We start from the raw sequence: 72,089 nt of genomic DNA, 5'->3' as shown, positions 1-72,089 counted from the left end.
GTTCTACAATAAATTTAGATTCCAGCTGTCTAAGGCTTTTTTCTCTTGTCGTGTATTTCTATAGGTTCTGAATCGATCCCCCTATTCCTGACCCTATTCTGGTTAAACTAACTAGCTAGTTAACTAACAGTCAGCCCATGAGGCAAGAAAACCCCCATGATGCAGATACCGTTATCTGACGCAGTCACACTACGGCACAGGAACGTGTTATCTGATTAGGTCATAACGCTTGAGATCTAATTAGACAAGCGACATTCCTCCAGCCCCTGATAAGGCATACGACGTTCTCATAACAAATCAAACCTATGACAACCTGGATAATCCGTGCGGCCATTGTTTTGATTTCACAGAGAACTTTAGTAAAGAATGTGCTAACGAGCAAGTCGTATGACATCTTTATTGACGTACCTATGTCCATCCTTACGTCAATCCCGGCACCTTTAAGGTATAAATATTGCCGACCTTGCCCTATGCAAACACATGCGTGGTGACAAGACGGAGCAGCCATACTTGCCGAAGCCGAGAGCAGAAGCAGACCCCGCAGGCAACAGCCCCGCCTTCCTGACGCGCTGAGAGACGCAATGCTATCTCAAGCCGAGAGACCCAGCACCGGCGCTTCCGGGCAGCCCTCGCAGGCAGCCTGGAATATCGAGAGCAGAGAAAGAGATACCATTCCTCATTCATCCTAAATTCCAGGTACAGAACTGAATAACCCCTCCTAGAGAATTCTTTAGTTATTCACTTGGCAAAAACAAACTTAACTTAAACTGTAACTTTCTATTCCCGCCCACGCATTAGACTTAGGTCAGGTACACGGGGTAGGCGTATTTAGAAACACCAGTTGAGTACGTTTAGTCAAATGTATATGTGTATGTAAATATATTTTAATCATTTTAAACATCATATGGCTCAGAAACCATATCAATGTTTTTACAGTATTATTTTATACTATTGCTTCTAATGTATGCACTTTACTTAACAATAAGTATTGCAATAATATCGATCCATTTCTCTTGTACGAGAAAAGAGACTGATCAATAAATAACATCTTTTATTGAACACGCCCGTCTCTTCCTTTTCTCTACATTCTGATGAGACTAAGAATGCACGTACTGACTGAGTAAAATAATTGCCTTGTGCTCACACGACTCTTGAGATTGACTCTTGATTAGGGGAGAGCAAAGTTGTCATGTTCTATGGTTGTCAGAAACTAAATCCCTTCTTGTCTAATCAGGGGAGTTAATCCTTCCTTGAACATTCGAGAAAGTTTCTAGCGAACTCTGAGCTTAGCTGGCAAACCCAAAAATTAAGTCTAGTATCGACAGTAGTAGACCTAGTTAACGTCTGGTCTAGGCCTTTACTGCTGTAGGTACTATTCCAATGCGCAGAGCCTATTGGGAAAATAGGAGCTACACTACATGGCGCCCAACGCGTTTGGAAAGGGCGATAAAACTAACGTAAGACATTTAGAGTAACTCAGTCGTGCTTTCTCACTCAGACCCCTTTTCCCAAATACTCCAAAGACGTCTGGAGTGGGTGAAAGGTTATTATATCCTCCAAAACCTCGCAGGAGGGAACTCCTATGTATGGTTCTTGGTCAAGTCAATGTTGAAGGATAAAACAGTTCCGAGAATATTGTGCATCTAATCTCTGATTCCATAAGAAACCTGATCTGCAAATAAAAATAATACCATCCTGTCAGTAAAATGGGAGACAGTGATGGAGAAAGAGAGGCAATTAGATTAGCTACTGAAATAGCAGATGCTGATGCTACCATGCAAGCAGCAGACGCGGATATAATACTCATTCCGGTCATTAAAAGGAGATCTATAACCTTAAAACTTATAGAAAATGGACTGACACCTAGAGGTGGCACAGTCATATTCGTAATCGAGGCACACGAATATCGGCAGACAGAGGTATACTATTCATGGATACATTTTCCAGCAGCAAATGCTGTAACAAAGTACTTCCACTATTACAAAGTAGAGGAACCTCCTGAAACGTACACTCCTTTCGAGGAGGTGGAAGTACCACTCAAATTCCAAGAGCATTTGCTCTTATTTGATGGCGCCCTAATACATAACAATCACATTACAAGGCTCGGTCCTTTAGGAAGACCAGGAGCAACGTGGCCGGTCTTAGCCGGATACACACCACATCCAGACATCGACGAGATGCCTGCCCCACAGCTGTTAATACAGCTAAAACAATTACTAAAAATTCACAGACAATTAGTTCAGTATGTAATGCGGACTTCAACAATTCAGCCAGCGATTAAACTTCCACAGCTGACCCCTCACCAGGGGAACACAAATAAAATTACACCACAGAACATCCAATCCTGCCTAGGTAAAGTTCCAGCTAAACGGGAACAGATACCATTCTGGTTGGCACAGAAAATTACCCAAATAGAGGCGGTGTTTCCTGACACCACCCCGCTGGAAAAACACAGGATTCTGACTATATATCTCCCAATGGGAATCGCACCACACATTGAGGACTGTGACACTTGGGGTACAGTCTTTGCTTCCATCTATACAAAAACGCACGGTGTTCCATCCATTTCGGTAATACCAGATGTGCTAAAACAAATTCAAGATGAATACGGTCCAGAACCTGCTTTAACTCTTGGTATGAAATTACTAAAAGACTTCAAGCAGGTCTCGGCTATATTATTAGCCAACATAAAAGGTGAAGCAGCAAACGTGGCGATCCGCCAGAGGTTAAAAGAGACAGATATAGCAGACCAACCAGCTGAAATTGCCAGAATCATAGAAAAATCCTATGAAGAACTAGGCAGAGATAGTCTAGGTGGAATACCAGTAAAACCGCAACTGACTACAAGTCCAGAAAAAATATTTTTTAATAATAATAATTCACCAAAAAAGAACTGGGATGGAAATAAACAATCCAATCCTAAAGAAAAGAAATTCCAGTCCAGAGGAAGGTCTCCTAGGCGAAGAGAGAAATCTCCAAACCCGAGACAAAGGTCACCCCAGAGTGACCCCTCTGGGAATAGATATAACCTTAGAAATAGGGATAATATTAAAAAACCTGATAGATATCAAGACATTGATACACGTCCCTCTCAATCTTTTCAGAATTCCTCGCAGAAATCGGAAAGAAGAGGACGATCAGAAGAGCACGCCAAGTCCAAAGACAAGGAACCTGCTCAACTGAAAAAGAAATCACAATTTCCAAAAAAGAAGGTTGCCAGTATCAAGGTAGTTAACAATGCCGAGAATACTGAGGACACAACTGAAAAACGGAGAGTGGGCTCAGACAATGCTAGACAGCGCAGCAGAGGCGAGCATAGCTCGCAAAGTCCTTATGAATCATCTGGAGACAGTGGACACGAATGAATACCTTCAAGTGGAAACTGCAGATACCAGAGTTAGCAAGCCCCACAAAATATACGAGATAACATTACGTATAGAGGGAGATAAGACTAGGAAAATTAGGGGACTATTTTGGGATAACCTCTCCAAAGGCTATGACATCCTTCTAGCTGAAAAAGACTGGCCACCAGAGTTTGTCAGGGAGTGCCCTCATGGCGAAGAAGTAATTATGCCTGCCTTCTCGAATCAAATACCGATTCATAAAAAATATACACTTGCTAGAAAGTGGGCAGTGGCCTTAGCACCTGCTTTATATAAAAATCATGTAGGATGGGATGAGGATTCTCCTCCTCACAAAGTCCAGTTAAAATCACAACCAACTGCACAAAGGCAGTACCCAATTAAGCAAGAAGCTAAAAAACAAGTAAATGAAATACTAGATCAGCTAGAATACCAGGGGGTGATTGAAACTTGCACCTCACAAATGAACAATCCTTTGTTTCCGGTCGCCAAACCAGACAACTCATATCGTCTAGTTTTGGATTACCGACACCTTAACACATGTTGCAAAACCTTTGCAGTGCAAAACTCACACAGTGCTGCACTAATGAATAACATAGTGCGCAAAAAATACAAAACAACCTTGGACATCTCCAATGGATTCTTTTGTCAAAACATAGCACCAGAAAGCAGATATTTAACTGCATTCTCAGTAAATGGCACTCAAAAACAATTCTGTCGGTTAGCCCAGGGGTACAAGAATAGCCCGGGGGTATTCTCAGCGAGAGTAACAGAATTACTACAACTATATGATGATGAAGCATTATCTTATGTCGATGACATTTACTTAACAGATGATGACTTGGAGACTCACTTGAAAAGAGTGAACACCATAATACTTGGTTTCGCTGCAGAGGGTTACAAATTCAACTTCAAAAAGTCCAGAATTGCCCATCTGACGGTCCTATTCTTAGGATATGAGTTATCAAGTGAAGGTAAAAGCCTGGCAGACAATTTCCTAGAGAAATGTGCCGTAATCCAAGCTCCTAAAACACTAAAAAACCTACAGTCAATTCTAGGCTTCCTAAATTTCGGAAGAACATATATTGCAAATTACGCAGAAAGGGTCAAACCCCTTTATGATCTAATTAAACCAGACTTTAAAAGATCCAGTTGGACTCAAGCACACACAGAAATTTTGAGATCCTTACAAACAGACATGCTAATTAAAACAAAATTAGAAACCCGTGATAATACACGCAACCTTGTGATCCGAGTCATCCCAGGGAGATGCGGATTCACATACTTAACCTCTAATGAGGGAGAAAAGGTACCAATTGCATTCAAATCACATTTGTACACAAAAGCTGAACAGAGATTCAGCAACAAAGGAAAAATGGTTCAAGCAGTTCAAACCGCAATAGCTAGAGAAAAAGACATAGCTGATGGTAGACATATCACAGTCAGAACAGCTGAATCAGCCTTCGAGGCACTAACAACACCGTGTAATTTACCAACAACAACATTGAATCCGGAATGGATACAATGGGTGAATTCAATCACAACGGACAAAGTATACTACTACTTTGATCCAGAACTAGAAGAATTGAAAAATCTAAAATATGAAAAGACGTATCCTCTGCCAATCGACATTCTGCCTCTACGACATTACGCTTGTGTAATCTATACAGACGGACATGCTCAACCCTCCGTTTGGGGAGAACAAGCATACAACCCCACATGTGAGATTACAAAAGAAGTGTGGCGCGGAGGTAAACTAAGACCTCTATTAACAAAGACACACTCAGTAGAAACCAATTCAGAACAACAAACTGAAATATTAGCTTTGAAAATGGCGCTAGATAATGCGGATCGCGAATTCCCGACACTTATAGTGTCAGATTCATATTACTGCGTCAAAGCATATAACAAGGATTTGCAGACATGGATTCAGAACGGTTACAAAGATGACACAGATGCACCAATAAAGCAGAGACTGCTCTGGGAACAAGTAGCTCTTTTGAAAAAAGAACTACCAAAGACTCACGTGACACACTCACTGAGTCACCAGCGTGATGGCGTTCACGTTGTAGGGAATTCATTGGCTAAAACAGCCGCAGCGGCAGCCAGTAAACCGGCTCCCGTAGATCGAAAAAAGCGTACATTAAAATACATTGACGGCGAAACATTGCTGGCGGTGAAAACGTCATCAAAAGGCGACTGCTCAGCGTTACCGATCAATTATCCACTCAATTATACATACATAATCGATGCAAACTCCGTCCCTTTTGCTCGAATCCCTGGAGTGGGGGATAGAGTGATTCCAAACATGGACAGGAGAAACTTGTTAATCGCAGACGCACACATGGGCGAGGGTCACAGACACCTTAAATTAAAAGATTCTCTGGAAGAATTACAATCACGGTACTGGTGGCCAGGCATGAGCCTGCACTACACCATGTTTGTAAAAAACTGCCCAAACTGCAACAGAGATCGCAGTGGGGAGAGAAGCAGTTTAATACCTCGTCGTATCAAGGCAGATAATATTACCAGCAAAAAGAATGGCTTGCGATTAACATATACAGGCTAGTTCCACTTATAATGTAGATCCACAGCACTCGGCTGACGTCCGGACTGTTATACAAGATTTGCGAGTCTAAATGGCATATACGCTAAGAGCATGCTACGTTCGACCATTTTTTTTTTTTTTCACTCAGGCAATCCAGCCTGGGGGGGGAAAGAATGGCCAAATGAGCACAGCCCAGCGGGAATCTTCTCACTTCCTTCCTTAGGGTATGGGACGGTGTAAAGAAAAAACCAAGGCAGAAAGCAATCTATAATAGAAAGGATATTAGGTTCGGGAGCTGGGTGGGTCAAACATCTAATAAGTGTCCAACGTAGTCTAAATAACTTGCCAAGAAATTCTCTGAAGGGATTCAGTCCGTACGAATTATTATTCGGAACTAGGATGTTGATCTCTGACCTTGATAGTCAGACTTCAGTGGTAATAGAAAAAACCTTTGATGTCAAAGACCGTTTGGCTATTTTGCAGGACTTAAACAAAACAAGAAAAGACCTGAGCAACATACAGTTGAAACAACAGCCAACGACCACTGAAGATTCACCACCTGTCCCAGCAAGACCTGTCTGGATTCCAAAAGTCGGGGATCTAGTCAGGGAGAAGATCGCGGTAAAGAAGTAATTTGGGCCTTCTTACAGAAAAGCAGTTCCTGTCTTGTCTGTCAACGGGACAAGATCAGTTGTACTACCGCCACTTGCTGGAAAAAAGGAGAACCGAGTTGTATCCATCGACCTGGTAAAACCACAACATGTGGCCAATAACAAACAGTAGGCCAAGTGGACTCCCAATAAGTAGCAGAACACCAAGGTTTGCTACCAGTACAGAGGTCCTATCAAAGAGGCTCATCACATTCGAAACGCCTACAGAAGAACAACAAGGACTATGCAACAATGCAATAGAACTAAGACCTCTGAAAACCCAAATAAAGACATTTAGCAGAGAGACACCAATCTATACTGAAGTGCCAAGTGAAAATGCAAAAAACAAAAATCCTGAACCAATTGGAACAATTGACAGAACTGCATCTGGTTACTTCATCAACTTCGATGATTCCTCTGACGGCTTCAGTGAACAAAAGACACAGCCATCATCAAAATCCTTTAAAGACAAAGCAAAGGAACTTTTGAAACAACTAAAAGAAACATATCTGATTTCTCCATGGATTGAGTTTTGGGTGGGTTTTGGTGCATTTATCCTCATACTTTGGCTCATCATGGTATTTACCTTGGGACGCTTCATTGAGGGAAAATATGCTAAAATGGACACAGCAAGTCAGAACATCAACTTGGTCCTCAAACCACACACATCTTCACACGTCGAGAAACGAGAACTTTCTTCAGAACTTTCTTCAGCCAACTTCACAGCAATTCCAATACCTGGTGGGGTAGCCTGGGACAACACTGACTATGAAATTTATGGTCCGGTCGAGATCCTGAAATATCCACACCAAATCAAGATCTCCTTGAGTGATTTTGCAAAACCAAACTCATTTGCTGATGATTGGGACTTTGAAAGTATAAACAATATGATGTCTGACTTAGTAATGTCTGCTAAAGTTACAAAACATGATTATTTGCAGGGTTCTACAAATTATGATAGTATGTATTGCTATAACCATTATGGTAACCATTTCTTGCATAAATCTGCACAACCTAGAAATGTTTTAAATTATAATCAATGGGAACATTGTGCTACACCTCCAAAAGGGAGCTCTAGAACCGTTTATGACAAATATTCATATTTTTCAGGTTTTAACATAACTAATGCTGAAACATTTTATTACAAATTGTCAAACAAGACAGGGATGAAAACCATGATAACCAACACGAAATTGATATATTCAGATTCGTTCTTTGAAAAAATGAATACTTTTGGATTTGATTATTGGGACAAAAATGTTGATTTGAAAAGTGTTTGGGGTACAAAAGAATGGCAAGTACAGGGTATAGAAGCTTTGTTTAGAGCCTGCATGATCCCAGAACAAATGATATTTTTAAATGACACTGTTCAACAAACCACCTGTCTTGGCTTAGCCAAAATCAAAGATTTAAATAACCTGTCTATTCCAAAGCCAACAATGTTTAGCAATAACTCTGATACAGATGAAGAAATAGACATAAGCCATATACTTAACCAAAACAGAACACATCCTGATTGGAAACAATGGTTGATCTGGCCCACAGATACAAATAACTGTCAAGATAGATTCCTGAATAAAACACAGGGTTTCAAAATGACCAGGCCAGACCCTAGATATCCCCAAAGACATCACCCAGGGATAATAACAACCTACAGTGTGGGCAAATTATGCCTTCAATGGCTACAAACTTCCACACTGCCTGAAATTAAGCAACACCTAACTTTACTTACTGATGGTGCTGACTTGCGTGATTTCATACTGGGACCACGCAAACAGCGTCATAAGCGTTTCATAGCAGCCTCTGTATATGCAGCATACAATGAGGCCTGGAAGGTTACTCAAATTGAGACAGCAGAGAGAATACGTGAAATTGATCGTATTAATTTGGAAAAATCACTTTCTGTAGTGGACAATGGGTTAATGACTCTGTCCTCCAGAATTTTTTCATTGGACAGCATTGTGTCTTCAGCAATCGATATATTATCGCAAGACTTACTGTTATTACAACATGGACAGTCACAATTGCGTTCTATCGTACAGCTTGGCTGGACGTTACAAAATCTGCGTTCAGGCTACGTGCCTTGGCGTTTAATCAACACAACGTCACTATTCCAAATCTTTAACCTTACTGATAGACAAATCGGTATGGCGCAGAAGGGTGCTGATTATACAATCTTGAGCATTGAAAAACTAGAAAGATTACCAATGACAATGTCAGAACGACCTGTCAGTGAATGGATAATCCACGGAATCATAAATATTCCAATCTCAACCTTCAGGTTTCAATACTGCCAAAAATATATACAGGCTGGCATGTACGAGAAATTGGGAAAGGGGTACCTTAAAACAACTTGGAACCTGCCCTATTCACATGCATGTGTCAGTAACAAAGGACAGAAAGTGTTTCTTAGTGGCAACAATTGTGCTATGTCACTAAGCGGCACGCTTCTGTGTAACGGTATTAGTTTGCACGGAGCCTGTGAAGGGAATTCATACAACCTTTCATGTCACCAGCAAGGCGCACCTGCAACTGAAATAGAACCATTCTTTCAAAGACTCTATAATGGGAGTTACATTCTTATTGTAGACCGCAGATGTTGTAGTCTTATGCCCGGGACTCCTTATCTCGTCACTACGACGGCGAAGGTCAAGTGCTGTGGACGTTCTTTGTTCCCCAGCTCCTTTCCAGACAGGGAGGCAAGGGCATGGCCCGGTTTGAAAATTACTTCTATTCGAATAGATACTTTAAGCAGAATGAAAACTGTGCTTCTTCAGACGCCTACAAGGCTCACGTCATCTAAAGAAACGTATGATCTACAAGTCGCAAGGACGACTGCAGAGATACATACATTATTATCAACTAATTCCCCCGTACATTTCGCGGAAATCCTGAGCGAAATCTTAAATATTTCTGATACCACTGGGGTCTCAAAGGTATTTAAGACAGTATTTTCGATGGCATTAACACCATTCAAAGCCATACTGGGTATTTTTCCAGATTTCGTCCATTCGATTTTTGGCGGACTTCCCCTGATCCTGGGACTAATTGCAGGAATCCTATTCCTAGTCCTTATTTTCCGTTATGGCAACCCATGTCACAGATCAAACTCTCGCGACAATGGAAGATACGATCCTAGCCATTGGATACCGGGACCGGATATCAAAAATCCTGGGACTCTCCCGGCTTAGAGACCTGAACATGACTTGGTTTCTATCATTTCGACCAATGTGGCAAAGGTGTGTTTTACCTGTACTAAGGTGTCTGCTATGCGGAGAAGAATGCGTGTTAGACACCTGTCTGACGCTACAATCGGATGCGCCAGTGGATGCAGATACACTGTTGGTTCCTACCAAGGTTCACGCACTGTGCTGCCCTCAAAGGCTGCCAATTCTGATGACGGCATTCCTGGAATCTTCACCACTACGATTGAAGAGTAGTGAAGTTCAAGATGAAAGCAGCATCGAACAGGTACGACCTTCTGTCAGCAATGCAAATCAGAATGTCAATGGAGACAATCATGCGCATGAATGCATGGTTACACCTATTTCCGACTTAGTGGAACTTTCCCATGAAGCTGTTGACAGTTTTTTCGAAAGCCTGAATGATATGATGTTCTCTCCAGAACAGAAATAGAGACTTTTGAGTAAACTCGCACACGGCGTTCCCTGAATTCGGCCTTCAACTTTAAAAATAAAAGTCACATGAACAATTACAATCCAGTTCACGGACAGCAACTTTTTTCAGCAAGCCCTTAAAATATTTTTCTATATATTTTTTCCCCGGGACACTGATCTTCTGCTTAAAGTAAGAAACTATTCCTAGAGAACTAAGATTTCTATTTTTAGATACTTTATATAGACTTTAGCTGCCCGCTGGTATGTTCACAAAATATATTATGTGATGAAATGGTTTCGACTTTTCTTTCTGTATAGCCATATTAAGAGCCATTTCATGTGTATTTCTCATATACCAACAAGCAATAATGCATAAAATGCGTGTTTACTTTTGCATTTAATTCATAGCTTAAGTGCATACAATATATATGACTGCAATTTTTCAGTATATTTGAAAATTTCGAAATGCATTTATGTATTTTGGGGTGGTAAGGTATACACTATACTCTATAGTATGTTGTACTATGTTATACTATGCATAGATTAGTAGATATGACCATAGTTAGCGTGGAGTGGGTGTCGTGTATTTCTATAGGTTCTGAATCGATCCCCCTATTCCTGACCCTATTCTGGTTAAACTAACTAGCTAGTTAACTAACAGTCAGCCCATGAGGCAAGAAAACCCCCATGATGCAGATACCGTTATCTGACGCAGTCACACTACGGCACAGGAACGTGTTATCTGATTAGGTCATAACGCTTGAGATCTAATTAGACAAGCGACATTCCTCCAGCCCCTGATAAGGCATACGACGTTCTCATAACAAATCAAACCTATGACAACCTGGATAATCCGTGCGGCCATTGTTTTGATTTCACAGAGAACTTTAGTAAAGAATGTGCTAACGAGCAAGTCGTATGACATCTTTATTGACGTACCTATGTCCATCCTTACGTCAATCCCGGCACCTTTAAGGTATAAATATTGCCGACCTTGCCCTATGCAAACACACGCGTGGTGACAAGACAGAGCAGCCATACTTGCCGAAGCCGAGAGCAGAAGCAGACCCCGCAGGCAACAGCCCCGCCTTCCTGACGCGCTGAGAGACGCGCTGCTATCTCAAGCCGAGAGACCCAGCACCGGCGCTTCCGGGCAGCCCTCGCAGGCAGCCTGGAATATCGAGAGCAGAGAAAGAGATACCATTCCTCATTCATCCTAAATTCCAGGTACAGAACTGAATAACCCCTCCTAGAGAATTCTTTAGTTATTCACTTGGCAAAAACAAACTTAACTTAAACTGTAACTTTCTATTCCCGCCCACGCATTAGACTTAGGTCAGGTACACGGGGTAGGCGTATTTAGAAACACCAGTTGAGTACGTTTAGTCAAATGTATATGTGTATGTAAATATATTTTAATCATTTTAAACATCATATGGCTCAGAAACCATATCAATGTTTTTACAGTATTATTTTATACTATTGCTTCTAATGTATGCACTTTACTTAACAATAAGTATTGCAATAACATCGATCCATTTCTCTTGTACGAGAAAAGAGACTGATCAATAAATAACATCTTTTATTGAACACGCCCGTCTCTTCCTTTTCTCTACATTCTGATGAGACTAAGAATGCACGTACTGACTGAGTAAAATAATTGCCTTGTGCTCACACGACTCTTGAGATTGACTCTTGATTAGGGGAGAGCAAAGTTGTCATGTTCTATGGTTGTCAGAAACTAAATCCCTTCTTGTCTAATCAGGGGAGTTAATCCTTCCTTGAACATTCGAGAAAGTTTCTAGCGAACTCTGAGCTTAGCTGGCAAACCCAAAAATTAAGTCTAGTATCGACAGTAGTAGACCTAGTTAACGTCTGGTCTAGGCCTTTACTGCTGTAGGTACTATTCCAATGCGCAGAGCCTATTGGGAAAATAGGAGCTACACTACACTCTGTTACCACCACACGGATTCTCATTTACTGCTCCGATGACAAAATATTTTAAATCTGCCAAGTTGTTTTGGTGGACTGCCTTAAAGTGTCTTGCAACAGGATACGTACTGTCGTTGTTCACGATAGCACGGAAATGTTGCAAAATTCTGACGTTTACCTGCTGCTTGGTGCTACCCACATATCTGAGCCCGCAGGTACACGTCAGAATATAAACTGCATATTCCGTCTTGCAGTCATAGCATCCCTGAATTTTAAATTCCCTCGGGCTGAAAGGTGTAGTGTACTTTTTGGTAGTTATTCCAAATTTACATGCCCGGCAGGATGAACATTTAAAGAAACCCTGTTTTTCTGGTAACCAAAGACTGCTCTTCTTCTTGGTACCCAGGTCTGGGATGCTTTTAGCTATTTTATTTCTCATCGAAATGCCTCTCCGAAAGGTTATTGCGGGTTTTGGAGGCAATTCTGATGTTATGACTGCATCTGTCTGCACTATCGCCCAATTTTGATTAATTATTGAGCGAATTTGACGGTGCTGGTTATTGTAGGTTAGTATCAGCCTGGGTATCTTAGAGGTATCCTCATTTTCTTGCAAGGCATTTTCTTCTACATTTGGTAATAGTGATACCCTAGATCTACTATTGGCTTTGTCCAAAGCCCTTTGTAGAGTTTTTGCCGTGTAACCTCTCCTACGGAATCTCTCCACAGCCTCTTGCATACATATAGTTTGTTGTTTCTCATCACTACATATGCGTTTTATTCTAAGAAGCTCACCGTAGGGAATGCTGTCAATTAGGTGTCTGGGGTGGGCACTAGAGGCATGTAACGTAGAGTTACCTGCTGTAGGTTTTCTATGCAATGTTGTATGTAATTCACCATTTTCTACATAAACCTTTGTGTCCAAGAATTCAACCTCAGTACAACTCATGTTTGAAGTAAAATTCAGATTCATTTTGTTCACATTGATATCCTGTAAAAAAGCATTTGCACTTTCATTGTCCCCTCTCCACAACAAAAAGACATCGTCTATATAACGTAACCAAATTGTTATATTGTTACCATATTTTGACGATAATTCTTTCCTCAATATATGCTCCTCCCACCAGCCAACCACTAAACAGGCATAGCTGGGGGATATATATTCCAAACACAAAAAGCTCCTTCTGATCGCCTGGGCTCCGCGGGAATTGGCGTACACCCCGGCAGGGCGTGCCGGTATCCAATTATTTACAAAACAATCCCGAATCTCAGTATGCTCTCAATAACGTCACGCCACGCCAGGAATGATATCAAGGGTGTTTAATCCTCTGACAACATGTTTCGGCTCTGAAGCCTTGTTCACGTCCTGAACAAGGCTTCAGACCAAAAACATGTTGTCAGAGGATTAAACACCGTTGATATCATTCCTGGCGTGGCGTGACGTTATTGAGAGCGTACTGAGATTTGGGATTGTATATATATATATATATATATATATATATATGTATATATATATATAGATATAGATATAGATATAGATATATATACATACACACATACACACACAAAAAAGAAGCAGAGAACTCAGGGTAGTTCTCAAATTTAGGTGGAAAGCCGCTCCTGTATAGAGCACTGTCACCCCAAATGTCTGCCTTTCTATGTTTCTGAGGTGAGCAGATTTAGAGTGTCGCTGGTGTTGAGGGTTCTCTATACAGGAGATGCTTTCCACCTAAATTTGAGACCTACCCAGAGTTTGCTGATTCTTTTTTGCATAATGTATGCATCACTCTATCCCTGAAAGGATACCGTTTTGACTTATACTGAGTGTTCCTTTGTGTCTGGAAAAAGCTATACTTCTCTGAAGAGGTCCAATGAGAGAGGACCACGTGCCAGGGGTTGCTTTTGGTAATTTCAGATTGGATTGGTTAGTATTTTACCAATTCAAAGCTGTAATACTCTACCAGGAGTGGCAAAAGGCTTTTGACATTTTGCAGCTCGGCATGGATGGCACTGTGCTAGTCCTATACTAAAAAACGTTATTGTAGGAATGGCAAAATACTTTGTTCCTTTCTATCTTGAGATAGATGGCACTGTGCTAATCATATGCTTAAAGACTTTGATAGAATGGCAGACATTTGAGGTGAGCAGATTTAGAGTGTTGCTGGTTTTGAGGGTGCTCTATATAGGAGCTGCTTTCCACCCAAACTTGTGAACTACAGAGAGTTCTCTGTTTCTTTTCTGCATAATTTATGGATCACGCTATGCTTGAAAGGGTACCATTTTGACTTCTACTGGGTGCTCCCTTGTGTCTGACAAAGCTATACTTCTCTGAAGAGCTCAAATGAGAACAAAATACGTGCCAGGGGTTGCTTTTGTTCATTTCAGGTTGCATTGGTTTGTATTTTACCAATTCATAGCTGTAATACGGTACCTGCAGTGGCCACTGGCTTTTCTCATTTTGCAGCTGAGCATGGATGGCACTGTAGTAGTCCTATGCTTAAAAACTTTGCTCTAAAAATGGCAAAAGACTTTGTTTCTTTTTATTTCAGCGTGGATGGCACTGTGCTAATCCTATGGTTAAAGACTTTGATAGAAAGGCAGACATTTGAGGTGAGCACATTTAGAGTGTTGCTGGTGTTGAGGGTGCTCTATACAGGATCTGCTTTCCACCTAAACCTGAGAACTATCCAGAGTTCTTTGCATTTTTTTGCATAATTTATATGTCACTCTATGTCTGAAAGGGTACCGTTTTTACACACACACACACATATATATATATATATACATATATATATATATATATATATATATATATATATATCGCAAGTATGTAACTCCGTCCACTTCCACCAAAACCTCGGCGGCGAAGAAGGAGAGGCGAACCACTTCTTTGTCAGGCAAGATGTTTTATTTCAACCTTTTCAGCAGCATTCAACAGATGACGCGTTTCGGGCTCAGGCGCCCTTGATCACATAAAGGCTGTAAACGATTGAAGCCATTTTTAAATAATATGCCCTTCCCACTCAGGTCACATGTTCCGCAAGTTAATGATAAACATAGCAAACAGACTGCATGATTAAAAAAAAACAGTCGATGGATTATTGCTCATGTATTTAGTTCATTATGCCATCAGGACAAATTATCATGACCTACTAAAACATTTCCGACTATATATTTGAATAGAACGGAAAATTAATTGGTTATTAAACTAGCGTCATGAAAACATTTGATCGAAACCACAATCTAATTTAAAAAAAAAGAGTCCAATTGGCAAATTAGAATTCCTGGATAAATCCATATGTACATATAAAGTGCAATAGTGTGATTTAACATAACTGCATGAATGCATGTAATTACTTGCTGATTCGTGACTCTGGTTAAAAAAGAATATGCAAAACAATTGCAGAGCATAGCAGCAGTATCTATAACTTTTTTTAATCTAATTTTTTCTAACAAATGTGCAATATACCATGTACAAAAAGTGTGTGGTTCCGTGCATAGATAAAATGATTGCAAGACAAAAATGCATCTTGCAACCCAAACCAAGGCTAGGACATGACACCAAGATAAAATGTGTAGCGAGATGACAGCAACTTATTATTTTTTTGTGGAGTCAGATCTAATAATCTTCAACTACATTTGGGGAGATTACTTCTCTCATACAAATGATGCCCTTCATCTGATCAAATTGTCTCAGCCAAAGTGTGAAAAAAAAAAAAAAAGTGAGATTAGGAATCGGCAGTCCTCATACATCATATATCGGAAACTACCGAATATTCCCAACTATATCTCGAAATAACAATATGTACATGATAAAAGAAAAACCAAATAGTGTTATCTGCATCAAGACCAGTAACTAATTCTGGGATCTAAGATATATCCCACACAGACCAATCAGAATACCTAAATTACAGGCACATGTACATGTCTTCGGTGTTGTTCAGTCCATTTGGGCATTTGCTATCGAAGTTAAGAATAAATTTAGTTTCTAATCTCCTAAGCAAAGCCTCTCTATTCCCTCCTCTGCGTGGTTTAGGGACGGAAGATACCACATAATACTTTAAACAAGATAAATTGTTTCCATGTACCTGTTTAAAGTGGCGTGCCACTGGATAATTGGGGTCACTATGTAAGATGGCACGTAGATGTTGAAGGATTCTCTCATGAACCTGCAGCTTAGTACTACCGATGTAGTTAAGCCCACAGGTACAAGTGAGAACGTAAACTGCGAATTCAGTTTTACAATTGAAATTCCCCAATATCTTATGTGGTATAGGGCTGAATGGAGTATGGTATTCTGTGGTGTTTATTCCAAACTTGCACGCACGACATGTGGAGCATTTATAGAATCCATCTTTAGGTTTCAACCAGTTAGGTTTACTTTTTACTTCAGGACTCGTAGGATCTAATATTGCTCCCATGTTTCTTGCTCTGCTGAAGGTGATAGTAGGGTTGGATGGCAAGTTCATTCTAAGAACGGGGTCAGTAAGAACTATTGCCCAATTCTTATTGATGATGGATCTTATCTTACGTTCATTCTCACTATAGGCTGTGATTAGTCTCGGACATTGATCAATTCCAGATGACCCGGAAATAGTTGGTGAATCAGGTAAATCATGCGGGGCAGGTCCTTCCTCTGTGGGGGCTGGTAGTAAACTTGCTCTTGATCTTAGAGAGGTTTTGGACAGGGCTGATGTCAAGATCTTATCAGAATAGCCTCTTGCCTTCATGCGTCGCATGGATTCTGCAGCACAGGTATTGAATTCAACCTCCGTGCTACAAATCCTTTTCAAGCGTAATAGCTCCCCGTAGGGGATGCTCGCAATCAGATGCCTGGGATGGGCACTCGAGGCATGGAGCGTGACATTGCCCGCAGTGGATTTTCTAAACAGGGTACTTTCTACTCTTCCATCAGCTACATACAGCTTGACATCCAGGAATTCTAAACTGGAACTGTCTATGTGGTGGGTAAAGTGGAGATTCAAACTATTTCGATTGATATTCTGAATGAATTCCAATGCTTTCTCTTTACTACCTTGCCAAACGATGAAGATGTCATCAATATACCTATAGTAGTGTTTGATGTTTTCTTTAAATATGGAAGAATAGTCCCTCTTGAGAACCTGCTCCTCCCACCAGCCGACATGCAAGCATGCGTAACTGGGGGAGAAGCAGGCTCCCATGGCCACGCCCCTTAGTTGTTTGAACAACTCCTTTCCAAAAAGGAAGAAGTTGTTGTTGAGACTCCAACTTATCAGATTGATTAAAACTTTGTTGTGCTGATAGTATTCGCACGATCTTTGGTCCAAAAAGAATTTTACAGCATTTAACGCTGCCTGGTGGTCTATACTGGTGTATAAAGACTCTATGTCTAGTGAGACTAAATACATACCATCTGACCATTGGATATTCCTTATTTTTCCCAGGAAATCACCTGTATCCTTGATGTAACTAGGCAGGGTTTTTACATGACTCTGTAGAAAAAAGTCTACATACTGGCCCACCTGTTCCGCTGCACCCCCTATAGCGGAAATGATAGGCCTGCCAGGAATGGGAGACACACCTTTATGCACTTTGGGTATTAAGTACAGTACTGGTACAATAGGATTTTCATTGTGCATAAATTTGAATTCATCATTGGAAATCAGGCCATCACTCCGTGATTGTATCAACAACTTTTTAAGTGAATTTGTAGCCATAATGTACTTTTTGGTGTTAGACGGCTCATAGCAGTTCATATCATTCAATTGGCGCTTTGCCTCCTTGATGTAATCTGCTCGGGGCCAAATTACCAAGTTGCCGCCCTTGTCCGATTTTTTAATGATGATTTCATTGTTCTCACTTAGTTTTTTCATCAACTTAGCATAGTCTTTCTTCCTTTGTTCGATTTGCTTTTTTTGTTTGAATTTTTTGGATTGTACGTGTTTATTCAATTTTTTAATGTCCTCAACCACGCAATCATGAAACGTATCTAACGCATCCCTCGGCATCATGGGGATGTATTTGGATTTCTTCTTGAAGGGGCTGATCCCAGCACCCTTTTGCAGCAGGTTGATGTTTCTCATCCTTGTTTGAGTAGATGAGTCACACTCAGTTTCATCTGTTCCTGCCTCACCATATATATATATGGGTAGGGTGTTTTTAGGGTTTAGGGGTGGGTGAGGGTGTTGTTTGGCAAGGGTATTTTGGGGGTTTAGGGTGGGTGGGGGTATTTGAGCGGCAAGGGTGTTTTTTGGGTTTAGGGTGGGTAAGGGTATTTGGGTGGCAAGAGTCTTTTTAGGGTGGGTGAGGGTAATTGGATGACAAGGGGATCCCGGGAATACAGTTCGATGATCTTCCGTGGCAAAGATGCAAAAATCTTAGATGACATTCAGATACAAGTTTATAAATCAGTTTATAGGATTCCCAGATATAAAGGCCGTTCCAATGTAAGATTAGATTTATGTTAATACGATTTGGGCGATACCCAACTAAGGATGTATTTCCAAAATGGGAAAATATGGCCTTCTAAAGTATGTAGGCTGTGTGGATTATGTGATGAAACACTAGTTCATATTGTAACTTTGTGTCCCCAATTATTAGATGAGCGGAAATTCCTAATAAAATCCATTTTTAATGAATGAGGGGTAAGATTTTAATGATTTTAATGAATCAACAAATAAATATTTACACACCTCCTACTCCGGTAAGGGGATTTTTAGGGTGACTGGGTTTTAGTGGTTGTTTCAATAAGGCAAAAAAATATACATGTTTATATATGTTAATAAATATATACATATATGATATATGATATATATATGTGTGTGTGTGTGTGTGTGTGTGTGTGTTTGTGTATTTTTGGGCGACCAGAACCGCCACTGACAGACTCTGCTGATCAATTGTGGTTGAGGCTTATCCAAAGCCTGGGATGCTGTACCATATGACGGACAGCCTTGGTAAAATCTGTGCTTACATTCAGCGGCAGGCGAGGAGTGTCTCTTGCACTTTGACATTTTTTACAAAGATAATTACTGTAGTGGGAAGGCTGACATGAATTGAGTGCATGGACATTTTATTCTCATCAGATATAATTTAATATGAAGCATCTAAGCGTGTCTATTTCTATTAATTACAGTGGAAATGTCGGTGCTTCACTGTCGGCCGTATCAGATTTGTGGCCTTTCCATTGGCCACGGAAACACCCATCACGCCGTCAAACCTTTTAAAAAGAACTCCACTGTGCCACTTTATTTATGGCTTTACTGCACTGAAGAAAGCAATGGCTGAAACGCGTCTGCAGATATTAAAGCTCTCATTAATCACTCAGTGAGTGCACCGAATCTGTTTGGCAGTAGTTGTGAAACTGGCAGGCTCTACCCTGCCTTCTCGGCTGCACCCGCTGTGTGTTTGGCGGTCCTGGGTGGAGAAACGTGCTTCAAATTAATTTTTGGGCAGGCAGAACCGCCGCTGACGGACATTGCCGATCAATTGTGCTCGAGGCTTATCCAAAGTCTGGGATGCTGTACCATATGACGGACACCCGCAGTAAAATCTGTGCTTACATCCAGCCGCAGGCGAGGAGTGTTTCCCGCACAGTGACATTTTTTACAGAGATAATTACCGTAGTGGGAAGGCTGACGTGAATTGAGTGCATAGGTATTTTATTCTCATCGGATATGATGTAATATGAAGCATCTAAGCTTGCCTATTGCTATAAATTACAGAGGAAATGTCCGTGCTCCACTGTCAGCCCTATGAGATTTGTGGCCTTTCCATTGGCCACGGAAACACAAATCATGCTGTCCACCTTTTAAAAAGAACTGCACTGTGTCACTTTATTTATGGCTTTACTGCACTGAAGAAAGCAATGGCTGAAATGCGTCTGCGAATAATAATGCCCTCATTAATCACTCCCCGAGTGCACCGAATCTGTTTGGTAGTAGTTGTGAAACTGGCGGGTTCGACCCCCGCTTTCTTGACTGCACATATATATATATATATATATATATATATATGTGCAGCGTACTTTGCCAAACAAATCCAACTGGGCAGGAAAGGATGAATAAGGACCTAATATATATATATATATATATATATATTACCTACTGGCGGTCGCGGGACCACCACCTCCAGGGCTTTAAAGACTTCAGGACATAAGTGGACTTCATCCTCTGAGCAGCAGTGCGCCAGAAGCAGCGTTTGCAGCGTGGTGTAAAAAGGGACGTGGTCTCGGAGCACCTCTCTGCAAAGCATCTCTGAGGTACCTGCATCTCTGTGGTACCTGCATCTCTGAGGTACCTGCATCTCTGTGGTGCCTGGTAAGCTACTTGGCCCCCAGGGACCCTCAATATTCATGGGGACTTAATCCCCCAACTAGCAACGCGCCAGGGGTCGCCTTTGCACAGTGGTGCAGGGAGGGGGCGGGCCTGATATAACAAGTTAGCAATCCTGCTGTGTGGGACTTACCTGAGGTAATAAAAGGGGTAGTTGGCCCCCAAGGTTGATGTTGGGGGCTAACTATCCCTTCTATTGCCCCCACACAGTGGGATTGCTAAAAGGTGTTTTGAGGCCACACTCACCTTTCTCCACCACTCTGCAAAAACCACTACTTGTTATAGTTAGAAATTAGCATTTAAAAAACCTTTGAAATTCACTGAAAAAAACATAGGTTTCAGGCACGCTATAGTTAGCAATTAGCATTTAAAAATCCTTAGAAATTCACTGAAAAAACCATAGGTTTTAGGGACATTATAGTTAGTTGGACATTTCACTCGTACAAAACCTGAGAAATTCGGCCGTTATAGTTAGTTCAGCTAACTATAACTCGCGCCCCTGCAATGCACTGCTGATGACATCACATATATCATGACATGGTTAGTGACATCACTGATGACATCACTGATGACATCTCAAATTACATCACTGATGACATCATCCAGTCATTGTGTTTCTATAAAGTTTAAATATGTTTTATATATATGCCAAGGTGTATTGAAGAATGGTATATAAGTGTCTGGATGGAAGATTTAGTAGGTGCGTGACTGTATAAGTGAGTGATTAAATGTGTCTTACTGAATGCATGGGTTAGTGACTAAACTGTGTGAATGTCTGTATCAGTCTGTCTGTTGTTGTGTAAGCTTCTGCATGGGTTGGTGAGTAGCTAAATGAGTGTCTATGTGGGTTATTGATTGGTTGCCTGAGTATTTGTATGGGTGCCTGAGTGTGTGGGTGGGTGGATGAGTTTGGAGAGTTTTCTGCACTCCACACTCCGCGGAGTGCAGAAAACTCTGTTTCGAGTAGTGCAGGGGAGTTTTTTCCCTGCTTGCGATTGCAAAAAGTACGTTAGCGAGCATGAGCTGCTGCTCAGGCAGAATATATCCCCGAGCGGCAGGAAGACCAGCACAAACGGCAGTTTCCACTGCACTCCACCACTTGTGGAACTCCATGGAGTTTTTTTGTAATTTTGTGGAGTTCCATGGAACAAAACTCCGCGAACTACGCCCCGGCCTGGTAAAAAGGCCACACTTGTTACAAAAGTGCCCCCGAAATCAGTACTTAGCGGCTGGGTGTCAGAAAACTTCAGCAGTCCTGTCTCCTGCAAGAAGAGCCGAGCCACACGTGCAGGGCAATTCCTGCATTCGGTTTTTAGCAACAATTTGAAAGCAGCAAGGGGGGCTTTTTTATTGTTCCATCCAGCTGTGTTAAAGTTAAAGGCCAAGTTAATGGGCTATCAGGCAGCTCCTTTTGAGCAAGTATCCTGACTGGACGTGGTCTGGAACCTCACTTAAATGTAAATACAATGGAGGGGAAACAAAAGAACACAGCTTGTTATCCCTTCACAGGTACTTAAGAGAGGCATGCTTTTGACTTTGTTCAATCCCTTTATGTAAGTAAGTGCATGCACTGTAAGAATGTCAGATGTGTTGGTCTGTCCAAGTATTTACAAAAATAACAATTTAAATAGTACTATTTTATTTCTTTTATAGCGCTACTCATCCCAATGCAGGTTGTCAGAGTGCTTTACTTAACATACAAATTAAACATTGATTATACATCAAGTAAGTGTGTAAAATCAATCTAAAAGATGTGTTACATGTGTCAGTGAGGGTTATAAAATGTAGGAGTCACATGTCCTTCACAGCTCGCTGTGCTATATTAGAAGGATTATAATCTATGAACTGCAATTAACAAAAGGATCTCTATGTTCAAAGCAGTAACTTACTTACCTAGCTACATACAATAAGCATCTCTCCTCTGCATGTTACGTGATGTGCTTTGCAGGAGACACATTAATCTTCTATACTACTTTGATGCAAATCTGGGACTATACAAAACACAGAACTCTCCAGCAAATGCTTTAACCTCCAGAGTTCAGGGCATGGCCAACCCCTAGCACATGGCCTCAGGCGGCCTCCCGGTGCCCATGGTAGACACGCCCTGTTTAAGATATATATATATATATATCAGTGAAAAATATGATAACACGAACTGTGCTTTTTGGCAGACTGAACATTTTGCGCTGGGGAAGTGACAGGTACGATGAAAGATTACGCGCAAATTTTAGCGCTTTCATTTAAAGTCAGCCGTCTTTTTCCCCTTGCGCACTCGGCATGAGAATACGGCCTGAAGTGATTTAAATGAACCACGTGGGCAGTTCAAAAAGCCAGAGACTTCTCCCGTGATCAAGGCTTGCAGTAGCAGAAACGTTGGGATAGGAAGCCATTCTGCCTTCGTGCTTATTTCACGAATAAATGAAATTCAGCAACTCAGCCCGTGTTGGTGTACCTCTTTGTTCTACAAGGAGGGTTTTGTGCCATTTTACACTGTAAGCCCCGCAGCAGTGACACTGACCGCCCTTCAAGGTTCCGTTTCAGTTGCGAGGCAATTTTGTGTGGATATATATATATATATATATATATATATATATATATATATATATATATATATATATATATATATATATATATATATATATATATGTATATTTATTACCTACTGGCGGTCGCCAGTAGGTAGTTATAGTTAGGATTGTTTTCTATAGGAAATCCGCAACATTCTATTGGGAATAACTTTGGCGCCGGTGGACGAATCTTCGCAAATTTCTCAAAGAAGATGGCCCGCTCCGCTCCACTCCTTCCCTGAAAGTTTGGGGGGGATTTTTCAAGCGGGGGCCGAGATAAAAGGGGGGTCCCAAAATGTGTTTTCCCCATGTTAATTTCCATAGGGCGGTTGGACTCACTTTTAGCCCGAACGGCTGAATGGATTTCCACCAAACTTGGCAAATTTGTAGGGACTGGTAGCCTGATGTGCCTTTGCTATGTCTCAAGATATCTGCTCCAGTGGATTTTGAGTAATTTAGGTTCAAATATATATATATATCTATAAGCGCGCCCCGGTACGCGCACCGGGGCGCGTACCAGCGCGCAATGCGAGTACGCGAGCGGAAAGCTGATTGGCTCTCGGGTGTCTGTGAACATTCCAAACAGTCCGGAGAGGCCGCCATTCTGTGTCTCGGTAGGATCAAGACACAAGAGGTGGCAAAAACAAAGGGGGAAATGACCAAAAGGGGACAGGGTAGACCCCCCTGACCACCTAGGTTTGATGTGGGGGCCATAAAAGGGCCCCGCGGGGCAAAAAATAATAATTTCTTTTTCGATTTTCGCAGGGGGAGCGCCCGGTACGCGCACCGGGGAGCGTACCATGAGGAAAACCCAGTGAAACAGTAAAATAATAATTTAAAGTGCTTAGAGGTAGGGTAGCTTTGAATAGAGTTGTTGTGTTGTGTGGGTGATTTAAGTACCAGCATGTAGGTACCAATACAGAGTCTTAAATTCAATGTACACCGTCTCCTCTGTAGATAATTTGCATATTGTTACAGAAGTTATTGTGGTATATGGAATCTATACCATAGTCTGTCAGGAAAGCAGAAACAACATGGAGGCAGGAGATGAAAAAGAGATGTCAAATACTCATTGGAGATAATTGAAATGTATGCTAAGAAACTTAGGAACTCCTACATGGTTCCTCACTCTTAGCTGTGCTGAGTATGCATGGGACGACTTACTTCAATTTCTACGAGAGGCAAACGCAAACATACAAAATATAGAATACAAAACAGCTGGAGAACTGTGTTCTTTGGATCCAGTGAATGTATGCAGATATTTCAATCATAGATTTGATGTCTTTTATTACCAAAAAAAAAAAATCCTCCCCTTGGAGAGGTTTTGGATTTCTTTTGGAGAAAGGAGTATCAAGCGAGAGGTGCTCCTCACATACATATGTTGTTGTGGATTAAAGATGCACCCAAATTTGGAACAGATTCGAATGAGACAGTGATGAGCTTCATTGAAAAGTATTCAACATGTGCTGTTCCGAAAACTACCGAAGAAAAAAGTTTAAGGCAACAAGTTTTACGTTTTCAATCCCATCGTTGTGGAAAGTACTGTCGTCGAAAATTCAGAAACAAGGACAAGTTCTACACAAAATGTCGTTTCGGGTTTCCACGACCAGTGATTTCTAAAGGAAGAGTAAATAATTTGATGTCTTCTCTGCGACATACTGTGACGAGGAAATCACCAAAAAATACATACAATTTAAAAAGAAACGAAGAGTCCAAGTACATCAACGACTACAACCCAGTGATTTTGTCCATATGGAATGCTAACATGGATATTCAGTTTGTTGCTGACAACTCTATTGCTGTGGCTCGATATGTGACGTCTTACATCACAAAAAAAGAAAAGACAGAACTGAAGGAAATGTGGGAGGACATTTCACATGAAAAGAGTATAAGTAAAAAAATTATACAGTTTCAGTCTGAAGATGTTATCGCATCGGTTATCATCAGCAAGTCTCTACGCCAAGTTTAGAACAATTATTTGGGCGAGTCTAGGTCTTGCTACAACACGAAACCGAGTTTTGAAATCTGTAAAAGAAATTGAGTATTTGGCGGAGAAAGAACCAAACAGTACAGATATTTTGAAGACAAACATGTTGGATACATACTATCCAAATAGAAGAAGTCATCTTGAGAACAGTTGTTTGTATGAAGTTCTGCAAAACTATATTTATAAGAGGAACATCTGAGAAGATATCAATAATGGAATATATGCTGTCATTGGGTGTGAAGGATGGCTAGTGAAGCAGAGAAAAGGCCATTTGATTAATCATCGAAAATTGAGTTGCGAAAATCCAGAGAAAAGGGAATTTTACTATTTAGCTCTTTTGCAACTCTTTAAGCCATGGCGTACAGAAGAGGAACTACTTGGAGATTTTCTCTGTTACGAAGATTTTTTAATGCAACCAAGGATACCATAGAATGTCCTGTTTTTCCAAATTATCTGCAAATGTTGAACGAAGAAATAGAGCAAGAAGCCACAATTGCTGTAGAGATTGCTAGAGACAGTTCTCAAGACAGTCAGAGTTCTACTTCATTGAGTCAGGATCCACTAGGAGGAGAAGCTGCCACTGCCATGGATGAGGTGGAAAGAGCTATGGAACAAGCTCAAGATGATGTAGTTAACTTAGAAGATTTGGTGAAACAACTAAACCTTGAGCAGAAACAGATATATGACGAAGTCACAGAACAGATTGAACATGGATTCAGTCATGAGAAAAAAGAGTGCTCATGTACATCATTTAAACCTGTCTGACTGTACGTGAGTGGAGAAGCGGGAACTGGAAAAAGTTTTCTGATTAAAGCAATTGCAACTTTTCGGCAGAAAAGGACTGAATCACCGCTATCTTGTGTTGTTACCGCTCCAACTGGGCTGGCAGCACATAACATTAAAGGGATTACTTTACATCGTTTACTGATGCTACCAGTTGAGCATGATAACAAATTGCAATACTACAATCTATCTGGAGATGCGTGTTCTGAAGTTTCCAGAGTCCTGAAGAAAATGAAACTTCTTATCATTGATGAAGTAAGCATGGTCTCAAATCTAATGCTTGCTTTTGTGCATTTGAGAATGCAAGAAATTCTTAGAACAGAGTATGATGTGTTATTTGGAGGGAAACACATTATTGTTTTTGGAGATCTACTGCAGTTGACTCCAGTGAAAGGACAACCAGTGTTTAAAATGGTCACGCATGAAGATACCAGGAAGTGCCTAGGAAGCATTGGAAACGTTAATATATGGTTACATTTCAAATATGCAGAACTACTTCAAAATATGCGACAGGCAAATGATGAAGATTATAAAAATATTCTACAAGATGTAAGAATCGGAAAAGTAAGTGAGTATGGGAAAGAAGCTTTACATGCACGATTAATTTCAAATTTGTATCCAAATGAAAACATTCTTCCAGAGAATATTTTTAAGAAAATTAATGAGAACAAATCTGGGATATGTTTGATGCCAACTCTGCAAGAATGTTCCATCTTCAACAAAAAAATGTTAAAGTTAGAAAATGAAGAGATAGTGAAACTGGAAGCTATAGATAAAATAGAGCATATGGGAGCAACAATTATTTTGTCTGAAAATTTGAAATCAATATTGGATTCATTAGAGAAGAGTATATCTAAAACTGCTGTTTTTGAAAAGACTCTGAATGTGTGTTTAAATTGTCGTATCATTTTGAGAAGGAATTTAAATGTTGAAAGAGGTCTGGTAAATGGAGCAATGGGTCATGTTGTTGATTTTGTGAATTACAAAAATAGAGATGGAATTGAAATTTTAAAAATTAAATTTGATGGCATTGACGAAATAGAACAAATTTGTCGTTGTTCAGCTAGATTTTTGCTTGTGAAAGGCTTATATGTTCGCCGAAAACAGTTTCCTGTTTGTTTGGCATATGCGGTAACAATTCATAAATCTCAAGGTTTAAGTGTAGATAGTGCTTTGGTGAACATTGGAAGTTCTGTGTTTAAAGAGGGTATGGCATATGTGGCATTATCACGAGTCAGAACTTTATCAGGATTGTACTTGATTGAGTGTGATGAAACAAAGATTTGTGCAGATCTAGATTGTGTTAAAGAATACAATAGGTTAAGAAGAGAGTATGCTCCACATTTGCCTCAATATCCTCTGTTTGAAAAACGTGTGGTAGGCAGAAAAAGAAGAAATGAGAATAATTGCAGTGAGGTAGTAGCAAAAAGACAAAAAGTAGATGAAACTGTAATTGTAAGCAGAAAGAAAAAGGATTCTGTTGAAGATGTTGTTGGATTTCAGTTTGAAAACAGTTCTGGTGTCAACTGCTATGCTAATGTCGTGGTTAATGTTGTTTTTTTTCTTCAAAATTTACAAGAACAGATTGTTGAAAATCGGGATCAAACATTCTGCTGTTTATTGAATTCTGTGTTTGAGAAATGTAGCAGTGATAGAGCAAAAATAGAAAGTGTTTCAGAAATTCGAAATCTTTTAGACATATGGTCTGGTCAAAATCAATTTTCACAGAATATTCAGCAGGATTGTCAGGAATTTTTAATGTATATGTTTGATGTATTGGAAGATGAAGGTGTAGATATAAAAAATCTTTTTAGCCTTTCTTATCAATGGCAGCATGACTGCACAACTGTAGTTTATCAAGTAGTACTACAATAGACACCGAAAGATTTATATATTTGACTTTACCAGACTGCAAATTAGTGCCTTTTAATAATCTAGTTAAAGCAGCTGATCACAATATGGTGTGTACCCAATGTAAGTCTGCAATGCTGTCCACATTATTTATACAAAATTATGGTCAGTATGTCATTTTAATGTTCCAACGATGTAGACCTGATGGAACTAAATTGACAACTTCTATTAAAAATGTTGTGGCTTCTCAGTTATCAATTTCAGGAAGAACTTTTGCAACTGTAGCTATTATTTATCATGACGGTCCTTCAACAACATCAGGGCATTATACAATTTATTTAAAATGTCGAAAAGGTTGGACTAACTGTAATGATACTCATTTGACTTTCAAACAACGTTTGCCTTTTGACTTAAAAAATTCATACCTAGTGTTTTTACAACCAAAATTTAAGTAAAGGTAATTGGCCTATGAAGACGGGAGCAGTTAATAAAAGTTAGTCTGCTGTTTAAAATTATATTGTGAGTAAAAGTGTTCAAGATAATATAAAAATTCTAGTTGTCATATAGGTACTGTAAATGGATCTCGTAGTAAGTGATATCAGTATTATAGGAAATGTTGAATATTAGTGAGCCAGAGATGGAAATATAAATATTTAAACATTGTGAAAATGTTGTAGGAGCTTTTCTTTCAGAACGTTGGGAAAACGGTAATTTCAGAGTTTGTTTTGAGTAATTAAAAACATACTAATACATCTGACACTATTTGGCCTTATGGAAAAGTGAAGGAATAAGCAAAGAGTCATGACTGTACACAAGAAGGAAATGAAAACATTGAAAAATATTTCACATGTTCTTGGAGCTTTTCTTATAGAAAGTCGATGAAATGGAAGTTTTAGACAACAGCAGAGTATTTTTCAACGAAAAGGACCTTCATGATGTACTATTTGGCTTAAAAGAAAAGTAAGTGAATCAAAGATTAGTGTACATATCTGATTTGTAAGTTTATATGGGTTTTTCAAACACAATCTTTTAGATTGTGGTTTTTTTTCCCGCTGTCATATGATGAGTAGTTTGAACTCACTATTTTTAGTGAAATTCAATATATTCTGACAACAGCAAAAATAAACTATGTAACATGTTGTACAAGTTATTCTATAGTTTGTATTGTGTAATTTAAATTGTATTCCCATTGTCTCACTCTCATTTTCTTTTTCCACCCTCTTTCAGCTCTCTTTACTCACTCACACTGTCTTTCTCTCACTCTGTTTCACCCCCGTTCCTATACTCCACTTCTTTCACAACCCCTCATTCCCATTTCAACTGTCTGCATCCCCTCTCTCCCTTGCACCACTTTTCAGCTTTCAGTCTCTCTGCTTTACTTCCCTTTTCCGTCTTTTCCTCCTTTGCTCTTTTAGTAATTCCTCTTTACTCACTCACCAGTATTGTCGCACTCTGTCACTATAACTCACCCACTCTCCCTCGCTTATCTTTGTTTGCTCCTTTCTTTTGACCTCTTCTCTCTATTTTCCGTTGACTACCTCTATGTCCTCAGTCCCTCACTCTCCTTGTGTTATGTTCACTTGTGTTTATCTACCTTCTATCATTTCTCTTACAACAACTTCACTGCTCCTCTCTCATCGTTCTTCACCCCATTTCTTTTAGTCCGGTTCCATTACTACCCCTCATTTCCTATCTTTCAGTGTCCTTCTCTTTACTTTCATCACCGAATCACTATCTCTCAGTACCACTGCTTTAGTCCTCTTCTCCTCTCTTTCCTTCTTTTGCTCCCTTTCTCATTTTCCTTTCCTCACTCATTGTACTCCACTTCACTCAGTCCTTCCCTTAGTCTCTCTGTCTACTAACTTCCTCACTCCTTTTCCCTCAATCCTTCTATATTATCCTGTCTCCCTTCATCCCTTCACTCTATGACTCCCCTTCACTTACTCTCAGTTATCTTCCATTCCTCATTCTTCTAAATGCATCCTCAATCAGACTCCTTTCCCTCTCAGTCATTCTCTTTTTACTTACTCTTGTTTCCTGATTTAGTTTTGCTAACTCACATTCTTTTAGTATCTTTCTTACCTTCAGTTCTTTTCTCTCTTCTTCTCTTCCTCTCTGTCAGTGAATGTATATGCCTTACTCTTAGTAATTTGCTCTCCTTCTATTTCTTTTACCCTCTTGTTGTCCTTCTACATTACTTTATTTCCCTTTCTGTGTCTTTCACTCGTACTTTATTTCTTAATACACTGTTATGATTTTTAACCTCTTCACTTGTATCTTTTATTTTAAAATATATATTTTACTAATTATAACTTATTTTTTCTTCTCTCTTTCACAGATACAAAGTGTAGTAAAAAATGTAATTAAAGTTACATTAATTATATGGTAAGTGTGACTAAAAAAATGTAGTTTGTCATCACCCTTTGCTTTAACCTCACTACTATTTTCTCACCCTACCTCACGCCTGTTTCCTTACTCTGCTTCCCTCACTTATTCTTATCCTCAATGTTTACTTCTCTTTCCCTTACTCTCCTACCACATTCAACTTCTTTCAGTCCCCCTTGCTTTACTTCCCTTATGTTCTGTTCCCTTCCTTCGCTCCCTCACTCATTCCCTTACTCATTTACTTCACTCCTCTCACTCCTTCTCTCAGTCCGTCTGTCCTCACAGTTCCTCACTTCCGTTCCCTCACTCTGTCTCTCTTATCGTCGCTGTCTCTGTCCCCTCACTCTGTCACTACTCTCTCGTCATGCTCACTCCCTACAACTCACCCACACTCCCTCACTTACCTTTCTTTGCTGCTTCACTCAGACCCTTTCAGTCACTCCTTCCTTTACTCTCTCTGTCCTTTCTCTCTGTCACTCGCTATGTCTTACCCTTATTCAATTTTATCCACCCTCTTTCACCCCTCTTTATTTACAGTCACTGCTCTTTTCTCACCCTCCCTCACCGTTGTTCCTTTACTCCGGTTCCGTCACTACCCCTCATTCCCCATCCTTTACTGTCCTTCCTTTTACTTTCAACACCCACTCACATTCTCCCAGTACCTCTGCTTTAGTCTTCTTCCTCTCTCTTCCCTTCTTTCGCTCCCTTATTCATTTTCCTTTTCTTAGTTACACCCTATTACACCTTCTCTCTGTTTTACTATGTAATAAACAGTCCCTCTATGTTGCTCACTCTAGCTCCCTTTTCTTAACATCACTCTCTCTGTGTCCTTCCCTCATGCTCACTACTTTATTTTAAAAAAAAAAAATTTTGGGTGCGGACCCCGGTACGCGTACCGGTGCGCGTACCCTGAAGAAAAAAAAATGACAGAGTTTTTTTTTAAAATGTAGCATTTTTTTTATAAATTAGAGGTAGTTCTAAAAAGAACAGTTTTTTTTATTCTTTTTGTTGTTTTATATTTTTTTATTGTTTTTTTGAACATTTTTAACTTTTTTTGGCTTTTATGAAGAATTGTATATTTATTTTGCATTTTTTATGGGGACAAACAAAAAACAGGGAATTCAAAACGGCTCAACTGGAGCAAAAAAAAACAGGAAAAAATTAAGGTTTCTTTGGGCACTTGTGGTTGTTACCAGAAAGGTTGATGAGATTAATACTTTGCTCACCATAAGTAATCATTTTTCCACAAAGTATACAAACGATTTTGTATCCACCAAACTTGGTTTGTATGTTTGGGACCATCTCCCTTGCCTCTGGACCCGATGGAGTGGGTTCTTTGGTTGTTGAGGTTCTGGAAGACGATTGGGGAAGGTTTCTGCACAGTTCTCTCACCTCTGCTGCAGAATAGTTATTGGGGTGCAATCGTTGCATGTGGCGAATCATTGTGTGATTCCCAAATGAATATTTTTTGGCAGGGTTCCCCCTGGATAGTACAGCGCCACAGATGAGACAGGTCACCTTTGCAGCGTTTACCTTCTTTGCATCCCTTGGGATTTAAAAAAACTCCCATATAAAGTGCTCCTTAGGTTTATATGGTGGATTGTCTTCAGGCAGGAACTGCCTTCTCTCATCCTCCTCCTCCTCCTCCTCCTCTTCTTGTTCACCACCAATATGATGTTGTGGTGGTCCTTGTGGTGGTGGTGGTGGTGGTGGTGCAGATGCTCCAGCTGCTGCTGCTACTGTAGCCATTTCTCTATCAATAGAAGCAGGTCTTCCTCACTCAAAGAACAAAGTGAGAATGAGGAAAAAAGGTGGGGGCTTTCATCATTTGGAAAACAAAACTGCTCTGAACCAATGAAAAGTGTTATTTTCAGGTCACATGACCCGGGCTTTCATCATTTGGAAACCAAAACTGTTCTAAACCAATGAAAAGTGTTATTTTCAGGTCACATGACCCGACGCGCTTACGCTACGCGCCCCGTAAGCGCCGCCGGGCGTGCCGCCGGGCGCGCCCGGCGGCGCTTACGTTACACGATCGTATGCGCTCAGGCGCTTCCGGGTGCGCTTACGACGTGCGTCATAAGACGCATCACGCGACTACGCGATACGTCACGATGATGTTTTCGTTCGCGGGAATGGCGCTAACGGGACGCTCACTGGTACGCGCACCGGGGCACGCCATAACACTGCGCTTACCCGTGCGTTCACCGGTACGCGCACCGGGAGCGCACCAAGGAAAAAAAAAGGAAAAATATACATAAAAAAATAGTATTACATAAATATACAATATAGGATTTATTATAAAAAAATATTATATTTCATAGCTATAGAAATTAGCTATTAAAAAAACCTATGAAATTCACTGAAGAAAACATAGGTTTGAGGCCCTATATATAGTTAGGAATTAGCATTTACAAAACCTATGAAATTCACTGAAAAAACCATAGGTTTCACACCAGTTATAGTCAGGAATTAGCATTTAAAAAACCTATGAAATTCACTGAAAAAAACATAGGTTTCACACCAGTTATAGTTAGCTGGAAGTTTTACTCGCATAAAACCATTGAAATTCCCACGTTATAGTTATTTGGACTCACTATAACTTTCGCGTGCAATGCACTGCTGATGACGTCACATATTACATCACTCATGACATGGAAAGCAACAAAGAGTCGACCCAAAGGTGCTGGTGCAGAGTGATTTAATCAAATAAAGCCAGCGCTGCCGCCATGACACGTTTCGCCTTCGAGAAGGCTTGATCACATGACAAACTGCATAACAGTACGCAGAACTTTTAAAGTGACAGTGCATAATTACGTGACATGAAAATGGAAAAAATACTGAGTTATATATATATGCCTCTAAGCCTTTACAAGGAGATTTTACACAACCTGAGCCAGAATCTAGGCCGATAGGCCAAACACGGGGTGAGCCAGATTGGGAGGGGGATGGGGGAAGGGGAGGGAAGGGAGGGGCAGGGTAGTTATGGTTTACTGTTTTTATTGTCTATCAACCTGCACCTGCCACATGGCACCGATTATATGCTAGACTCTTAAAGTCATAAAGCTGGGCTTTGAATGTATTTTATATGCTAACCCTAGGAACGCTATACTACCCATGTTGGAAAACAATACGTTGTCTGTATTAAGAATCATATCAGGTGCTATGTCTTGAGAAAATCATTAAAATATATTATATAAAATTAATTTCATTTTTAACTCCAGTGTTATCTCACCATTATTATTATTCCCTGAGATTTACTGGGCACCTCTGCAGAAGCCTTAACCCCATAAAATATTTTAAAATGCAGACTTTGCAACCAATTAGGCAGAAGAGATTTACTGCCATGCTACTCTTTGTTGCCAAGTTCTTTGCGGCTTGGCTTTGAAAAAAAAATGTTCATTAGTTGAGGCCCAGATTTTGTGGTGGGATTGCACCACTTTTTTGAAGCAAGCCAAAGCAAAATCTAATTAGCAAAATCTCATAATGCGCTTAAGTGTACTCACAATATACCTGATAAACCTATGTGTGAAGTCTAAATATCTGATGTCACTTCCAGAGAGATCACTTCCCGTGATCCCACGTGCAAGGTCAAGCGTCCTGGCGTCATGTGCTATGGCGGCACACGCCATGATGTCACTTGCAAGCTACCTAACTGGGTTAGTTCCCCCACTCCTTTTTTTGTAAGACTTGTGCCCTGGAGGAGGGAGTGGTGGTAGGTGGGAGCGGGTCAGTCTGTATAATCACTTGTGTAACTTGTAGTTGACTGCACAGTTTTAAGTGCATCAGCAGCCAGGAGAGAATCGAATTACGGCAAACCATGGTGTAGGCTTGTAGGCAAGGTCGGTGGTGGGAGAGTGGAAGGGTTGATGCCACTGGTCAGAGTAGGGACTGCCTGCACCCTGTTCTGGGGCGAGAGTAGACAGGATTCAGAGAGCAGCATTGGGCACCAATGCATCCCCTCTCTTCTTGTTTCGGGACCTATCAGGGTTCCTTTTAGGCTTGCTAGAGTGTCTTAGACTCTTGCGGGCATGCCAATATAAAAGTAGAGAGTTATGATCGGCCCTGGGATCTTTATTTCCCTTGGGACATATCGCTCCTGCGGAAGTCAGAGTCCTGCAAGTTCTCTGATTGGCTGCTGGCAACATGAGAAAAATGTTGCTGCCAGTCATTACAGGACTCGGGGACTTAGCATAGCAAACAAATACTCTCAGACACTTTAAACATGCCTATTTGAAAGTGGAATACTCTGCTAAACAGTTTCCATTGATTAAAGACTGAAAAGGAATGATTACGAGGAAAATAAAGTGCTGCAATAATGCCGCTAAATTTAAAATTTTGTTGCAAAATTTGCAAATGTATGCCACAATATCCAGGGGGGTCTGTTTAAGACATGTTCCACAGGGATAATCTTCAAATCTGATTGTAAATGATCCACAAGGTTAAACTGATTGGCTGCAGGCTGGTCAAGTTTCTTATTATTTATTGCTGATTTGTGATTCCTGAATAGTGTACGGAGGTCATTCACTGTGTGAGTCACTTCTTTCTTGGATATTTCATGTATTTGTTACTCTTGTATCCTTTGGGATCCAGATTTTTGCCCTGGCTGGCTGTTGTTTTCTTGTGGTCCTCCATCTTCTAATATTCTTTATACTTACCTGTGAAATACTTACATTTTCATGGTAAAGGTATACATGGTAAAGGCATATTCGTTGTAAAAGTTTGGGTGGTAAAGGCATGTGTGGTAAACTCGCATGCACTGCAAAGTCCGTGTTGGTATGGCACTTGTGGTAATGGGATGCTTGGTTCCGTCATACAACCCATTTATAGATTCTGCACGTTTTCGCTGTCTAAATGCTTAGGAAATGTGCATTTGCATTGGTGAGTTGTTTTACTTTTCTTCTACTATGAAATTATGTTTTCCTGCAGACATAGTCCCTCGCCCTAAACTCTATCCAAACCTGGAGGTTTCCATTCCCTTTCCATTTCTGGATACATATGTACTCCTGTCCTTCACAGCAGTAATTCTGTGACCAATCGATGTTCGTACTTTTGAAAGATTTGTAAATACCACAAATACGTACTCTCTGTCCTGGGAACAAATCTTACACTATGTTGGTGTAATATGCATGTAAGTAAACGAGAGTGAATTCACATATTGTGAAGATACAATATGAATTTACACTTGGAAAACAAGTGATTTAGCCATTAATGTCCAACTAAGATTTGCAAATGCTTTGTGAATCTGTCCTGTAGAACTATATGTAGACCGCATTAGGTAAGTGCAGGCTTGGGAGTGGCATGACGTTTACAAAATAAACACTGCTGATGTCCTTTGTGGTCAGGAATGGGTAGGGTTAGTCGACTAATGAACGGTTGCATGAAATGTGCACATTGCCTTCCAGTGCTGAATTACAAAGGAAAGGTGTCTTGGCACACTGTCGTGTCCATTGATTGCTGTTTATTTTTAGTGTATTGTGTTGGGCTGAACTGTAGTGTAAAAACAAAATAAGAGCTTGAAATGTTACCCAAATGTTACCCATAACTGGTGCAAATGGCTTCAGAGTTGTTGAGGAATGCCTCATTCTGTAGTGTGAAGGTTGACTATGGGAATGTGAGAATGGTGACATTGAAAGTGAGTGTGTGAGCAAAAGTATTTGGACTAAAGAGGACGATCTGCTTTGAAAATAATATTGCATTCACATCCAGTCTTAAGAGGCTTAGATACATGTGGTAATGGGACATCTGCCAAAAATCAGCAGTTGCCCCATTTGCACACCTCTCAGTTTCCCCACCTCATTTAACTATAGGGAAACGTCTTTGCCTCCAATGGCAGAGCCTTATATAGCTCTTCATGGGAATCACCCTCAGGCTGTCCAGCTTTCAAAGGATCAACATTTCCATGCTATTTGAAGGACTTCCCTATTTGGGTCAATCCTTCCTTCAAAGTTTTACCCAAACTGGGATCACCACGCAAGATTGTTAGAAACCTATTTTGATGGCTTGTCATGACATGACTAAGTGGCACTGGTCGATCATTTTTACATCGCAGCCTACCAGATAGTGCAGCTGTCTGGTTTTCTAAAGACATCTTTGGAACATTCAGAAAGTTGACCTTGGAATGCATTCCATCCGTTGCTTACTATTGGCTTTGTGGTTTGTAACTCACATTTTCTGTCTTTCGCTTTGCTGACTTTATTTGCTTTAGGCTATCCAGCTCAAGTTTGTCCCTCCCATTGCCAAAACCTTGTTTACAGTATTCTTTCACAAACTCGCTTTCTCTAATTAGGCCTTTAAATCTTGTTCTTATCTTGTCGCATTTGCTGTGCATTCCAAGACAGAGGTCAAATGTCAGGCTGTGTATTCCAGGGAGCTTGGTGTTTATTTTTCTTTTTTTATGTGAGAATCATGCTGTCTAATGGGGATATGCTTGAGGAAATCTGTACAGAAGTTATTTTTTTATTCTAGCGCACAAAAAAATTTAAATGACTGTAAATAAACTGTGCTGACGATCAAATCAATACATTGTGTGATGACATTTCCACACATTATCATTTGTGCACTGTATACGTTTATCAGTAAAACTGTGTGTGAGTGCAAATGTAATGGTCATTTCAATTAAAGATATGTTGTTTGTAATGGCAGTACGCTAGCATACCATGCATACTCTACGTTACCCCACTTCACTCTACTCTGCACCGCACCACTCCACACCACTGCATTCTACTCTGCATCACTCCACACTACGCTACTCCACGCCATACTGCGTCACCGCACTCTTCTCTGCACCACTCCATTCTATGCCTCTCTACTCTACACCACTCCAGTCTACTCTGTGCCAATGCACTCTATCCCACACTACTCTACTATGCACCACTTCACTCAACACCATCCAACGCCACTCCACTCTATGCCACGCTACTCTGCAATACTGGACTTTATGCCACTGCACTCTAGCCAATACGTTGTACCCCACTTTACTCTAAACCAACATACTCTACACCAATCTATTGTGCATCAAATCACTCTATGTCACTATAGTCTATGCCACTGCACTCTACAATACTCTATTTACTCTGCATCACTGCACTCTACACCACTCTATTCTACTGTGCACCACTGTACTTTATACCACTGCTCTCTATGCCACTCTACTTTGCAACACTGCACTCTAAGCCACTCTACACTGTGCACTCTATGCCACTGCACACCATGCCACTCTACTATACACCATTGCCCTCTACAACAGTATAGTCTGCAACACTACACTCTCTGCCACTCTACTTTATGCTAATCTACGCCACTGAACTCTACACCACTAAACTCTAAGCCACTGAACTCAATGCCACTGCACTCTTCACCAATCCACTCGAAACCACACTAATCTTCTCTGCACCACTGCTCTCTACAACACTGTTCTCTATTCTTAAGCACTCTACAGCACTTCACTCTACTCTGAAACAATCTACTCTGCCCCTGCAGTCTACACCACTCTATTGCACTCTACGTCACTCTACACCACACCACTCCACACCACACCACACCTTTCAACCCCAGACCTCTCGACATCATCCCACTGCACTCTATGTCACTTTATTCAAAACCAATACACTCTACACCACTGCACTCTACACCACCCTACTCTACTTCACTGCACTCTACATCAATTTACTCTGTGCCACTGTACACCACTGCACTCTACACCAATGCACTCTATGCACCTCTACTCTACACCACTGCACTCTATGACACTCTACTGTGCAACCATCGGGTGGACGGTAAAAGTAAGTGTGGTGGGGCAGGGCAGGATGTGGCAGGGCATGGCAGTGAGAAGCCGACAGATGACGGGATAGGTAATATTTATTCATTTGATTATACCTATTCCTCCATCTGTGGACATACCCCACCTCCCACTCTGCCCTGCCCCACCACCTCACTGCTCCTCTGCGTTTACCTGTGCCGGCGCCCCTGTCTGCAGCACTGCACTTTCTGCCACTGAACTCTATGCCACTCTACTCTGCAGCCCTATACGCTGCGGCACTCTACTCTGCGCTACATTACTCTATGCCACTACACTCTACTCTGCACCGTTTTATGTCACTCTTCTGCACTCTATGCCACTCTAATCTCTTGTGCATCACTGAACTCTGACACTGCAATCTATGCCACTTCACTCTAAGCTTCTCTACTCTACTCTGCATCACTCTTCTCTATGCCAGTGCACTCAACCCCCTCCGCTATGCACCACTGCACTCTTCACCCCAGCACACTACACCACTCCACGCCACTCCACCCTGCAACACTGTGCTCTATGCCAAAGCACTCTATGCCACTACTCTTTACCACTCCACTCTACCCTGCACCACTCCACTCTATGCCACTTCACCTTACTCTGAAACAATCTACTCTACACGCTGCACTCTATGCCACTGCACTTTATGTCACTCTACTCCACTCTGCATCACTCCACTCTATCCCACTGCACTCAATGCTGTGCCACTGTTTTTGATGCCACTGTACTCTACACCGCTGCACTCTATATCACTATTCTATGCTACTGAACACTGCCCTGCACCACTATACTCTACCCTGCACCATTCAGCTCCACTGTACTCTAAAACAGTCTACCATATACTACTTGCTCCTATGCCACTGCACTCTATGCAACTCTGTGCCACTCCACTCTATGCCGCTGCACTGTACACTGCACCACTGTCGAGCACAGCACTCTATGCTACACCACTCTACTCGAAACCACTGCACTCTACGTCAATTCACTCTTCACCACTTTATTCAAAACCAATGCACCCTATGTCACTGTACCAATGGCAACTACTGTGCACCACTGCCCTTTATGCCATGATACTCTACAAAATTCTACTCTATGCCACTGCACTCTACACCACTGCATGCTATGTAGCTCTACACCATTATGCTCTACATCGCTGCTCGACCCTGCACCACTCCACTTGACTCTGAAACAATCTACTCAATGCCACTGCACTCTACGCCCCTTTACTCCACTCTACACTACTGCTGTCTAGGATATGCCAATGTACTCTATACCACTTTACTCAAAACCAATACACTCTATGCCACTGCACCTACGCCAAATACTTTTCACCACTGCACTTTGTGCCACTATACTCTATTACATTCTACTCTATGCCATGACACTCTACGCCACTGCATGCTATGTCTCTGCACTCTGTGGCACTCTATTCTACTCTGCACCACTGTACTCTATGTCACTGCTTTTTGCCCCACTGTACCCTGCACCCCTCTACCCTGCACCACTCTGCTCTGCAATTCTCTACTATGCAACACTCTATGGCCCTGCACTCTACTATCCTCCACTTTGACACTCTACTCTGCATGACTGCACCCTGTGCCACTGCACTCTACTCTGCACCACTCAGCTCTACGCCACTGCAGTCTACACCACTCTGACACACACATCTACAATCTAACTTGCACCACTCCACTTTATGCCACCATACTTTACACCACTCTACTGCACTCTGTGCCACTCTACTCTACATCATTGCACTCTACGTCACTGCAATCTACTCTGCACTGCTCTACTCTTTGCTATTGCACTCTACGGTACTGTACATCACTGCACTCTGCGCCAATGCACTCTACACCACTTTTCCCAAAACCAATGCACTCTACACCACTGAACTCTACACCAATATACTCCGCACTACTGTACTTTACTACACTTTACTCTAGACCAATCTACTCCACTCTACAAAACTCTATTCCATGATACTCCACTCTATGATGCTCAACTCCATTAAATTCTGCTCCTCTGACACTCTACTCCACTCTATGCCACTGCACTCTACAGCACTCTACTCTACTCCATGCCAGTCTGTGACACTACTGCACTGTACGATGCTCTATGCAACTCCCTCCATACCACTCCATGCCACTTTACTCCACTGTATTCTATGACACACTGCCCACTCTACTCCATTCTACTCTATGACAATCCATTCTGCTGTACACCACTCTACTCTACAACACTCTATTCCACTACGCAACACCCTCTATGTCACTCCACAAAACTCTATGCCACTCCATTCTACGCCACTCTGCTTAACTCTGACATTTTGCTCCACTCTACGCCCCTCAACTTTACACCCTTACACTCTACGACACTCTACTTCCTCCACATCACTTCACAACACTGTACACTACTCCTTGATACTCCTCTTCACTCCTCTTCATGCTACTCAACTCTACTGTATGCCACTCAACGCCACTCTACCCCACTCCATAACTCTCCTCTCTACTCCATTTTACATCACTCCACTCCACTCCACGCTACTCTCCTTTACCCTACCAACTTTTAGCCATGCTGAACAGCAGCCACCACGGTGTACAACATTGCAAAAACATGCTGGCAAAGCCAATTGCTCTTGCATCGGCAAGACTTATTAGCTTTGGCAATGCTTTTTTCAAACATGACCACACTAGGTTGACCGAAGCACTTTCATTTAAATGTTCCCATTTATTCAACTGGGAAGTTTAGATATGGAGTGGTTTTTATGTCTGTGGTGTTCAAGCTCTGCCTCTGCCATTTGAAGACCATCCTACAAATCTCCTAATTTCCCCTTAGTCATTACCATGAAGTTACAACTGCATCCAAAAGTACAAATATGGATTCTATCTATATGACCTGTAGCCCAATAGTGAACATCAGACTGACACCGCTCCTCCCCATCAACTTGTTGTCAGTCCTGCTTTTCTTCACAACTGCCTCCTTCAAGCATGGGCTGGCACAAGTCATCATTACCAAGTTCTGCAACCAAGTTTTAGTTGCCCTTCTCAAAGTTGCAAACTAGCACAATATTTGCTCAGTGTCTGGTTTGTGTACTTGAGAAGGAATGTTGAAACATTGATAGCCAAATGTGCTCACATCTTTTTGACTGTTGCTATGGCACTCACTACCACTGTTTACTCGACTATCAGTGTCCACTTCAATATTATATATCAGCTCCTTATCTCTCTGAAAACCTGACTCGTGTCTATCTTGGATCCTTGTCACTGGGTGGGATGGGTCATTGTTCATAGCCTAAGCCCACTGATTTCAGAATTACAAGAAGCTTAAGAATCATGAAATAGTGAGGAGGTATCTTGGTGCTTGATTATTCGACTCTTTGAAAAATAAGAGGCGGGATGTGGTGCCCAAAATATTTATCTTTGGGCGGTGGAAGTTATTCTGTACATGTGTGATGTCGAGTTCTTCCATATCTCTCACGACTGTGTCACCTGTTTTCTAGTTATACAGCTCAGGTTTGATAACATTCTTGTGCTCTATTTGCACAACCAGAGCATCTTGGCCTTAGTCGTCTGCATTTGGAAGCTTGCTGCTTTCTGACTCCATCAATTGTTGCTCTTGACATCCTGTAAAGAAATAGGCCTGATGCCCACTACAGGTCTTTAATGCTCTCAGTCCTTGCGCCAGCCATTTTAGACATGAGACTGAAAAGGCATCACTGGAGCAGCCATCCAGTTCACATACTGTCAGGCATACAGCTGTACATCCAGAGGTGGGACCTGGTGTACAAAAGCTGGAGTCACAAAGGACATTGACTGCTTTGTAACCCGCCTTCATTTTGCTCTCCAGTGGATGCACAACTCCATTGCAAAGCAAAATGATGATTTAATAGGAGTTGCAGAATCTTTACTCATTTATATCAATTAGATAGGATTCCATTTTGCTAACCTTACAGAATGCCCCATAAAGGGACAGTGGCCGATTTAGAAAAAAGAAATGGCATGCTGTGAATGTACATTGGGGGAGCATGCTGCGGTTGCCGAGACTACTCTTTCCCGCCTAATGCCTGCAGCTTTCATAGTTACTCCACCTTCCAAACAAAGTGTACTCAGTGAGTCAGAATGACAGTTTTCACTTCTGTATATTGCATCTTGTTCATTTGCAGTTACAATGTCTGTGATTCTGCAAATCAAAAGTATTGCAATTGCAAAAGAGTTTAGTGCAATTGGACCCAGGGATGTACCAACGCCAGAAATTAGAGGTATACTACCAGAACAGGCAATACATTGTACTATATAGGTCAATAGGCAAATAGATATTTGGTGTACTGTGATATATATATATATATACATATATAAATATATATATATATATATATATATATATATATATATATATATATATATATATATATATATATATAAATATATATATAAATATATATATACACTGAAAAAATACTTTGGTTTCAGGGACATTATAATTAGAAATTAGCATTTAAAAAACCTTTGAAATTCACTGAAAAAACATAAGTTTCAGGGACGTTATAGTTATAAATTAGCATTTTAAAACCTTGGAAATTCACAAAAAAAAACACAGGTTTCAGGAAGGTTATAGTTAGTTGGACATTTCACTCGTACAAAACCAGAGAAATTCAGCCGTTATAGTTAGTTGAGCTAACTATAACTCTTGCCCCCTCAATGGACTGCTGATGACATCACATATTACATCACTCATGACATGGTCAGTGACATCACTGACATCACATCCACGAAGCAAAGCAGAGTTTGCAATGACAGGTCGGGGGAACCTCGGGACATTGCTGGAACCGGCCCTGGGAGGGTGGCGGTCCCCAGGGCTATTTAGGGCTCCAGCAGGGGGCCGCAAGGCCCCCTCCCAACGTAAACATAGCCCCGGGGAGGTGGTGGTTCCTGGGGGTCTGTAACGGACCCCCTCATTTAAATAATTAGTGCCCCGGGGAGGTGGTGGTCCCTGGGGCAGTATGGGGGGCTCAAGCCCCCCACCAGTATTGTTACTAATAGCCCAGGGGAGGTGGCAGCCTCCGGTGCTTGTGGGGGCCCACGAGGCCCCCCAACCCATAATAAGAAATGCCCCAGGAGGTGGCGGTCCCTGGGGCAGCTTGGGGGGCAGGAACCCCCCAATCAGTTTTTCAATACAAGCCCCGGGGAGGTGGTGGTCCCCTGGGCTGTGGGGGACTGCGTGCCCCTGCACATTATGAGCAACTCCAGCCATGCCATAGCAAACTGCAATGTCGAGGGGGTGGGCACCCCGGTACTTTGCTGGAGCCGGCCCTAGGGCAACATTAAAGCCGCTGGGAGGTGGTGGTCCCCGGATCTGTGTGGGGGACTCGAAACAGCGCTTCATTTTTTAAAAGAATGTCGGCCAGATTTGCGAATCTAACATGAATCCCGGCAATTCATTTTTTTAAAATGATGTTTTGGGCCATAGGGGTCCTTGTGGGCCCCCTGAGCAGGCCTCGGGGGTTAGGGTGTTTCTACCTGGCCCCTTTTTCTTAATTTTTAATGTTTTTGACCTTTTTTCTAGGCCTGGGCATAGCTCGCAGAGTTTCACTCCATGGAATTCTGCAGAGTTGCTTTAAAACTCAACGAGTTTCCACAGAGTTCCATGAGTGTGCTGAGTTGTGAAGGCTGGGGTGTGTGACCCAGCAGCCAGCAGGAAGACAAGCTTCACTGAACAGTGAAGTTCCCGCAGTTCCTTGTTAGCCCGACAATGCTTGCTTGGATAGCGGGTGTTTGTGCACTGTCTAAGTGGTGCTACAAACACACCAAGCCAGGCTCCTTGCTGAACTGCTGCGAACCACTGGTCCCTGGGAAGTTATGTCAGCCTCTAGGCTCTACCTCTTACCTGTGCTCTCCTCCTGGAGAACATACCACCGCAGGCACTCCTAGGCAGAGCTGCAAGCCACCCACCATGAGGCTTCATCACCATCGCTGGCTCCTTTATCTGATCTCAGCCTACCACTGCCATCTTCACGGAAGTACTGGTGATCTCGTAAGATGGAAAGTGGAAGTTGGTGATGCCTCAGGTGGGACACATCCCACGAGAGACACAGGACAGCTTCAGTCTGCACCCGCATCAGACATGCACTGATTTGAATTTAACTAGGAGCAGGTGGATGGTAAGCTCCGCTACGCGATAGTATTTTCATGAACTCCGCACCCAATACATAGTGCGGAGTGGACAAAACTTTGAAAGCTCAGTGAGTGGAGTGGAGTGGAGTCAACGGCACAAGATGTCTGCCAACACTTCCTGGTTTGAAGTGTTGGCAGCCAATCAGATTGCAGGCTCGAGATCGGAAGGGTTCGCGCAGCCGCCGCTCGCCGTGGTAAATGTTGTATATCTGAGAAATGTTTAAATTTCTTGGGAACAACTGAACGGATTTACACCATTTAATAAAAAGAGTGCACTTCTGACCAAGAGCTGCCATTCTGTCAAATTTGGTGTAATTCCGTTCAGCAGTTCGGGCTGTAGCTGAGTCAATGGTTTCCTATGGAAATTAACATGGAGAAAACGCGTTTTGGGATCCCCCTTTTTCTTGGCCCCCCCTTGACGAATCACCCCGAAACTTTCAAAACAGCAGGCGAAGTGACTGGGCCATTAGTTTTGAAAGTTTCGAGAAAATTCATCAAATGGAGCCAAGGGTCTTGGCAAAAGAAAAAAACGCTTTTTGAAATAGAAACAAGGTCCTAACTATGACTACCTACTGGCAATATATATATATATATTTATATATATATATATATTCAAAGAAACAACTTATGAATCACAAAGTTGACTCGAGCCCAGGTCCTTTTAGCGTGTTATTTATTCACACACGGAATGCCAAACAACACCCGACGCGTTTCGGTGCAGCCGCACCTTGGTCACGGGTAACGGTGTTTACAAACAATTACATTTTTAAAGTCAAAAAATATAAACATAAACGTAGGACTACTCGTCCTCACACCAGTGTTAGTTCAACCACAGTTGTGGCGGCCATATTTGAATGTGTAATTGGACACAGATATAATATACATTATACAATATGTACAAAAGAAACTGTATAAGGATCACAGAGATTAATGTAACTTTAAATTAATTTGTTACAATTTACTCAAAGGTTAAACCCTTATGTCAAATCAAAAAGTTTTTTCAAACGTTTCTCAAGATTGAGCCCAAGTGGGCGAATGTACCAATGCTCAGATACATAAAACATAACAATTCCGCCCCAGTGGGCATGACTGCATCATACCAGTCAGTGATCTCAATGTCCTGGAACTTCAACATTTTAGTTGAATTCCAAAAGTTTTCAAATAAACAAATGTATAGTCCTGTGATTCCATCCAATTAAGTCAAATCGGCAGCAACCAGTGGTATTACGTAATCCCTGTGCGGCGACACATATGTCTCCTACAAACATAAAAAAATATATAATCACTTTAAAATATACTCAAATAGTTAAACATCCAAGACAGCTTCAAATTCATGTTTTTAAGTGATTACATTACTAGAGTATCATCAGTACGGTGAATATGTTACACGGACTCTTTAAATTAGGTGGACTGCTAACTCCTCATCCTTATTCAACCCCAGCGGGTGTACAGTGTCATACTTAATTATGAACCTTGATTCAAGCTGGCGTAGTTGTCTCAATCTGTCTCCGCCTCGTTCTGACGGTGGGACTCTGTCTAAAGCACAAAACTTAAATACACTTAGATTTTTTCCATGTAGGTCCTTAAAATGTTTGGCAATTGGATAGTTTTTGTCCTCATTCGTTATAGCCCGCATGTGTTCTAACACACGTTTTTTACAAGGATGTATCGTGCTGCCAATGTAGGTCAATGGACAGGGACATTGCAGTGCATAGACACAGTAGTCAGATTTACATGTCAAATGTTTTGCAATCCTAAAGGGTTTGTTATTTTTAGACAAAGTGATTTCCTTTTTATTGACACTGTTCTTGCAAGCTTTGCATGAGCGACAGGTAAAGAAACCTTCTACCTTCCCGGTATCTTCTTTGTCCTTTACCATGTTGCTACATAGCACGTCTTTCAGAGCTGGACATTTCCTGTAGGTAATCATAGGTTGATTCCCCACAGCCTTTTTTAGTGTTTCGTCCAGCTGGAGTATATGCCAAAATTTCTTCAGACTTCTTCTGACTTGCCATGTTTGGTCAGAATATGTGGTGATAAATCTAAGAGGTCCCTCTTCACTGTCGCTTGGTTGTTTGGATATGAGAAGATCTTTTCTCTCTACGTCTCTGACTTTGTTACAGGCTTGTTCGACCACTTTGGCCGGATAGCCCCTCTCCCTGAACCTCTCCTTCATGATATTCATTTCCTTGTGAAAGTCTGTGTCGGTTGCACAGTTCCTCTTTGGGGCGGAATTGTTATGTTTTATGTATCTGAGCATTGGTACATTCGCCCACTTGGGCTCAATCTTGAGAAACGTTTGAAAAAACTTTTTGATTTGACATAAGGGTTTAACCTTTGAGTAAATTGTAACAAATTAATTTAAAGTTACATTAATCTCTGTGATCCTTATACAGTTTCTTTTGTACATATTGTATAATGTATATTATATCTGTGTCCAATTACACATTCAAATATGGCCGCCACAACTGTGGTTGAACTAACACTGGTGTGAGGACGAGTAGTCCTACGTTTATGTTTATATTTTTTTACTTTAAAAATGTAATTGTTTGTAAACACCGTTACCCGTGACCAAGGTGCGGCTGCACCGAAACGCGTCGGGTGTTGTTTGGCATTCCGTGTGTGAATAAATAACACGCTAAAAGGACCTGGGCTCGAGTCAACTTTGTGATTCATAAGTTGTTTCTTTGAATATTACGAGGATCGCCTCCTCACTCGAGCCCGCCGCCGTGTGTGGCTGGGAGACTGGCGGACATTTGTGGATTCAGTTCATTCTTCGGAAAAAGTCTCCCCGCTCACCCGTTTGCAAAGGACGTTGAATTACGAAGACACGTGATCGACATCTTCGTTGGTTTGGACGTACCTGAGTCTCCCCGAGTGTCGGGTCCCGAACCGGTCGGCTGACTGGTTTACATCTCTGGGCTTGGAGACAGCGTCCGGACACAGAGGTGACTGAAAAACGTGAGTAAGAACCTCAACTCTGCAGCGGGAGGCGGAACCACTGCGGCTGCCGGCGCGGCTGCATTGTGGAAGGCGTGGACAGCCAGTGATTCGGCTGTGGCATCTCACGGACAGTGAGAAATACAAACGACATGGATTTGTCATCTCGACAAGCTTCAAGGCGGGAGGCAGCTGAAACGCTGTTTGTCCCGTTTTCTGGTGATACTACTGCGAGTACAGCGGGGAATACAATGGCTCGAGACAGAGTAACCAAAAAGGAACTTTGGGACAAACTGTGGAAAAGTGCAAAGATGGAGCAGGTAAAGTGGTGGGAGGCCACCACCTTACAAAAATACGTGGATTGCAAACGAGTACCACGTGGCTTGCGCATATTCATAACTCCCACGTTTACTGACCCGGACCCTGAACTTATAGAGGAGTGGGTAGAAAACAATCACAACTGCTCAACAATTATGTTGAAATTACTCATCAAGTACGCACAAAAGGACACTTTGAGGCTGTCAGAGGAAATAGAGCGGATTACAGCAGAGTTAAAGGGGCAATACACTGAAAGTGAATTTGAAATAGAAATGAAGAAGATGACATCAAGACTTCAAAAAGCAGAAGAAGAAATCAAATTAAAGAAACAAAGTAAATTCCACCGCGACCAGTTGGATTATGAGAGAGGCCAGATTTTCACTTTTGGTAGAAAATTTGACCAACTGAGAGAATTGAACAAAAAACTACAAAAGACCCCCGAAAAACAACAACCAGCCCAAACAGACCAAACAGGGTCTATCCCTGATGCAAATATGGTGGTTGAAGATGGGACCACTCCGTCTACAAGTGGTGAATCTACAACCACAGAAGGAGTAAAAAACAATATTTTAATCGAATTCTCTCTGCTAGCACAAGGGAGACAAGGGCTTGTCAGCCCCGGCCCCGGACCTGCAGAGTCTCCAAATCCAGGTCGTGGAAGAGGCGCCAAAGGCGGAAGCAAGAGAGGCGCCAAAAGACAGGGATTGATAGATGCCTTCGTGGGAGTAACAACAAGAGGCAAGATGGCAAAGAAATGATGGACACCCACACAGTGGTAAATCTATCTAATTGGATTTTAACTTCTGATCAGATTGAAGTCTTGTCTTTGGGATTGACATTCTGTCCTTCCAGTCACTTTAACTACATTGACGGAAGAATTGACTTATTTCATTTTGTACGAAAATTGAAATTAAGGAAATGGTTTCAAAATAGGAAGTTTGTGGTGGGGGGGGCCACTGCTGAGGTTAATACAGGAGTTGCTATTGGTGATATTAGCCTTTTGAAAACCATGAGATGTTTGGGCTCCGACACTGACACAATCCCAAGCACGTTAGAATGTTTATCCGAGGAGGAACTAACCTATGACTGTCCTAGTGGCAGTGGATTCAAGTCCAAATCCAGGTTCCTACCTCAAATTCACTGTGACACGATTGATGTGTTTGAAAAGGGTGTCATTACAGAGTTTAAAAAGATAAATCAAATTCGAAAACCCACTCATGACAATCTAACTAGAAAACAAAGGAAAGCCATGGTTGATCTTAAAAACAACAACAACATTGTACTAAAAATGTCTGACAAAGGCGGTAATGTTGTCGTGTGGCCCACTGAAATGTACCTTGCTGAGGGCAAAAGACAGCTTGATGACAGGGACAATTATGTAATAAGCTCCAGAATTGCTTATGAAAGAAATAACCTAGACTATCAGAAACAGTTGCATGAGTGGAAGAATGACAAACTTTTATCAGAAGATGAATATAAATTTTTGAAGTGTGACCATCCTAAACTTGCGGTTTTATATCTTTTACCCAAGTTACATAAGAACACCTCACTACCCCCAGGGAGACCCATCGTTTCCGCTATGGGCAGCACATATGAGAACACGTCCAAATACATAGACCACTTTTTAAGATCCTATGTTGAACAACTACCGTCGTATCTGCAGGATACACGTGATTTCTTGAGAATTATCGAACCCATACAGTGGGAGGAAGACATGTGGCTTATGACATTAGATGTCAACAGCCTCTATACATGTATACCCCACAATTTGGGTATGGGTGCGAACCAACACTTTCTAAAGAACAGGGATGTCAAGTACTTGAAGCATACTAATATGCTTGTGTCCATGATGCGCACTTGCCTCTCAAGCAATTATTTCTTGTTCAATCATGTTGTCTATTGCCAGGCCAGGGGGACTGCGATGGGGACCTGCTTTGCCCCCAGTTACGCAGGTTTATACCTGGGCTGGTGGGAGGAGCAGGTGGCCAGCAACATCTTGGCCTTTACCCAGAACGTGGTCCTCTGGGCCAGGTACATAGACGACGTGTTTTGTCTGTGGAAGGGCAGTAAAGAGGCAGCTTTGCAATTCGTCAAAGAACTGAATCAGAACGAATGTAACTTACAATTTACCAGTACTATTGACAAGCAGTCAATTGAGTTTCTGGATGTTTTGGTATCAGTTAACAATGGACGACTCATCAGCAAGCTGTATCGAAAGCCTACAGCAGGCAACAGCTTGTTGCATGCGTCGAGCTGTCATCCCAAAAACCTGATTCACAGTATCCCCTTTGGCGAGTTGCTACGCGCAAAGAGGAACTGTGCAACCGACACAGACTTTCACAAGGAAATGAATATCATGAAGGAGAGGTTCAGGGAGAGGGGCTATCCGGCCAAAGTGGTCGAACAAGCCTGTAACAAAGTCAGAGACGTAGAGAGAAAAGATCTTCTCATATCCAAACAACCAAGCGACAGTGAAGAGGGACCTCTTAGATTTATCACCACATATTCTGACCAAACATGGCAAGTCAGAAGAAGTCTGAAGAAATTTTGGCATATACTCCAGCTGGACGAAACACTAAAAAAGGCTGTGGGGAATCAACCTATGATTACCTACAGGAAATGTCCAGCTCTGAAAGACGTGCTATGTAGCAACATGGTAAAGGACAAAGAAGATACCGGGAAGGTAGAAGGTTTCTTTACCTGTCGCTCATGCAAAGCTTGCAAGAACAGTGTCAATAAAAAGGAAATCACTTTGTCTAAAAATAACAAACCCTTTAGGATTGCAAAACATTTGACATGTAAATCTGACTACTGTGTCTATGCACTGCAATGTCCCTGTCCATTGACCTACATTGGCAGCACGATACATCCTTGTAAAAAACGTGTGTTAGAACACATGCGGGCTATAACGAATGAGGACAAAAACTATCCAATTGCCAAACATTTTAAGGACCTACATGGAAAAAATCTAAGTGTATTTAAGTTTTGTGCTTTAGACAGAGTCCCACCGTCAGAACGAGGCGGAGACAGATTGAGACAACTACGCCAGCTTGAATCAAGGTTCATAATTAAGTATGACACTGTACACCCGCTGGGGTTGAATAAGGATGAGGAGTTAGCAGTCCACCTAATTTAAAGAGTCCGTGTAACATATTCACCGTACTGATGATACTCTAGTAATGTAATCACTTAAAAACATGAATTTGAAGCTGTCTTGGATGTTTAACTATTTGAGTATATTTTAAAGTGATTATATATTTTTTTATGTTTGTAGGAGACATATGTGTCGCCGCACAGGGATTACGTAATACCACTGGTTGCTGCCGATTTGACTTAATTGGATGGAATCACAGGACTATACATTTGTTTATTTGAAAACTTTTGGAATTCAACTAAAATGTTGAAGTTCCAGGACATTGAGATCACTGACTGGTATGATGCAGTCATGCCCACTGGGGCGGAATTGTTATGTTTTATGTATCTGAGCATTGGTACATTCGCCCACTTGGGCTCAATCTTGAGAAACGTTTGAAAAAACTTTTTGATTTGACATAAGGGTTTAACCTTTGAGTAAATTGTAACAAATTAATTTAAAGTTACATTAATCTCTGTGATCCTTATACAGTTTCTTTTGTACATATTGTATAATGTATATTATATCTGTGTCCAATTACACATTCCTGATTTGGAGTGTTGACAGCCAATTAGCATACAGCTTGTCATCGGGAGGGTGCGCGGATCCTGCGCGGCCATAGATATATATGTGATTTTACTTTTGATTTTCTCAGAAGCTACTGAACGGATTTACACCATTTAACACGACTCTGAACCAAGGGCTAACTTTTTGCCAAATTTGGTGTAATTCCGTTCAGCAGTTCGGGCTGTAGCTGCGGCTAAACGTTCCTATGGGAAATTGCATGGTGAAAACATGTTTTGGGACCCCCCTTTTTTCTCGGCCCCCGCTAGACGAATCACCGTGAAACCTTTAGGATAGGAGCAGACTGGTGCGGCCATAAGTTTTGAAAATTTCGCGAAGATTCGTCAATCGGCGCCAAAGTTATTGGGAATAGAATGTTGCGGATTTCGTACGGAAAATAGGTCCTAACTATAACTATAACTATAATATATATATATATATATATATATATGACAAACGAAGAAGCACCAGACTTGGAGAGCCCTACGCCCAGTGTTAATGTTCATTTCATGCCAGGCAGTCCCGCTGTCACTCACTTCAAGTTCAGAGATAATTAGCCAGCATTTCCTAACGCGTTTCAAGCGTCCATGCGCCCTTGTTCACAGGTGTTGGCCGATGGGTGTGAGCAGCAATACGCCTTCAAACATCCCTAAATAGTCCCGCCCAGCTGGGCGTGTCAGCATAGTGCATGCTGGGATATGAAGTCTATTGACAAGGTGTGTACCTGTGGCCGCCGTCACTCCATCAAATTCAATACCACAGTGGGTTTCTGTACCTGTTACGAGTGGCTGCAGGGCTGTGATTATCCCTTCGGCAGGAAAACACAAGGCTCCATCTGCGTCTGTAATCACCACGCTGGACCCGCTAGTCAGCGGTGGGGCACCTCCGCGACCCCGGCCCGCCGCAATTATATGACAAACGAAGAAGCACCAGACTTGGAGAGCCCTACGCCCAGTGTTAATGTTCATTTCATGCCAGGCAGTCCCGCTGTCACTCACTTCAAGTTCAGAGATAATTAGCCAGCATTTCCTAACGCGTTTCAAGCGTCCATGCGCCCTTGTTCACAGGTGTTGGCCGATGGGTGTGAGCAGCAATACGCCTTCAAACATCCCTAAATAGTCCCGCCCAGCTGGGCGTGTCAGCATAGTGCATGCTGGGATATGAAGTCTATTGACAAGGTGTGTACCTGTGGCCGCCGTCACTCCATCAAATTCAATACCACAGTGGGTTTCTGTACCTGTTACGAGTGGCTGCAGGGCTGTGATTATCCCTTCGGCAGGAAAACACAAGGCTCCATCTGCGTCTGTAATCACCACGCTGGACCCGCTAGTCAGCGGTGGGGCACCTCCGCGACCCCGGCAGGCCGCAATTATATGACAAACGAAGAAGCACCAGACTTGGAGAGCCCTACGCCCAGTGTTAATGTTCATTTCATGCCAGGCAGTCCCGCTGTCACTCACTTCAAGTTCAGAGATAATTAGCCAGCATTTCCTAACGCGTTTCAAGCGTCCATGCGCCCTTGTTCACAGGTGTTGGCCGATGGGTGTGAGCAGCAATACGCCTTCAAACATCCCTAAATAGTCCCGCCCAGCTGGGCGTGTCAGCATAGTGCATGCTGGGATATGAAGTCTATTGACAAGGTGTGTACCTGTGGCCGCCGTCACTCCATCAAATTCAATACCACAGTGGGTTTCTGTACCTGTTACGAGTGGCTGCAGGGCTGTGATTATCCCTTCGGCAGGAAAACACAAGGCTCCATCTGCGTCTGTAATCACCACGCTGGACCCGCTAGTCAGCGGTGGGGCACCTCCGCGACCCCGGCAGGCCGCAATTATATGACAAACGAAGAAGCACCAGACTTGGAGAGCCCTACGCCCAGTGTTAATGTTCATTTCATGCCAGGCAGTCCCGCTGTCACTCACTTCAAGTTCAGAGATAATTAGCCAGCATTTCCTAACGCGTTTCAAGCGTCCATGCGCCCTTGTTCACAGGTGTTGGCCGATGGGTGTGAGCAGCAATACGCCTTCAAACATCCCTAAATAGTCCCGCCCAGCTGGGCGTGTCAGCATAGTGCATGCTGGGATATGAAGTCTATTGACAAGGTGTGTACCTGTGGCCGCCGTCACTCCATCAAATTCAATACCACAGTGGGTTTCTGTACCTGTTACGAGTGGCTGCAGGGCTGTGATTATCCCTTCGGCAGGAAAACACAAGGCTCCATCTGCGTCTGTAATCACCACGCTGGACCCGCTAGTCAGCGGTGGGGCACCTCCGCGACCCCGGCAGGCCGCAATTATATGACAAACGAAGAAGCACCAGACTTGGAGAGCCCTACGCCCAGTGTTAATGTTCATTTCATGCCAGGCAGTCCCGCTGTCACTCACTTCAAGTTCAGAGATAATTAGCCAGCATTTCCTAACGCGTTTCAAGCGTCCATGCGCCCTTCTTCACAGGTGTTGGCCGATGGGTGTGAGCAGCAATACGCCTTCAAACATCCCTAAATAGTCCCGCCCAGCTGGGCGTGTCAGCATAGTGCATGCTGGGATATGAAGTCTATTGACAAGGTGTGTACCTGTGGCCGCCGTCACTCCATCAAATTCAATACCACAGTGGGTTTCTGTACCTGTTACGAGTGGCTGCAGGGCTGTGATTATCCCTTCGGCAGGAAAACACAAGGCTCCTCTGCGTCTGTAATCACCACGCTGGACCCGCTAGTCAGCGGTGGGGCACCTCCGCGACCCCGGCAGGCCGCAATTATATGACAAACGAAGAAGCACCAGACTTGGAGAGCCCTACGCCCAGTGTTAATGTTCATTTCATGCCAGGCAGTCCCGCTGTCACTCACTTCAAGTTCAGAGATAATTAGCCAGCATTTCCTAACGCGTTTCAAGCGTCCATGCGCCCTTGTTCACAGGTGTTGGCCGATGGGTGTGAGCAGCAATACGCCTTCAAACATCCCTAAATAGTCCCGCCCAGCTGGGCGTGTCAGCATAGTGCATGCTGGGATATGAAGTCTATTGACAAGGTGTGTACCTGTGGCCGCCGTCACTCCATCAAATTCAATACCACAGTGGGTTTCTGTACCTGTTACGAGTGGCTGCAGGGCTGTGATTATCCCTTCGGCAGGAAAACACAAGGCTCCATCTGCGTCTGTAATCACCACGCTGGACCCGCTAGTCAGCGATGGGGCACTTCCGCGACCCCGGCAGGCCGCAATTATATGACAAACGAAGAAGCACCAGACTTGGAGAGCCCTACGCCCAGTGTTAATGTTCATTTCATGCCAGGCAGTCCCGCTGTCACTCACTTCAAGTTCAGAGATAATTAGCCAGCATTTCCTAACGCGTTTCAAGCGTCCATGCGCCCTTGTTCACAGGTGTTGGCCGATGGGTGTGAGCAGCAATACGCCTTCAAACATCCCTAAATAGTCCCGCCCAGCTGGGCGTGTCAGCATAGTGCATGCTGGGATATGAAGTCTATTGACAAGGTGTGTACCTGTGGCCGCCGTCACTCCATCAAATTCAATACCACAGTGGGTTTCTGTACCTGTTACGAGTGGCTGCAGGGCTGTGATTATCCCTTCGGCAGGAAAACACAAGGCTCCATCTGCGTCTGTAATCACCACGCTGGACCCGCTAGTCAGCGGTGGGGCACCTCCACGACCCCGGCAGGCCGCAATTATATGACAAACGAAGAAGCACCAGACTTGGAGAGCCCTACGCCCAGTGTTAATGTTCATTTCATGCCAGGCAGTCCCGCTGTCACTCACTTCAAGTTCAGAGATAATTAGCCAGCATTTCCTAACGCGTTTCAAGCGTCCATGCGCCCTTGTTCACAGGTGTTGGCCGATGGGTGTGAGCAGCAATACGCCTTCAAACATCCCTAAATAGTCCCGCCAAGCTGGGCGTGTCAGCATAGTGCATGCTGGGATATGAAGTCTATTGACAAGGTGTGTACCTGTGGCCGCCGTCACTCCATCAAATTCAATACCACAGTGGGTTTCTGTACCTGTTACGAGTGGCTGCAGGGCTGTGATTATCCCTTCGACAGGAAAACACAAGGCTCCATCTGCGTCTGTAATCACCACGCTGGACCCGCTAGTCAGCGGTGGGGCACCTCCGCGACCCCGGCAGGCCGCAATTATAGCGGGTCCAGCGTGGTGATTACAGACGCAGATGGAGCCTTGTGTTTTCCTGCAGAAGGGATAATCACAGCCCTGCAGCCACTCGTAACAGGTACAGAAACCCACTGTGGTATTGAATTTGATGGAGTGACGGCGGCCACAGGTACACACCTTGTCAATAGACTTCATATCCCAGCATGCACTATGCTGACACGCCCAGCTGGGCGGGACTATTTAGGGATGTTTGAAGGCGTATTGCTGCTCACACCCATCGGCCAACACCTGTGAACAAGGGCGCATGGACGCTTGAAACGCGTTAGGAAATGCTGGCTAATTAATCTCTGAACTTGAAGTGAGTGACAGCGGGACTGCCTGGCATGAAATGAACATTAACACTTGGCGTAGGGCTCTCCAAGTCTGGTGCTTCTTCGTTTGTCATATAATTGCGGCCTGCCGGGGTCGCGGAGGTGCCCCACCGCTGACTAGCGGGTCCAGCGTGGTGATTACAGACGCAGATGGAGCCTTGTGTTTTCCTGCCGAATGGATAATCACAGCCCTGCAGCCACTCGTAACAGGTACAGAAACCCACTGTGGTATTGAATTTGATGGAGTGACGGCGGCCACAGGTACACACCTTGTCAATAGACTTCATATCCCAGCATGCACTATGCTGACACGCCCAGCTGGGCGGGATTATTTAGGGATGTTTGAAGGCGTATTGCTGCTCACACCCATCGGCCAACACCTGTGAACAAGGGCGCATGGACGCTTGAAACGCGTTAGGAAATGCTGGCTAATTAATCTCTGAACTTGAAGTGAGTGACAGCGGGACTGCCTGGCATGAAATGAACATTAACACTTGGCGTAGGGCTCTCCAAGTCTGGTGCTTCTTCGTTTGTCATATAATTGCGGCCTGCCGGGGTCGCGGAGGTGCCCCACCGCTGACTAGCGGGTCCAGCGTGGTGATTACAGACGCAGATGGAGCCTTGTGTTTTCCTGCCGAAGGGATAATCACAGCCCTGCAGCCACTCGTAACAGGTACAGAAACCCACTGTGGTATTGAATTTGATGGAGTGACGGCGGCCACAGGTACACACCTTGTCAATAGACTTCATATCCCAGCATGCACTATGCTGACACGCCCAGCTGGGCGGGACTATTTAGGGATGTTTGAAGGCGTATTGCTGCTCACACCCATCGGCCAACACCTGTGAACAAGGGCGCATGGACGCTTGAAACGCGTTAGGAAATGCTGGCTAATTAATCTCTGAACTTGAAGTGAGTGACAGCGGGACTGCCTGGCATGAAATGAACATTAACACTTGGCGTAGGGCTCTCCAAGTCTGGTGCTTCTTCGTTTGTCATATAATTGCGGCCTGCCGGGGTCGCGGAGGTGCCCCACCGCTGACTAGCGGGTCCAGCGTGGTGATTACAGACGCAGATGGAGCCTTGTGTTTTCCTGCCGAAGGGATAATCACAGCCCTGCAGCCACTCGTAACAGGTACAGAAACCCACTGTGGTATTGAATTTGATGGAGTGACGGCAGCCACAGGTACACACCTTGTCAATAGACTTCATATCCCAGCATGCACTATGCTGACACGCCCAGCTGGGCGGGACTATTTAGGGATGTTTGAAGGCGTATTGCTGCTCACACCCATCGGCCAACACCTGTGAACAAGGGCGCATGGACGCTTGAAACGCGTTAGGAAATGCTGGCTAATTAATCTCTGAACTTGAAGTGAGTGACAGCGGGACTGCCTGGCATGAAATGAACATTAACACTTGGCGTAGGGCTCTCCAAGTCTGGTGCTTCTTCGTTTGTCATATAATTGCGGCCTGCCGGGGTCGCGGAGGTGCCCCACCGCTGACTAGCGGGTCCAGCGTGGTGATTACAGACGCAGATGGAGCCTTGTGTTTTCCTGCCGAAGGGATAATCACAGCCCTGCAGCCACTCGTAACAGGTACAGAAACCCACTGTGGTATTGAATTTGATGGAGTGACGGCGGCCACAGGTACACACCTTGTCAATAGACTTCATATCCCAGCATGCACTATGCTGACACGCCCAGCTGGGCGGGACTATTTAGGGATGTTTGAAGGCGTATTGCTGCTCACACCCATCGGCCAACACCTGTGAACAAGGGCGCATGGACGCTTGAAACGCGTTAGGAAATGCTGGCTAATTAATCTCTGAACTTGAAGTGAGTGACAGCGGGACTGCCTGGCATGAAATGAACATTAACACTTGGCGTAGGGCTCTCCAAGTCTGGTGCTTCTTCGTTTGTCATATAATTGCGGCCTGCCGGGGTCGCGGAGGTGCCCCACCGCTGACTAGCGGGTCCAGAGTGGTGATTACAGACGCAGATGGAGCCTTGTGTTTTCCTGCCGAAGGGATAATCACAGCCCTGCAGCCACTCGTAACAGGTACAGAAACCCACTGTGGTATTGAATTTGATGGAGTGACGGCGGCCACAGGTACACACCTTGTCAATAGACTTCATATCCCAGCATGCACTATGCTGACACGCCCAGCTGGGCGGGACTATTTAGGGATGTTTGAAGGCGTATTGCTGCTCACACCCATCGGCCAACACCTGTGAACAAGGGCGCATGGACGCTTGAAACGCGTTAGGAAATGCTGGCTAATTAATCTCTGAACTTGAAGAGAGTGACAGCGGGACTGCCTGGCATGAAATGAACATTAACACTTGGCGTAGGGCTCTCCAAGTCTGGTGCTTCTTCGTTTGTCATATAATTGCGGCCTGCCGGGGTCGCGGAGGTGCCCCACCGCTGACTAGCGGGTCCAGCGTGGTGATTACAGACGCAGATGGAGCCTTGTGTTTTCCTGCCGAAGGGATAATCACAGCCCTGCAGCCACTCGTAACAGGTACAGAAACCCACTGTGGTATTGAATTTGATGGAGTGACGGCGGCCACAGGTACACACCTTGTCAATAGACTTCATATCCCAGCATGCACTATGCTGACACGTCCAGCTGGGCGGGACTATTTAGGGATGTTTGAAGGCGTATTGCTGCTCACACCCATCGGCCAACACCTGTGAACAAGGGCGCATGGACGCTTGAAACGCGTTAGGAAATGCTGGCTAATTAATCTCTGAACTTGAAGTGAGTGACAGCGGGACTGCCTGGCATGAAATGAACATTAACACTTGGCGTAGGGCTCTCCAAGTCTGGTGCTTCTTCGTTTGTCATATAATTGCGGCCTGCCGGGGTCGCGGAGGTGCCCCACCGCTGACTAGCGGGTCCAGCGTGGTGATTACAGACGCAGATGGAGCCTTGTGTTTTCCTGCCGAAGGGATAATCACAGCCCTGCAGCCACTCGTAACAGGTACAGAAACCCACTGTGGTATTGAATTTGATGGAGTGACGGCGGCCACAGGTACACACCTTGTCAATAGACTTCATATCCCAGCATGCACTATGCTGACACGCCCAGCTGGGCGGGACTATTTAGGGATGTTTGAAGGCGTATTGCTGCTCACACCCATCGGCCAACACCTGTGAACAAGGGCGCATGGACGCTTGAAACGCGTTAGGAAATGCTGGCTAATTAATCTCTGAACTTGAAGTGAGTGACAGCGGGACTGCCTGGCATGAAATGAACATTAACACTTGGCGTAGGGCTCTCCAAGTCTGGTGCTTCTTCGTTTGTCATATAATTGCGGCCTGCCGGGGTCGCGGAGGTGCCCCACCGCTGACTAGCGGGTCCAGCGTGGTGATTACAGACGCAGATGGAGCCTTGTGTTTTCCTGCCGAAGGGATAATCACAGCCCTGCAGCCACTCGTAACAGGTACAGAAACCCACTGTGGTATTGAATTTGATGGAGTGACGGCGGCCACAGGTACACACCTTGTCAATAGACTTCATATCCCAGCATGCACTATGCTGACACGCCCAGCTGGGCGGGACTATTTAGGGATGTTTGAAGGCGTATTGCTGCTCACACCCATCGGCCAACACCTGTGAACAAGGGCGCATGGACGCTTGAAACGCGTTAGGAAATGCTGGCTAATTAATCTCTGAACTTGAAGTGAGTGACAGCGGGACTGCCTGGCATGAAATGAACATTAACACTTGGCGTAGGGCTCTCCAAGTCTGGTGCTTCTTCGTTTGTCATATAATTGCGGCCTGCCGGGGTCGCGGAGGTGCCCCACCGCTGACTAGCGGGTCCAGCGTGGTGATTACAGACGCAGATGGAGCCTTGTGTTTTCCTGCCGAAGGGATAATCACAGCCCTGCAGCCACTCGTAACAGGTACAGAAACCCACTGTGGTATTGAATTTGATGGAGTGACGGCGGCCACAGGTACACACCTTGTCAATAGACTTCATATCCCAGCATGCACTATGCTGACACGCCCAGCTGGGCGGGACTATTTAGGGATGTTTGAAGGCGTATTGCTGCTCACACCCATCGGCCAACACCTGTGAACAAGGGCGCATGGACGCTTGAAACGCGTTAGGAAATGCTGGCTAATTAATCTCTGAACTTGAAGTGAGTGACAGCGGGACTGCCTGGCATGAAATGAACATTAACACTTGGCGTAGGGCTCTCCAAGTCTGGTGCTTCTTCGTTTGTCATATATATATATATATATATATATATATATATATATATATATACATATATATATATATATATATATCTATATATATATATTTATATATATATATAGATATATATATATATATATGAAAAGCAATCCTCAAACCTCCGCACCGACAGTGCGGCGAAAGAAGGAAACGGACCCCACGACTTTAGGCAAGATTTTAAATTTTATTATATATATATATGATTATATCCTGGCCGTCCGATAATTTCAGCGATAAAGAGTATGACGGAACAAGTGGGGCAGTATGTGGATTTTTATCTACAGGAATTGGTTAAAACTTTACCCTCTTATTTAAAAGACACTGGGGACTTTTCAAACAAATTGAAAAATATTGCATGGACTGATAACATGATTCTGATGACTTTAGATATAGAATCGTTATATACGAGCATTGAACATATGAGGTTCTGTGAATTCTGAACCTGTTTAATAAAGGTCATGGTTTCGTTACGAATTTGATATTAGCGAACCGTAACTAGTTAGTGCGGCAAGTATGAGTGTTTTCGTCATGTTAGACCGATGGATTCACTACGTATTTTTGTGGTTGCCCTCACATAGGCCGATGACTGTGGCTGAACTAGTCTTTTAAGGACATGTACACCTTAGCTCGAGTTCGTGCTGACTCCTGTTTAACCTGAGTGAACTGACCCTGTTGCCTGATGCTGACCTTGTTAAACCAGTTCCTGCCCTTTAGCTGATCAAGATTAAGGATCAGAGCACAGGACATCATAAAGTTTTACTGCACACAAATATGCCTTATCCTACTCTCACCTGTTTCTGCTCCTTTCTTTATGGTCTATTTATGATTGGGTTGTGGCCTTTTTTATTATGGGTTCGTTCGACCTGTCTAAAGAAGACTGTTGGGTTTGACCGATGATTGATCATGGGCTGGGCAACTGAAAAGTGGGTTTTACCGTCATGCGATACCTCTGGTGTGGATACATGTGATTGGACAGTTTGTAAATGTTAGGTATTTGTCTGGAATGTGATTTTTTGCATAAAAAGGGATGACTTGCTTTGTAAAATTGAGCAGTCTCCTGAGAACTCATACCGTGATGATTTCTAGGACTTCTGTTTCTGGCTGCAGCCAATAAATTTGATCTTTGACGCCACTCAGAAGTATCCCGTGTCTCTGTATTCTAAGACAGGTGAACCCGAAGACTTTGGGCGTGCCCCTGGCGCCTCTGGGTTCTAAAACCCGGTTCTTCACATACGTGTGGCATACAGGCAATCAAGCACTTTCTTAATCCAGGCCGTCTGAATATGTTATGCATAATAAGATGTTGACATCATTGATTACTTGGTGCTTAGAAAATAATTTTTTCTCATTTGGTAAGGATGTGTACATGCAAAAACAGGGAGTTGCCATGGGGTCCTGCTTCTCCCCAAGCTACGTGTGTTTGCACGTGGGCTTTTGGGAGGAGGTCCTCAGGGTAGAATACAAAGAAATATGTGAAAAAAGAATTATGCACTGGCTGCGTTTTATTGACGATGTTTTTATTCTTTGGAAGGGAGATGTAGAGAGTGCAGAGGATTTTATTAAGAGCATCAATGTCAACTGTTTTAATTTACGTTTTACCTCACATCTTAGCCCGACTTCAATTGAATTTTTAGATGTTTGCGTTTATGTTAATGATAACAAACTAGCCATAACTGCTTTTAGAAAACCCACTGCAGGAAATGCAACACTACACGCAGCAAGTGAGCATCCCAAACACTTAATTGACAGTATTCCTTACAGTGAGATTTTAAGGCTGAAACGCATTTGTAGTACACCAGAAGATTTTAATGAATGTCAAAATGAAGCCCTGGACAGATTGAAAAAAAGAGGGTATACTGACGAAGTATTGGCAGAAGCAGTACTGAAAGCAAGTAAAAGACCAAGAACGTCACTATTGCCACAAGAGGTAGAAGTAGCAGAAGTAGCCGGTGTCAGAGAAGATCCACCAAGGCTCATTACAACATTTAGCTGTCAAGAACGTAAAATCAGAGCCATTATAAAAAGAAATTGGCCTAATATCTTGACTGACAATGTTCTAAATGACAGACTGCCAGAGAAACCCATGATTACATTTAGGAAATCACAGTCAATGGGTACTCAACTTTCTAAAAACAGTACTGAGTCAGAGCATACGAAAACATGGTTAACACCTAGAAAGGGTTTCTTTGAATGCATAACTTGTCGTGCATGCAAGTTTGGAGTGAATACGACAAAATACACCACTCCATTCAGGGAGAAGGAAGTTGACATTAAGGGTAACTACAATTGCCGCACTGAATTTGTGGTATATGTTCTCACGTGCACCTGTGGGAACTACCAGGCTCCAGGTGCACGTGAGAATATTACAACATATCCGAGCCATCATGAACTGCGATCCGGCTTACCCAATCGCACGACATTTCAAAGCTACAAATAATAAAGCTATTAATTGCTTATCTTATTTTGTGATTGACTCTGTCCCTCTGCCACGGAGAGGTGGCAACAGAGAAGAATTATTAAGACAATTGGAAACTAGGTATATATTAGATTTAGATAGTAAATACCCCAATGGTCTTAATAATACTGAAGACATGCACACTTTCCTTTAAACAATTTTTTGATCATGGCTTTTGGATAACTAAGCCTTATTAGCATTTAGGAAACTTCTGGATAGAATTTTTCGACTCCCACAGGCTTGTGAGTGGTTGGTTCTCCAAATTGCTACACAATAGAGAAATTCCGCCAGGACGTGGTTAATTAACATCATATAGACCCGTCCAATCTGCCTCGGTTCTTAACAAAGACACATTGTTTTTAAATATTTGTTTTTAATATTTTTTATGGGGACTTTTTTCTCTTTTTACACACATGATTAGCACTAGACACTTTATGCTCTTTTATGGAACCATATTTTTTATGACTATAAAATAATAATAAGTATGATTTGGGGCACTCTTTTCGAAGATTAACAAATAATTTGAAAGTATTTGATAATCATTCTCATGAAATAATTTTGCTATTCTGGAAATATGTAATACACATTATGTGTCGGACATTTTGCGAAATTATCAAGGCATTTAGGCAGCTCGTTTTTGCACTCATCTTTACATAATTTGCACAACTGTTCTGCATTTAGGCAGTGATTTGCACTTTTGTTTGCATTTTTTGCACGAATGGTTCTTGCGTAATTTGCACATAACTGTTTTTTAGATGAGATGTTTTGAAGATGAATTTGTTTAGACTGCGTAATTTGCAAATAATGTTTGTATATTTTGCACATTTCTTCTGGCATTTAAAGTTATTGCTGCCTCAACCACTATGGATTGCATTTTCGTCTCACTACATTAACCAGAATGCTACTTACCAGCACGCTCTAGAGGGCGGGACTATGCATCAAGTAAAAAACATGAGAATTCAAGGCAGCTGGATCTTGCCTCCATAGCCAGCCATGAGGAAGGGATGAATGTCTTCAGAAACACGTCGGCATTAGGCTTGAAGATTTTTTGCTGGTGTCTATGCGCTGGACTCGCTGTTGCCAGTTGATGCAAATAAAGCTGAAAGTAAAAACGTCGAGTGGACGCTTCACTGTGTGAGCAGTTTTTCGTGTGGATGTTAAGTGGCCCGCTCCGGTCACAAAGCTACCCCCCCTGCGGTTGTGCAGGTCCTGGTGTTCTGTGTTCGGGACACTTCATGGGAACGACGTCACTTGTCAATCTGGCACAAGCATAACAGCACGTTCGGCGCAATGAGGTACAAGCAACCCATTGGATTTAATATTTGGAAGGTAAAGTGATTGCTGCCTAAACCACTATGGATTGCATTTCCGTCTCACTACATTAACCAGAATGCTACTTAACAGCACGCCCTAGAGGGCTGGACTATGCATCAAGTTAAAAACATGAGAATTCAAGGCATCTGGATCTTGCCTCCATAGCCAGCCATGAGGAAGGGAGGAATGTCTCCAGAAACGCGTTGGCATAAGGCTTGAAGATTCTTTGCTGGTGTATGTGCGCTGGACTCGCTGTTGCGAGTTGATGCAAATAAAGGTGAAAGTAAAAACGTCGAGTGGGCGCTTCACTGTGTGAGCAGTTTTTCGTGTGGATATATATATATATATATATATATATATATATATATATATATATATATATGTAGATGGATAGATAGATAGATAGATAGATAGATAGATAAAAAGAGTGCGAGAGAGAATAAATAACAGGTAAATGTGTAATATGGCTTATACTGTAATGCCGCCAAGAGTTTCTGGTGCTATTTACAAATCACTAGGCCAAAGGCGGAGTAGTTTATTAATGTCACCTGAACCTAGAGATGCCAATATAGGACTATATTACATGTGTTACTCATCAATTATTTTTTATATTACATGATTTCTTAACTGATTTTAGTATTCTTCAGAAAGATTTTGAGTATTAGAGCATCACCCTTTTACTATTCAGTTTTTGCCTGAGGCTACAGATATAGCTGTCAATGTTTGGGGATAATGTGCTAATGTTTATAATGTGTTTTATACAACAATGTGTATTATGGTAGTACATTGACTCTATAGAGCAGGTTTAACAAAACATATATAAAGAAAGAAAATAAGGTGCAATGTGTGACAGTGAAACTTTCTGCAGACAAGGTTCTGCGTTTGCATTATTTTCACACATTGCACACAATGGGGAGCATTTATTGGTAGATGTTTGCATCAATTGAACTGCAAGGATGAGCTTTTCAGGTGTGCTGATTAATGGTACAAGAGTGGCACTGGCATTGTTAAAAATTATTTACCACCACTGAAAGAAAGATGAAATGCTGTGTTCAGATTTTTCATTCGCATAGGGAAGCTAAATATCCTGCAAAGAAAGTTAGCACTGTGAATTACGGGAAATAATTCACAATTAGACCTCTTTTATGCAAAATAGAAACTTTGAAGCTACTGAAGCACTTTGAAACCACTGAAACTCATGACATAAGAAGACTTGACCATGTAATACATACATAAATATCCATAGCTATGTTTTCACTGAAATATCTATATATATATTTTCACTGAAAACAACAGCGGTGGAAGTTAAGTTACTGTTGGGTGTTGAAATAATGTAAAAACTAAAGTTTAAAAACAAAAAAACTACTCTAATTCACCAATTATAGTTTACTGAGCTAACTGTAACTTGTGGCTGACCTTTTATTGCTCACGACTGATGTGGAAGACCCTACGACCAACTGCATACTACCCAGGGTGAAGGCCATGCTCTGTGGGGTATAGCCATCCCTCATCATGCTATCATCTCATCTGGGTCTCCAATGTGCACTTTGTAATGTTGTCTGTCCAGAACACTGTGTCCTGTTCATTTCACTGAAAAAGATAGGGGTTGTACAGCGCACTCCTGTTTGATCCAAAAAGATTTTTCTGCATTTATGTACTTGTGTATCCCTATTTTGAGGGGCGTTCTGGGAGGGACGGAGGGGCTAACCCCCGAATTGAGCAATGTATCTGTACTCTCAGGTGACCACAGTCACCCAACCCTGTCCGCACTGCTAATGACAGAACTCCATCTGTCGAGATTAACTGATCACATGATACTAATTATGTACTTCTTGTTTTTATTCATTTTATATGTTTTGATTAATTCATCTCTTTTTTAAACTCTATTTACACATGTTGCTACAAACAACAAGACAAATTACAAATTGAAAATCGAATGATGCTTTTCAATACCCTAGTTTAGACATAACATTGCCTATCTAAACAAAAACCATGATTGATAAAGAAATATATGAAACAAAATTATAATCTCTTCCAGTCCCAATGCATTTCGGGAATGATCCCTTTGTCAGGGGCACTCTAAAAAAACATGTAAACATCTGCTTTAACCGTTGTTCAGCACACTGACTTATTTTTAAAAAACAACAGAAACAACACTGTCAGTATATTCCATATGAGTGAAGTGAACCATAACCCCACAGGTGTTTGTGCAAGGTTTACGGTGAACTAGTGAAGAGACCAGAGGAAAAGGTAAGGAAAGATGAAGAAAAATAAAAATAAGTGACGGTAAGCTTACAATGACTTGTGTCAGTAGATGCTGTTGACCACAATGACCTCCCTTTGAAAACCGCTTGGACGCGTTCAAACGACCGAGAACCAATGATCTGCAATGAAGTGATATGCGTAAAACATAACCATTTCCCTGCTTTCACATTTTTAACTAAAGGCTCTGGGCGCTGAAAAGTTCTCAATGAACACAGTGACGATCCATACGTAGAATCTACATACCTATATTTACGATCTTCCGCGTTGGTAAAACCTCCTCGCGCTTGAAAAATGCAGAGTGTAACCACCTTCCAACATCGGTCTTTCGGTTCTCTATTGGCTGTAGTGATGAAAAAAAGAAATACTTAGAACACTGCCTGAGTCGCAATAACTGGCTCCAATGCTTATTGCCCTTACGTGAAAACCGCGTACCTCGGATTCAAACTTCCGCGTTGTAACAACTCCTCCCGTTTGGGTTCAGCTGAGTGAGAATGGCCATCCACGGCGGGCATATTAACATATTGCGACGAACATGAATGACGGACTGAAAACTACTGTTGACTTCCGGCCACGAGCATCTCGAGTGACAAACACAAACAATGTACTATTCCTCCTTTCGAACTCCGGCGGCCATTTTTAGTTGCTCAAACAATGAGTATGTGAGTCTGCACTCGCCATTCTCGTGAAAAACCACTTACTGAGGGTAATGTGAATAGTGGGAAAAAAGAAAAAGAATAAGGAATAAGAATAAAGAGAAGTAAAAAAATATGAAGGTTTAAGTGACCTGTTATTGTGTCTCAGAATGAAATCAGAAATAAACATTACCATGTTTCAACAATGTTTAGTGTGATGTGATTGTATTGTCTCCTTGTGCTGATGTGCTAGTATACTCATATTCATTACATCAATCTCCATTTGTTCAGACATAGGGAAGGATATTCCTGAGGCGGCGTGGGTGCAGATAATACGAAGGGCCTGGAAGAGCACACGGAACACAAGATTCCAGCTAGTGCATTTCTATATCCTCCACCGAGCATATCTGACACCAGGGAAGATCAAGATATACTTTGATATAGAATCCGCAGCGTGCCCCAGATGTGCGAAAATTGAAGCACAATTAGATCATATGCTCTGGACATGTCCGATGTTAGAGCTATATTGGAAGGAGGTGGGCGACGCTCTAAATGCGGTAACAGTCAGGGGCTTGGAATTTGATATGGCTGTGGGTATCCTGCACTGGTTCCCTCATACTCCCCGGAACAAGGTCACAAGTAAATTTATTGACATGGGGCTTATACTGGCAAAGCACGAGATCACAAAACATTGGAAGGCGACAGGGGGGCCCAATGGCGCTAGATGGAAGAACGAGTTCCTCAAGTGGGCTAGGGCTGAAAGCGAATTGAAATTCTGAACTGCGCGTAGACAACGCAATGATAAGGCACTAGAAACGGCTCAGGCGTGGGACGCACTGGCGAAATCACTGTGTGATTACGGGACACAAGAGGATGAAACGGAATAGTACCCAGATTGGTGACTATCCCCGAGACATGACAGGTACATCACATGGAACACTATCTGATCATTCCTGTGCACACAGATTGTAAAGACTAGCACTACATGCAGGCATCGATGATGGGGTTCCAGGGCGGTGGGTGGGAACAAGGGGGATTTCATTAGTAAAGTATGGTAGGGCATGTTGGGGCCAGCCTTTAATGGGGTTTATAAACATAGTTTGGATTGTAACCTAGCTCACTGCCGAGTATGTATTCGGGGGGGGGACTGTTTCGTGAGCTTGGGTAACATGGGAACTGCAATTGATTTTGTATGATGTGTGAAAGAAAAACCCAATAAAATTTGTTTAAAAAAAAAAATCAATCTCCACTTGTTTTGCAATTACTCCCGGAAATGCCGAACGAAGTTCCGATGAAAAAATGAGAACATCCTCCGCATACAAGGCTACCTTCCTCTCCCATCCTTCAAACATAAAAGGCTTGATGTTACAATTGTCCCTAATCTGTTGAGCAAAAGGCTCTATATACAGATCAAACAGAAGAGAGGGGGCAGCCTTGACGGGTACCCCGAGTGATGTTAAATGGGTCTGATAATTCTCCGTTGACAAGTATAGAAGGTGACGGATTCCTATACAGGAGTCTGACTGCGCGCCTAAATTTTTCACCAATGTTACATTTTCCCAAGACTGCCGATAGGTAAACCCAGTTAACCCTATCGAAGGCCTTGGTGGCATCCAAAGTAAGAACTGCAAGGGGAAGTGACGCCGCTATCGCCATGTCAATGGCACCTATGAGATCATAGGTCAACTCGTATAGCTGACGCCCCCTTACAAAACCCTTTTGATCTACATGCAAGATGTCTGTTGCAACTGCCCCCAGCCTATTTGCCAAAACAGATGTAAAAATGTTATGATCTGTATTTAAGATAGAAATTGGTCTATAAGACCCACAATTAGTTGCTGATTTTCCTGGTTTTAATATCAGTGTTATCGAGGCGCTATCCCATGAGGTAGGAGGGGGCATCCCTTCCTGGAGGATCTTATTAAACAACTCGGTTAAGAAAGGGAGGATTGTTGGAATCAGGGCTTTATAGATTTCAGACGGCAGCCCATCTGGACCTGATGCCCTACCTTTTTTACTACTAGCAACTGCCAGCCTAACTTCCTCTTGAGAGATAGGATCTTCCAGTACAGTGCTTTGTTCTGGTGACAGTGCCGGAAGAGAGACCCCCGCCAGCCAATCTTCAACCTGCTTTGTCTCAACGTTCTTATCTTCGCAGTATATTTCACTAAAGAAATCTCGAAGCACTCTCCTAATGTCAACATCAGTGGAGAATGTTACACCACCGGACGTAATTGAATTAATGTTATTGCGAACTTGGTCGGTCTTCGTCTTCCAAGCCAACAATTTACCGGCCCCCTCGCCATACTCAAAATGTGCCAACTTGCTGGCTTTCCATCTCTCTAAGACCCTAGCATTTAAAACTGAGCTTAGCTCTCCTTTTAAGGTGGTCACTTTATTCTGCCACTCATGTACTCTGGTCGAGAGGGTGTCCGGATGCCTAGCAATTTCTGTTTGAATTCTAGTCCTCTCCAATTCTAAGGAGGCCACTTCCTCCCTATAGATCTTATTCTTATGTGAAGCTTTATTAGTTATGTAACCCCTTAAGAATGCTTTAAGTGCATCCCATATATCTCCTGGAGAGGCAGAACCCAAATTTGCTTCCATAAAGAACTGCACCTCCACATTGAGAGCATCGATGATATTTGGCGAGTAGAGCAATGAACGATCAAAGGACCAATTTCTTGATCGACTCGACCGGAATGTATCAAAGCTCTTTACACGAACACAAGTTGCATTACGGATGGCCACATTTATTTATTTATTTATTAGGCACTGTGAGATTGTATGATTTGCCCAGAATCACAGGATGCTTGAGCCTCCCACCAGACTCGAACCTGCATCCCTAGATTCAAGGTCGGCCGCTCTGGCCCTTAAGCCACATCATCTCCCCTCTTGAAAGGACAACTGGCTGCTGTCCTCTTTTGAAGGAGATGTAGACTCCCCTCATTAGGAATTGCCTCCTCTTTTCCAGCTTGCCTTGTCTGCGAACATGGGAGAAACGTCCCTTGACAGAGCCTTGGCTTATCAGAGTGGTCCTGGATATATGACGGGCTTTACCATCCAGTAAGGTGTAGCCCTGCCATGGCTCACTTCACTTTGTATCATCATTCTCACCATGGTGGAATCTGGGATCTCTTTGCCTGATTGCCTCTTGTTTTTAGGCAGCTTACACAAGACCACCTGAGAATGCAAAGCATCCAGGCTGTCTCTTGCTGGACGCTGTAACCAATAGATAGCCATTGGTTAATGATGTCATAGAATTAGTGGCAGGAATTCTTTTGTGTGTGTGTTTACCTCTGCTGAGTTAGTGACTTATGGACACTCTGGTTCATATTTTAAGCAATTTTTCACAACCAGATACAGCATTTGTTCTTTTCTAAGCTCTTCTTGGATTTAAGTGTCTCTGGAAAATAGTGCTTCTTTATTTTGTCTTTAATTCCTTTTCTGAGTATGAGAGGACGCATCACATTCCCTGTGTTAGTTGTAGCACTTAATTTACCTGAAGAGGTAGAAGAACTCCAGGTTCTTACACTGCTGTATAGCTCTTGGAACCAGGGAAGATACTTTCTTTGTAGGAATCTTCAAAATAAAAGGTATGTTGGTAATTTATTGAGAATTACCACTCTGCTGGATGAAAAAGAGAAGCCTTTTCAATAAAAAAAAGGAACACTCAAGGTTGCACATTGGTGGATCCTGGATCAGTGCTCTAGAATAAAGAAATGTTAATAAAGTAAGCAGCAATAGTGGTCTGGTTCTCAGTGTTTATTTTAGGTCTAGGCTAGACAGTGCATGTGCTGCCTCTTCAAGACATATTGTTTACAATCAGTGGGCTTCAGTCCACACATAGGCTTACCATTTGTTTGCTTCAACATCTACAATTCCCCACCCTTGTCACTGTATTCCCCTCTTGAGCTTTATAGCATTGATTCAGAGAGGATGTGGCATAACAGCCATAGCTGCCAACTTAGGATCTGGGAAACCAGGTTTGAGTCTCAGCATTGGATCAACATTCTTTGTACCTCATTTCATAGTGCCTAATGAAATTAAATGAAATGAAAAAGAAACTTATAAAGCGCTCTGTGGCCAAGCGGCTTCCTGGCGCTGAGGAACACATCAATATCTGCCTAACAGGTGCGGGGAAGAATTAGCCCGGGAAAGCCTGAAGAAAGAAAAAAGTTTTAAGGGCTTTCCGAAAGTGAGAGAAAATAGGAATGGAACGAATAGAGAGGGGGGGAGAGTTCCAGATCTGCGGGGCACGCACAGAGAAACGGGTGCCACCTGTGCGGGACTTACGGAAGCGGGGGACGTGAAGGAGAGAGAGGGAAGAAGAACGGAGGGAGCGGGTGGGGACATGAGAAGAGATCAGAGAATTGATAAAGAAAGGAGCGGAGCGGGCCTGCGCCCGAAAGGCCAGACAGGCGAGTTTAAACTGGGACCTAAACTGAACGGGGAGCCAGTGGAGGGTTTTAAGGGCAGGAGTGATATGGGAGAACTTAGGAAGATGGAGGACAAGACGGGCCGCCTGGTTCTGGATGGCCTGGAGACGACGAGTCTCGTAGGCAGGAATGCCTACATACAGGCCATTACCATAATCCAGGCGAGATGTAATGAGGGCAGTGATGATAACTTTAAGGGCATCAACAGAGAAAAACCGGGAAATTTTGCGGATGAGGCGGAGGGAGAGGAAGCAGGAGGATACAACAGAACTGATGTGCGCGTGCATCGAAAGATCATTACTGATCTTGATGCCCAAGGTCCGAACAGAGGGAACAGGGGAGGGTGGAAGACCAAAAGAAAGGGGCCAATAGGCTGAGGACCAGGGATTGGAGGGGCCACCAGTGAGGACGAGCTCTGTCTTGTCAGGGTTGAGCTTCAAATGATTGAAGCTCATCCACTGGGAAATAAAGACAAGAGTAGAGCTGAGCTTGGGGAGAGAGTGAATGGGGGAAGATAGATCAAAAACGAGCTGGAGGTCGTCAGCGTAGTTATACACCGAGACCCCCAGCTCAAGAAGCGAGGAAATGAGGGGGCGGATATACAGGTTGAAGAGAAGGGGGGAAAGAGAAGAGCCTTGGGGTACCCCACAAGTGACCGGGAGGGGGGGAGCAGAAAAAGCAGAGAGGTGGACTGCCTGTGATCGTCCCTGAAGGAAGGACGCGATCCAGGAGAGGGCAGAGCCCTGGATGCCCGCTGCGCTGACACGGTCAAGAAGAATAGCATGATCGACCGTGTCAAACGCAGCGGACAGATCCAAAAGGACTAAGGCCTGAGGAAAGTTGCCATCGGCCTTGCCTTTCAATTCATCCAGGACCGCAAGGACCACACCCTCAGTTGAGTGGCCCGGTCGAAAGCAAGCCTGGTGGGAGGCCAAGATGTTGTTCTCCTCGATGTAAGATGAGAGACAAGATGTTACGTGGCTCTCAAGAATCTTCCCTAGATAGGGGAGGAGGGAGATCGGCCTAAAATTCGATGGAAGGGAGGGGTCCAGGCCAGCTTTCTTCAGGATAGGGAGCACAACGGCAGACTTAAAGGAAGAGGGGACAGAACCCAGAGCCAAGCAAGAGTTAAGGAAGGTTAGGGGGGGGTGGGGCAACTAGTGTATAGGGTTCTGAGAATGCGAGCAGGTGCGCAGTCCACCGGAGAGCTGGACTTGACCTTAACAAGAAGGTCAAGAAAAAGCTCAGGTGAAATGGGTGTGAAATGATCCAGAACAGAGGAAGAAAGGGAGGGATGGTCCGGTAGATCGAGGTGAGGCACAATCGGGATGTTGGC

This window comes from Lissotriton helveticus, chromosome 6 (genome assembly GCF_964261635.1).
Source record: "Lissotriton helveticus chromosome 6, aLisHel1.1, whole genome shotgun sequence".
In the NCBI taxonomy this organism is placed as follows: Eukaryota; Metazoa; Chordata; class Amphibia; order Caudata; family Salamandridae; genus Lissotriton; species Lissotriton helveticus.
The sequence above is the reverse complement of the archived record's forward strand: the minus strand, read 5'-3'. Positions refer to the sequence as shown.